At 40.9% G+C, this 72,089-nt stretch overlaps 2 protein-coding genes across 6 annotated transcripts; both read right to left on the bottom strand.

Annotated features, from left to right (window-relative positions):
• Positions 1-46,439: 46,439 nt before the first annotated feature.
• LOC107774240 (protein NRT1/ PTR FAMILY 1.1-like) lies at positions 46,440-50,512 on the bottom strand. 2 transcript variants are annotated; one of them, XM_075236859.1, is made up of 5 exons: positions 50,404-50,512; positions 48,878-49,021; positions 48,577-48,794; positions 47,955-48,505; positions 46,440-47,776 (listed from the first exon to the last, which is right to left on the bottom strand). In XM_075236859.1, the coding sequence occupies exons 2-5, from the start codon at positions 48,972-48,974 to the stop codon at positions 46,897-46,899; spliced, it is 1,746 nt and encodes a 581-aa protein (XP_075092960.1). In that variant the 5' UTR covers positions 48,975-49,021; positions 50,404-50,512; the 3' UTR covers positions 46,440-46,896. The 2 variants fall into 2 exon arrangements, with proteins under 2 accessions (XP_075092960.1, XP_016449216.1); XM_016593730.2 differs by lacking the exon at positions 50,404-50,512 and adding an exon at positions 49,095-49,414.
• Positions 50,513-51,889: 1,377 nt separating this feature from the next.
• LOC107787896 (putative E3 ubiquitin-protein ligase LIN-1) lies at positions 51,890-58,981 on the bottom strand. 4 transcript variants are annotated; one of them, XM_016609509.2, is made up of 15 exons: positions 58,074-58,981; positions 56,395-56,634; positions 56,210-56,295; positions 55,034-56,143; positions 54,806-54,950; positions 54,466-54,720; positions 54,060-54,366; positions 53,770-53,894; positions 53,576-53,692; positions 53,136-53,267; positions 52,911-53,033; positions 52,719-52,829; positions 52,503-52,649; positions 52,173-52,418; positions 51,890-52,054 (listed from the first exon to the last, which is right to left on the bottom strand). In XM_016609509.2, the coding sequence occupies exons 1-15, from the start codon at positions 58,845-58,847 to the stop codon at positions 52,037-52,039; spliced, it is 3,936 nt and encodes a 1,311-aa protein (XP_016464995.2). In that variant the 5' UTR covers positions 58,848-58,981; the 3' UTR covers positions 51,890-52,036. The 4 variants fall into 4 exon arrangements, with proteins under 4 accessions (XP_016464995.2, XP_016464996.2, XP_016464997.2 ...); XM_016609510.2 differs by having other exon boundaries at positions 55,034-56,140; XM_016609511.2 differs by lacking the exon at positions 52,719-52,829.
• Between the last annotated feature and the right edge of the window lie 13,108 nt (positions 58,982-72,089).

The raw sequence follows: 72,089 nt of genomic DNA, 5'->3' as shown, positions 1-72,089 counted from the left end.
GTTATCAAAATACCTCAAACAACATCATATTACCCAAAACGCATCGAATTCAAGCCTAAGTTTTCAAAAACTTCCGAAATACACTTTCGATCAAAAACCCGACCAATTGATGTCCGAATAACCTGAAATTTTGCACACACATCACAAATGACATAACAAAGCTACAGAAACTCTCGAAATTCCATTCCGACCCTCGGATCAAAATCTCACATATCAACCGGAATTCGCCAAAATACTAACTTTGCCAATTCGAGCCAAATCCTTCTACAGACTTCCAAAATGCATTCCGATCGCGCTCTTAAGTCATAAATCACCTAACGGAGCTAACAAGATCATAAAAATTCCGATCCGAGATCATATACAAACAAGTCAACTCTTGGTCAAATCTTTCAAATTCAAAGCTTTCAATTGAGATTGTTCCTTCAAATTCATTCCGATTTTTCCTGAAAACCAAAACCAACGATCTACATCAGTCATAATACGTTACACGGGCAAGTCATGCCCGGGAACTGGCGATCAAAGTGCGAAAGTTCAAAACGACCGGTCGGGTCGTTACATCCTCCCCCACTTAAACACACGTTCGTCCACGAACGTACTCAAAGTTGTTCTAAAAGCCAACCAATAGCTGAATAACTTTACCATGCATAACCCAGGGGTGATCCCATGTCACCCTATCTCATATAGGCGTGATAACACATAGAAGCTGAAATTACACAACCCAATCTAGCCCATGAATCATAGAACCACATTTTCACTTCTGCAACCATCAATACGATCAAAACCCCACACTCATACACTAAATAGGCCCGAACTAGCTATAATAGCCCATGCCTGCAACATCAGGTGCAATTATATGATATACCACATAACTCAAACACTCGTAGCAATAACATCTATTCACAGCAGTTGCACATAACAACCAAATACCGACAGAAAACCTCTTATCAACTAAAGTCTCATTCTAACACTTCCATATACTACCAATGATAAATGAAACACGCAATAAACCATAACCATTTATCAGATCAACCATTCATAATGCCACTTCTCCTTTGGCAAGGACCGTAGCAAATTTCTGAGCCGAACCTAGATATTTATCCTCCCGACATGCTGAAATCGAATCTGTTTGTATTCATTAAAGATCCCAACGATCTCCTCTAATCCAACACACTACTTTGGTGACATGACACATCCGTACAGGCCTAAAACACCACTTGCATAGTACGCGCACCAATAAGCAACGGTCCGAACATACTCAAATCATGAAAATGACTCAATTGAAAGAGTTGTACCTCAAGCTCACTAGTACCGCCACAACACAAGGCTGAGAACCAGTCTCGCATTGTAGGAACATAACATACAAATCTAACCCGCAAGGTCATACCTCCACACAACTTCGCTGTGATGCGTGACCCTATCCAACACTGTTCCACATGAAACACCTCAAGTCATTATGCTCGAAATCGACAACCACACATAATTTGATGTCTGGAACCAAATCAATCATTACACCCACGGTGAAACAAATAACATACACCATGCACACCCGATAGGACATAACCAATACGTCGTTCACCGAGCAACACCAAATTACTCTTCCCGCTCGACTTCCACTATGAAACACTAATAGAACTGCACCATATGTGCCTATAACCAACAAATCATAACGCCTCGCAACACAGAAAGGTAACTCATAGGTCTCCCCAGATTACTAATAAGCTCAATAACAGACGAATCAACACACACCTCACCATTGGCAACTCGAAGTCAACCAAGCCGTCGTGATACAGAACACACATCCATATAGGTCTACCAATGGACCATACATCAAGTCTAGTCACACACAACAGATAAATAATCCTCCGAAGGTTCACAACGACTGAATCATAGCACATACTACCCTCTGACCAACCTTAGCTATTTTCTCACAGTCCACAACCGCAGTACTTATGATGTATTATTAACTCAACCACATTTCCCTCTTTCTGAAGTGCATACCGTTATCAAGACACACTATTTAGTAATATCATTTACCTAGTCATCTGAAACTGCCTGTGTTGTCTAAGAATTTATGACCTTCCTTTCAAAACTGAATTGCGACCTTACATATGCCAATCCCCGCCGTACACAACATACCACATATAACATGTCATCCTATGATAAATATGAGAACTTTAAAATCCCTTTCTGAGCCACAATCAACTACATATTCACTAGTCACGAACCTTCCATTGGTCCCATCTAGAAGGAAAATCACTATACATCCCATGTCCATAGAGAATATACATTCCCAAACTGCGGTAAAACCATCAAGAACTCTCCGAATTCCCTTTACACAAATTGGACATGTTAGGACTGAATCCTTCTAACTCGATCAAGCTAAGCAAGTCATCAAAACCTAAGAGCATCACCGCAAAATACCTGAAAGAACTTATTACCTCAAACACACGCACAGAATTAATCATACCCTTACCATACCAATTTGGTCTACTATCAAACTATTCCATCTATCTAAATTTCCTTCTGATTCATTTTCAATTGATATTCTCTCTTGCTGTAGCACCACAATTCCTCAACCCAGGCTCACCACACGAGACCCAAGCACAAGACCACATTGCCTAAGACCCATAAGCCGCTGAATACTCTCTCAAATATTCCCAAAAACACCATATTCCAGAATACTTTACTCTGAAGAACTTCCTGCGAATCTAAATCCGTTACCTTTACTTTCCTGATACTGATACATAGAATCCCATAATTAATATAAAAATACCACAAGTCTTGACCTCTTCCAATGAAAACACAGTCTCTAACCACATACACAACCTTAAGATACCCGATTGTTCCCTGTAAAATCTTGAACACATTAGAACCATTCTTGAAAGTCATTCACTCTTATTCAAACTGCAACTTACCTGACCTAACGAACAGAACCACCCGTGCCTCATTGGTACTCCGATACCTCAAAATAAAATCCTCATTCCAATACAACCAAGCAACTTCCTGCTCTATGCGCCGTGCATTCTTTACCAACAACACTCTAAACATTCCGTGATTTATTTATTTATTTATTTTTTTACAGTATGAAGCATAATATAACCTTTGTCAAAAATTTCCTTTACTCGAGCCAGCCTCGGTCTCAATTTCCGCAAGCCATAACTGATTCACCAGCACGCCTCAAACTGGAACCAACATAGCACCCAACCGTGCAATCGCCTAATCAATATCAGACTCTCCCACTTGGCTTGAAGCCATAGATAAACACACACTCAATAACTTATAACGATTATACTCTATTGATGCCATGATACCATAGTGAGATTAAACTCAAATCTTTTATAAGCTTGTGAAAACATAGATTATCTAGAATTTTAACTCTTCTGTAAATCTCGCATTCCACTCTCGCAATAGTTACACCCACTCTCTAAGCAACCCAATTTAAATTGCAACATATATCCTGCACTCACAAATGAGATCTTCTAACAGACACATAAGGATCGTACCACCTCAGAACATTTCGCAGGAGGCCACCCACCTGCTTTGCCTCTAACTAACATTTATGTATACCTTTCACCATCATAAACTGTATGCAGTCACTTAGTTTTCCTGATTCTGAACTCATACCGCAACATGAAATTTACTTCACTCATAACTGGGAAACATGAAAAGATCCTTCACATGCCCATAACTCGGGGCTATACCTCGAATCAAGATAGAATTCAAGCACCTAATAGTTCTTCTATCCTCTAGCAGACCTTCTCGTCGCTTTGAAATCATGTAGATATATCTCGCAGTACCAACATACTCATCACATAGTTATCTAGCCGTCACTTCCACTAATAGGGACAATACCGAACATACACATTCAAAAATACTTGCTCATACAATCAGCACCTCGGTGCTCAAGCCATAGGCAAAAATACGGCCTCAAGTCCTTCAGACTGGCCCAACATCAACTTACAAAGATCACATCTTGCCCCTAGATCGGGGAATCACAAGCCATCAAGGCATATCTGATACTGAGCGCTCATGCGTGCATGCAAACACGTGGAAGGAATTTCAAGAATTACTTTTCAAGCTGAATCAAGGACGCACGATAAGAATTCAAAATGTGAATTTTTCCTAAAGGTTCTGCAGCCTCTCGAGGATAAATACAGACGTTTCCATACCGATCCGGGAGACTCTACTAAACCTGCTCATGACTCGTGAGACCTATGTAACCTAGGCTCTGATACCAACTTGTCACGACCGAAACCCCGCTCCGGTCGTGATGGAGCCTCTCGTGAAGACAAGGCCAGCCAACAAACCCATATCGCCTTTTCAAAAATAATTAAACATTAATAAACAGTTTAAATATGATTTAATGATATAATTAATGGAAGCACAACCCGACACATCCCTAACCGGGGTGTCACAAGTCACGAGCATCTACTAGGGTATAAATACAACTGAAAGCCTGGAGTGTACAAATACAGACTAATGAAATGAGGAGAGAGAAAAGTAGTGCTACGAACGCCGGCAGCTACCTTGCTAAACCCTGATGAGTCTGCCTCCGATTAGCCAAAACATACCTGAATCTGCACACAAGGTGCAGGGAGTAATGTGAGTACTCCGACTCAGTGAGTAATAATAATAAATAAAGACTGAAGGCAAGAAATCACGAAAAAACACAAGGCATTCCATGCTGAAGCAGTAAAATCACTTTAAACAGTAAAGCAGTGAGAAATCAAGTGAAAATCCCTTCTTTTTTTTTCAACAAGTAAAACAAGTAGTTTACAAGTGGTAACAAAAATGATAGAAATGTAAACAGCCCCTCGAGCAAAACATGTACAACAAACCGCCCCTCGGGCATAATATCAACAGAACCAGCCCATCGGGCTCAATATCAGAACAGTGCCAGCCCCTCGGGCTCAATATCAAAATAGTAACAGCCCCCCGGGCTCAATATTAGAACAGTAACAGCCCCGCGGGCTCACTCTCAAAATTGTATCAGCCCCTCGGGCTACCTCACAATCACTCATATCACCCCCTCGGGCATAGTATCAATCACTCAGAATAATGGGTACCCGCGCTCACTGTGGGTGTGCAGACTCCGGAGGGGCCCCTTACGGCCCAAGCGCTATATCAAGCCACCTCGTGGCATCATCACTCAGCATATCCTCACATCACTCAAGCCACCGCGTGGCATATAAAGTATCTCTGGCCCTCGGCCTCATATCACTCGGCCTCACATCACTCAAGCCACCTCGTGGCATAAATAGTATCTCAGGCCCTCGGCCTCATATCACTCAGCATATCCTCACATATGGCCCTCGGCCTCACTCAGTCAAGAAATCATCATAAGCCCCTCGGGCATTTGTAAAACAGTAGTTCTCAGCCCAAAATACCATTTAGAAATATCATTTGAGTTTTCAAATCTGCATAAAAGCGACTGAGTTTGTAAAACAATAATTATCAACAGGACTGAGTTTAAATATAAGTCAAAACAGTAAGGAAATAGTGATAAAAATTCCCAAAGGATTCAAATAATTTGCACGAAGCCCAAGTATGACAATCAGCCCAAATCATGATGATAACAAATAAGTTTCAATCAAATATGCGGTAAAATCATTAATTGGGATGGACCAAGTCACAATCCCCGGTAGTAAAAGACCCCGCGCTCATCATCCAGCGCGTGTCTCACGGGTACTGTTCACTTGGTACTGTACACGGTACTGTTCATGGGGTACTGTTTACGACGGTACTGTTCACGGGGTAATGTACATGGTACTGTTCACGGGGTACTGTTCGTGGGGTACTGTACACGGTACTGTTTCTGCAATTTTCTGCAATTTTTCCTAAGTCCGAAATCACTCCGAAACACTCCCGAGCCCTCGGGGATCCTAACCAAAACCAAACACATACACTAACTCAACAACATCCTACGAACTTAACCGTGCGATCAAATCGCCAAAATAATGTCATATACCGTGAATTTTGCTTTAAAATCCAAGAATTCTTTCAAATTTCATAAAACATCAAATTTTCCATTTTGAGTCCAAAACACGTCAAACGACGTCCGTTTTTACAAAAAGTGCCTAAACTATATATAAGACATGTACTGGGTGCCAGAACTAAAATACGGGCCCGATATCATCACTTTCTAATCAAATTTCATTTCCATTTTCCTTAAATATTTTCAGAAAACAATTTTACTCAAAAATTCATTTCTCGGGCCTGTGACCTCGGAATTCAATGATTCTTGTTCCTATGAGTCACAAATAATGATATGAACATAGTACTTCAATCGAAACTCAATTCGGAGCTCATTTTCTTTGTGCGATACCCATTTTACTCATTAAACAATTAACATATGATTCTGGTAAAAAACCCAATCGCGACTTGATGAAATTAGACCAAAATTTCGATATTACTCCTATAATTCATTATCAAAATTCTGGAAGTCTCGAAATCAAATTTCGATGTCTAGAACTAAAAATGGACCTTTAGATCATTACATGCTTATGCTCAAAACGGCAAAATCTTCCAAAACTTATCCGAGCCTCATAGGACCCCGACCAAACATGCCAACATAATTCATAACATCATTCAAACCTGTTCCAGTTATCAAAATACCTCAAACAACATCAAATTACCCAAAACGCATCGAATTCAAGCCTAAGTTTCCAAAAACTTTCGAAATACACTTTCAATCAAAAACCCGACCAATTGATGTCCGAATAACCTGAAATTTTGCACACACATCAAAAATGACATAACAAAGCTACAGAAACTCTCGAAATTCCATTCCGACCCTCGGATCAAAATCTCACATATCAACCGGAATTCGCCAAAATACTAACTTTGCCAATTCGAGCCAAATCCTTCTACAGACTTCCAAAATGCATTCCGATCGCGCTCTTAAGTCATAAATCACCTAACGGAGCTAACCAGATCATAAAAATTCCGATCCGAGATCATATACAAACAAGTCAACTCTTGGTCAAACCTTTCAAATTCAAAGCTTTCAACTGAGATTGTTCCTTCAAATTCATTCCGATTTTTCCTGAAAACCAAAACCAACGATCTACATCAGTCATAATACGTTACACGGGCAAGTCATGCCCGGGAACTGGCGATCAAAGTGCGAAAGTTCAAAACGACCGGTCGGGTCGTTACAGTATAGATACTCGTCACCTTGCCTATACGTCGTACTCAATAAGAAGTAAGTAGCAAATATGACTCCACTCCTAATCCCTCAAGCTAATGTTAGACCAAACACTTACCTCGATGCCTTGATCACCACTCAAGTCTGAATTATAGCTTTGCTTCTTGATTCCACCACCAATCCGCTCGAATTTAGTCATAAGTTACTTAATTACATCAACAAATGCCAAATGAGCCAACCCCAATGCATGAAAATAAGTTTTACAAGGTTTTATCCAAAAATGTCCAAAAAGCCCCCGGGGCCACTTGTTCGAAACTCCAGGTTTGGACCAAAACCCGGTTACCCATTCCCCCACAAATCCAAATATATGGTTTGTTTTGAAATCGGACCTCAGATTGAGGTCCAAATCTCCAATTTTAGAAAACCTAGGTTCTACCCAAAACACCCAATTTCCCCATGAAAATCTTTGATTTGAAGTTAAAATCATGTTAAAAGATGTTAAGAAGTGAAGAAAATGAGTTAAAAATCACTTACCAATCGTTTTGGAGAAGAAAAGTTGTTTAGAAAATCGTCTCTTACGTTTTGGGGTTTTGAAAAGTGTAAAAATAACTGAAATTCACGTGAATTTATACCCTTCTGAAACTCCCTGTGCGGACCGCACAAAAAGGACCGCGACCGCATAGACCTCCCTGAAGACGTGCAGATCATAGCCCCGTGCGAACCGCACAAAGTTGACCGCGACCGCACAACATCCACCGCAGATTGCTCAAAGGTGACCGCGGCCGCGCTGGCCCCTCCGCGGCCGCACGTGATTTCTCGCGGACCGCGCAAGAGGGTTCAAAGACCTGCAATATTTCCTAAACCTGCAACATCTGATCTTTTTAAACCTAAGGCATCCCGGAACCTACTCGAAACTCACCCGAGCCCTCGAAACTCTAACCCAAGTATGCACACTACCTCAAAAACTCCCTCCGGACATATTCAAATGATCAAATCACCAATATAACATCATGAGCATCGAATTAAGCCTCAAGATCAGTGGAATTTCTCAGATCTCCTTTTAAACATCAATTCCCAATTAGGGTCCGGATCACGTCAAACGACGTCCGTTTTTAACCAAACTTTACAGAAGTGATTCAAAACATATATAAGACTTGTACCGAGTGCCGAAACCAAATTACGGGCCCGATACCATTACTTTCTAATCAGATTTCATTTAAATTTCCTTAAACATCTTCAGTAAAGAATTTTACTTAAAAATTCATTTCTCGGACTTGGGACCTCGGAATTTGATTCCGGGCTCACGCACAAGTCCCATATTTTCCTACGGACCCTCCGGGACCGTCGAATCATGGGTCCGGGTCCGTTCGCCCAAAATATTGACCAAAGTCAAACTTATTCATTTTAACACCAAAATTTAACATTTTCACAGAATTTTATATTTAAGCTTTCCGGCTACACGCTCGGACTGCGCACGCAAATCGAGGCATCTACAAATAAGGTTTTCAAGGCCTCGGAAGCACGGAATGGATAAGAAAACAGGTGATGACCCCTTTGGGTCGTCATAATCCAGAGGTTGCCGGAGATTTCAGGGTAGCTGCATGGTGTCCGCAACCCTGTTTTCTCCTTCTTATCTTGTTCTTTTCCGCATTTTTAGACTTATGTTGTATCAGACAGTCAGTTATGTAGTAGAGACTCTAGACTCATGACACCAGATATTTGGGGCTGTGTAGTTCATGTTTATTTGACTTCCGCTGATATTTTGTTGTTTTTAAACACTTATTATGGAAATTGTATTTAAACCTGTGTTAGAAAATGGTTTTATAAAAGGAATTCGTTGTAGTTAATGGTTTGGGTTGGCTTGTCTAGTAATGCGATAGGTGCCATCACGATCGGGTATTTGGGGTCGTGACAATAATATAGATAGATATATTATTTTTTTAACCTCGAAATAAATATTTATTTTATTTTACAAATATTACTTGAAACGCTTAAATTATTTAAATTTATTAATATTATTTTAAGTATTGTATATTTACTTTATTTTATTATCTAAGCTAACTCTTGTATAAATATACTCACATTATCTCTAATTTATTTTTTTTACTAGTTTTTATTATGCGTTGCACTTGTAAATCGCATCTTGTTAGTACGAATATTATATGCAACAAGAACGAACTATGTATAATCGCAATTGACGTCCAAATAAATTCAACATATAGTTGAAATAAAAAACAATTTTGTAGTTACATTGATAAAATAGGTGAATTCGATTAGTTAAGGTTGTGATATAGCATTTGTAATTATAGATAATATATTGTATTAGCTAATAATATGTTATGTTATTGTATCTTACTTAATATATCTTATATACGATGTTCTTGATGTATTTGTTTTTCCGTCGCTTTGGTTGTTCTATCATGACCAAAAGTCTTGTTATTGACATTGTTATACCTTTTGAAAGTGCAACATATAGTTTTCCCTGTGAAAAAATATGTTGCGGTAACTACATGCCAACGTTGAGGATTGTTTGACCCTGTGCTTTATCTATTGTCGTGAAAAACATAAACGTACTAATAATTATTTTTTGATGAATTTAAAAGAGTATCCTTCATTTTCTGGAGGCGAAAGTTGAATTCTTGGGATAAACACATGCTTGCAAAAGTAGTGTGCATTGTCCATTGCAAGGTATGAGATTTGAGTTCCATATCGATATTGCAATTTGCTAATTGTTAGGTATTGTCCTCATTTTCTTACCATATTTGATTTTGTTTTCTCTTGAAGGAAAGGGCAACATGTTTACCATAATTGAGTTTTCCTTCTCATAGAATAAAATTATAAATCTCCCATATTTAGCTAGTCCTTTTTCTTGTAGGAAAATATTTAGACTTCTATAAATTAAGGATCTTTCCTTGTTAGCATTCACAATGTAGCCATATGAAATTTGAGAGTCTTGTTTAGGGGGAGAACTTTATGAAAAAGTATTAGTGTACTGCTTGTGTTTACCTCTTCGTGAGGTTATTCTCTCTCTTTTTATATAGTAGATTACTCCTCTCCGCCGTGGACGTAGGTCAATTTACCGAACCACGTTAAATGTTTATGTCTCTTTTGGTATATTTTTCCTTTGTTATCTGATTTATTGTTGTTCAATGTTTGCTTTACTAGCTTCCGTATGACACTTGGTTATTTAGATCCTAACAAGTGATATCGGAGAAAGGTTCAAGACAAGTTCATCTTGGCAGGTTTAGTTCTAGTCACAACTTATTTGACAGTAATCATGGTTTTAGTTTGAGAAATTTGACCGGAGTGCTACTCACGTTAAGACAAACTTTGCGGTGGAGATTTGGAGATGCGGCCTGTTGAATGCTATGTGAAGAAGGTGGATCAAGTTTATTTTGTCAGAAAATTTAAGCCAAGGGGGAGAATTGTTAAGTATTATCCTGATTTTCTTACCATATTTGATTTTCCTATCTCTTGAAGGAAAGGGCAACGTGTTTACCATAATTGGTTTTTCCTTTTTGTAGAAGAAAATTATAAATCTTCCATATTGGCTAGTCCATTTTCTTGTAGGAAAAGATTTGAACTTCTATAAATTAAAGATCCTTCCTTCTCATTCAGTAGCATCCGCAATATAGCCATATGGGGTTTCGTGTAGGGATAGAACTTTACGGGACAAGTGTTAGTGTATCACTTGTGTTTGCCTCTTCGTGAGGTTGTTCTCTCAATATTTTGTATTCTCTTTTATATAGTGGATTACTCATCTACATCGTGGACGTATGTTAATTGACTGAACCACGTTAAATATTTTTGTCTCTTTTGGCATATTTCTCCTTTGTTATCTGATTTATCGTCGTTCAAGGTTTGTTTACTAGCTTCTGTATGACACATGGTTATTTAGATCCTAACAAGCATTGTTAGGTGTTGTCCTGATTTTCTTACCATATTAGTTTTCCTATTTCTTGAAGGAAAGGGCAACATGTTTATTATAATTGAGTTTTCTTTTCCTAGAAGGAAAATATAATTCTTCCATATTTGACTAGTCCCTTTTCTTGAAGGAAAAAGGTTTGGACTTCTATAAATTGAGGATTCTTCCTTCTTAGCATCCACAAAGTAGCCATATGGGGTTTGAGAGTCTTGATTAAGGGGAGAACTTTACGGGACAAGTGTTAGTGTGCCGCTTGTGTTTGCCTCTTCGTGAGGTTGTTCTCTCGATATTTGTACTCTCTTTTTATATAGTGGATTGCTCATTTCTGCCGTGGACGTAGGTCCATTGACCGAACTATGTTAAATGCTTGTGTCTCTTTTGGTATATTTCTCTTTTGTTGTTTCATTTATCATCGTTCAAGATTTGCTTTACCAGCTTCCTCATGACACTTGTTTTTTTCGGTCCTATCAAGTGGTATCAGCGCGAGGGTCAAGGAAGGTTCATCTAGGTGGGTTTAGTTCTAGCCGTAACTTATTTGATGGTAATAATGTTTGTCTGAGAAATTTCACCAGAATGCTACTCACTTGGAGACAAACTTTGCGTTGGAGATTTGGTGATGCGACCTGTTGAAGGCTATGTGAAGAAGGTGGCTCAAGTTTGTTTGTCAAAAAATTCAGGCCAAAGGCAAGAATTGTTAGGTGTTCTCCTGATTTTCTTGCCATATTGTTTTCCTATCTCTTGAAGGAAACGACAACATATTTACCTAATTTGGTTTTCTTTTCCTAGAAGGAAATTATAATTCTATCATATTTGACTAGTCCCTTTTCTTGGAGGAAAAGGGTTTGAACTTCTGTAAATTGAGGATCCTTCCTTCTTAGCATCCACAATGTAGCTATATGGGGTTTGGGAGCCTTGTTTAGGGGGAGAACTTTACGGGACAAGTATTAGTGTACCACTTATGTTTGCCTCTTCGTGAGGTTGTTCTTTCGATAATTGTACTCTCTTTTTATATAGTGGATTGCTCATCTTCGCCATGGACGTAGGTCAATTGACCGAGAACGCTAAATGTTTGTGTCTCTTTTTGTATATTTCTCTTTTGTTATCTGATATATCGTCGTTCAAGGTTTGCTTTAAGAGCTTTCACATGATACCTGGTTACTTAGATCCTAACACTAATATGGTGTATATATAGCCTTGGGCTCTCCCACCTCAACAGCTAGTGATGTTTAGCTTAAATTATATATCTTTATATGTATATCGCCTTGCATTTTACTCGTGTTTCGTGAATTTCAGATGTGAAATGCATTGGTTTATGCCAATTCGTGGTGTTTTTATATGCAGGAATCATTCGGAGGTAATATGGGGCGAAAGATGCGAGATTAGAGCCGAAAATGGCCATTTATAGAGCCACAGAAAGCGTGGGGCGCTACCTGTGGTGCAGTTTATAGAATCGAAAATTAGCCAGTGCCAGGACTAGCGCCCCACGCTACCTTGGGTGTTGGTGATGGGAAATCTCTCCAAGACAAGGTTATTTCGGTCCAAGATGTACCCAACACGTATAAAAGCAAGACTAAGCCTATTTTGGAAGGGGAGACTCCACTTTGAAGGAAAAATACACACGACGAACATCCGGGAGCAAGGATATCTCAGTTTTCTTCATCTTCTCTTAGTATTTTCAATTATTCAACACTTGTGAATTTGTTTTTATATTATCATGAGTGGCTAAAACCTATAGTTTTGGGGTTGTGATTTAGCCATGAATATTGTTGTTTAAAGTTGACTTAACCTTGATTGCAATTCACCAATATACAGTTAAATTTCTTAATTGTCTGGCCAACAGTTAGGTTCTATTTACTATCTATGCTATGCTTGGGAAAGCTACGTCTAGATTAGAGAAGAATTGAAGAGAGCATGATCTTAACTCTGAGTGGGGGGCAGATTTGTGGTTAGAATAGGAATATACCTAGTAACCATGCTTAGTTAAATATTATAATCTTAATGCATTCTTAATAGATTGATTTCATAGGAATATAGGCCTAAATCTATTTTGAATAGGCGAGTAGGAATTCGGGAGAATACTACGAGAGCAATTGTTCGATTAATTAGCAACATGAGTGAATTGTATGATAGGGAGAATTAATTAGAACACAATAGGACTAGGAAATCGATCAAAACCCTGAAATATTTGTCTCAACTGAATACACAACAACTATCTTGCTGCTTGATAAATTAGTTAATTGTTAGAATTATTACTTAGAATAATCAAACTTTCGAACTCTGATTGACTTGACTGAATAATAATCTTGGTGAAACTAGTGGGTAGTTAACACAAGTCTGTGTGGGTTCGACACTCGGCTTATCATTTTATAACTTGTATGACCACATATACTTGTGTGTGCATTTGGGAGCAATAATTTCTTGGCGCTGTTGCCGGGGATTTAAATATTGACTACTTTCTAGTTTTTACTTTAATTGTTTATTTCGTCAAGTCTAACATTTCTTATTAGTTGCTCTGCTCTCAGGAACTTTGATTGAATGAAAAGGGACAGAAGCCAGGATAGATTTCAAGGCTTTGACCCTAAACCTGAGAGAACATTTCACAGGAAATTGAGGGAAGCAAGGACACAGATAATCTTTAGGCACTTGTTAAATTTCCTACGGACATGGTAGAGGAGAAACATATGGTTGTTCAGGAGGTCGCGATGCCCAACATTGCTAATGTCACCTCAAGCATCGTAAAGCCTAAAATCACTGGGCACTTTGAGCTGAAATAGAGCACGATCCAGCTATTACATGCGAATGAGCAGTTTATAGGTCTTCCACACGAGGATCCACAACAGCACATCCTGAACTTTCTGGATATTAGTGATACATATATCACTAACAGAGTCACTCCAGACTATGTGAATCTCACATTGTTCTCGTTTTCTCTGTTGGGTGAAGTAAAGCGGTGGTTGAAGGCGACCAGCCAACTCTATTACATCATGGAATGATCTAGCGAGGAAATTTTTGGCAAGGTTCTTTCCTTCAAGCAAGACTACAAAGATAGAAGTGAGATAGTCGCCTTTAAATAGAAATCAGGGGTCTTTATACCCAGCATGGGAAAGGTTCAATGGCCTGCTAAGAGATTGTCCTCATTACAATCAGACAAATGAAGTGTTAGCTCACACTTTCATAGAAAGGCTACATCCTGAGACAAAGATTATGGTGGATGCTGCAGCAGGAGGTCAAGTGTTGGAGAAAAGCTTCGATGAGATATATGCATTATTGAATAAATTATCCAAAAGCAATCCTAATTGGCAAGGAGAGATGGGCAGATACACAGTGCAAAAATCTGTGGGCATCCTTGAGTTAGACGTTGTTTCAACATTATTAGCGCAGGTTGCCCACATTGGCCAACCAAGTTAATAAGACGACCTTGGTTATTAATAAGCAACAAGCTCAGCTAGTACAACAGGTTCAGATATTTTGTGGAGTTTGTGGAGAAGGTCACATGAACACTCTATGCTCGGAAAATACAAATTGTGTATATTTTATGGGTAATACAAATCAAGGCTAGGCAAATCAGTATGGGGAGACTTACAATCCTTATTGGAGGAACCACCCAAACTTTTCTTGGGGTGGAAATCAAGGTGCTCAGAATCAGTACAGGCCACAAGCTCCTCAAACAGCAATATAGACCACCTCAGGCTGAACAACTCACAAACTCAATGAGTCACATTGTGGAGATGCTAAAGAAATTGATGGCTGACCAGCAGGCCCAAGCAGCAACCCACTCAGCAGCTATTCGTAATTTGGAGCGACAGATGGGGCAACTTGCTAGTGCTCAAAATAATCGGCCAGCTGGGGCTCTTCCTAGTGCTACTAAGCCAAATCCTAAAGCTCAAGTCAATGCGGTTACATTGAGAAGTGGAAGAGTATTAGAAAAAGTTCCAAAGAAAAATAAGTATATGACTAGTCCTGGAGGAGAATTAGTTCCAAATCCAATTGAGGAGAATGAGAAAGAAAGCAAAGGATGAGAGCCAATAATTGTAACAAGGCCACCACCTCCATTTTCACAAAGACTGTAGAAGCAAAAAGATGATGCTAAGTACAAGAAATTCTTAGATATTTTGAGCCAAGTTCATGTGAATTTGCCTTTGGTGGAAATTTTGAAGGAAGTGCCTAAGTATGCAAGGTATCTCAGAGATATTGTGGCAAACAAGCAAAGACATACAGTTTTTGAAACAGTTGCACTTACTGAAGAGTACAGTGCTAGAGTTCAGAGTAAACGTCCTCCTAAGTTGAAGGATCCTGGGAGTTTCACAATTCCTCTGTCTCTTAGAAAACAAGAAGTTGGTAGAGCCCTGTGTGATTTAGGGGCTAGTATAAATTTGATGCCATCATCTTTGTTCAAGCAACTCGGATTGGGGGCTTAGACCTACTACAATCACTTTACAGTTGGAAGATAAATCACTAGTGATGCCAGAAGGAATTATTGAGGATATGTAGTTCGAGTGGGAAAATTTATTCTTCCTGCTGATTTTATTGTTCTTGATTACGAGGCAGATGAGGAAGTGCCCATTATTTTGGGGCAACCATTCTTAGCTTTGGTGGAACGATTATTGATGTAAGGGAAGGGAAGTTAAAGATGAGAGTTGATGATGAGGAAATCACTTTTAATGTGTACAAGGCACTTAAGCTCCCTAAACATTATGATGACTTGTGCATAATTGCTGTGGTAGAATTGAAGGGGATAGACCAGAGTCCTTATGTGAATTATAGTGATCCAGATGGGACAACCGAGTTAGAGGAGGTGGTGTTTCAAGCTGAGTGTGTAAAGATGATTGACAAAAAAGAGCCAGAGATGAAAGAAGAGACCTTACGAGAGCGTGCAAAAATGCTAGACTTCATGGGAGAAAGAAGAAGAGAAAGCGCCCCACCTGAGCAGAGTAGCAGATTCGTACCACAACTATAAATAAGGCACTTTTTGGGAGGCAGCCCAGCCTGTATTTTATTTTTTTCTAATTTTTTTATATAGTGTCAAGTTTTGTGTTGTTTTTGTTTTGTAAAGTAGAGGAAGTCTGAGTACCCAAAATTGAAGTTGAGGAGCATGTTTGAGCTTAAGTGTGGGGTCATCCCGAACCTTAATATTAAGGATCATGTGCTAGCTAGGCCCGATAGCGTCTCAGGGAGTATTTCTCACCCTTGTTTAATATTTTTCTCCGTGATCATGCATCAAGGACTATGCATAATATAAGTGTGGGGTGGGGAAACTACTTTCTGAAGTGTAATTTTAAAAAATTATTTTTATTTATTTTTCTTTTAGAACTCATAGTAGACATAGTCTAGGTTCTCAAAAAAATTAAGGAAAACAGAAAAAAAATCAGAAAAAGCTCGGACTTTTCCCGACGAAGGATCTTTTGGAGATTTTATTGAGGGAGTAAAGTTCGACTAAAAAACACCAAAAAGATTTTTTTTAGGATTGTTAGTAGTATCCCTTGGTTTTTCTTTGGGCGCAAGTTCTTTTCCAAGGATATAGCTCGAATCGGGTACTTTATTTTTTAGGAGTAGGATAGGAAGAAAACTGAGTTGCTCTGCGTGTTTGGTGCTGGCACATTAGGTTATGGCATGCGCTCTGTCTTCCCGTACACTTGATTTGAATTGTGATGCCTGAGTAAAATAAACAGCCTACTCTGTAACGCCTGTTCTCAGTTGTTTGACTTGTATGCCACATAGCACAATATTGCTTAAAATTTCTCAATTATATGTGCTTGCTTGACTTGAGAGTTGAACAGAACCGTCTCGATTGAGTCATGTGCAATGTGTGTGTGAGGATTTGTGATTTTCTGTGCTACCATGTGTAGTCTAGAACTTACCTCGTGTGTTAATCGAAGCAAAATCCTTAAGTTGTGCTAGTCTAGGAGATGACATAGGCGTTTCTTGCTTGATCATAGATGTGTTTGTCACTTAAAAATAAAAAATTTCTGTTGCTAGCCCCTTTGAGCCTATAGACCTTTTCTTTGGCACCCACATTACAAGCTGTATCCCTATTTTGTTTTTAATTTGAGATTGTTGAACCTTTACCTCCTAAGGCATTTAGTCGCTAAAAGAAGTAAGGCGAGAAATTGGGGAGTAACTTTCGAGTGGAACCATGGAAGGGCCCTAAAGGTACACTAAATTTGTGAAAAAATGTCACTAGACGATGAACCTTAATGTATGGAGGGTGTGTAGAAAAAAAAAAGAAAGAGAAGGAAAAAAATTGCAAGAAAGAAAAATAATAGTTCAAATAATATAGAGAAACACACACCTCCTAATCTTACTAATTCGTACTAGTGGGAGTATATAAGTGCTTAATTGAAAAGAGGGCTATGTTATATATGGTTTATGGTGAGTGAATTGGCTGTGAAGAAGATGTTCTCGATTTTTAAGTATAGTATATTAAAATACTTAGGAGGGTTAGTAATTATTCTTAAATGTATCCTACCCATCCCTTAGCCTATATTACAACCTTAAAGTCTTAATTGATCCTAGATTTGGATAGCTTAGATTAGTAGAGATGTACATTATGGGCAAGCTTGTGGTACGACCACGGGATGCACATGAATTCTTTGTGAGAGTGAGAGAATGTTGTTCAAATTGTTTGATGTCCTTAAATTATGTTCAAAGGCATATATGAATGTGTGGACTATTCTATATTCACTCTTTTGTTTGTTGGTGAAGGCACATGATCTCATGAAGGATTGGTAATGTTGTAAACTTCTTTTATTGGGGGAGTGCGCGAGTTGAGGGTGCTTAATGGTAACGAGTCGGCTCTTGAGGAGGGTGGTGATGAATAGGTTGTTTGAATTGAAATGTTTATACTTGGGCATGTTTAAAAACGGGAAGAATGTGAAATTTGAATATTCGTGCTTGATTGTTGGTATCGACCATAGTCAAGTGTAGAGTGTCTGGTTAAAAATGGAAGTGCTCCTCTCTAGTTGAGATTTGTACGTTGTTGGGGTGTAGTTGATAGTCCCATTGCTCGAGGACGAGCAAGAGTCTAAGTGTTGGGTGTTGATATTTGACTTAACGTATATATATATTATATGTATATCGCCTTGCATTTTACTCGTGTTTCGTGAATTTCGGATGTGAAATGTATTGATTTATGCTAATTCGTGGTGCTTCTATATGTAGGAATCATCCGTAGGCAATATGGGATAAATGTGCGAGATTAAAGTAAAAAGGAGCAAAAGTTGAAAATGGCCATTTGTACCGCCACAGGCAACGCGGGGAGTTACCTGTGGCGCAATTTACAGAATAAACAATTAGCCCGCGCCAGGGTTAGCACCCCACGCTACCCTGGGCGCTGTGTGACGACACAGCCGGTCGTCTTAAGAAATTTACACCACGATCCCCTATTAACTGCTTTCCCCAAGTTTATTTCTGCTATTTTGACATGCCGGGATGTTCGGTTTTGAGTTTCGGAGGGGTTTTGGGACACTTAGTCCCTAAATAAGAGCTTAAGTGTTGGAAAGGTGATCATAGTTGGAAGATTATCAAGACGGCCTCGGAATGGAAATCTAATGGTTCCGTTAGCTCCATTGGGTGATTTCGGGTTTAGGGGCGTGTTCGGATTGCGTTTTGGAGGTCCGTAGCTAATTTAGGCTTGAAATGCCGAAAGTTGAATTTTTAAAGTTTCCGGTCCGATAGTGAGGTTTTGATCCAAGGGTCCGAATGGAATTCCGGAAGTTGGAGTAGATCCATAGTGTTAAATGTGACGTGTGTACAAAATTTCAGATCATTCAGATGAGGTTTGATAGACTTTTTGATCGAAAGCGTATTTTGAGAATTTTGGAGTTCTTAGGCTTAAATCCATGGTTAATTCGAGGTTTCGATATTGTTTTAGGTGTTTTAAGGATTGGTAAAAGTTTGGATAGTGGTTTGTCACTTGTTGGTGCCTTTGGTTGAGGTCCCGAAGGCCTCGGGATGAATTCAGATGGTTGACGGAAAGATTTTAGAGTTAGAATTGCAGCTTAGCTGCTGGTTCTATCATAACTATACCTGCGGTTTGGGTTCCGCAGGTGCGGTGCCACAGAAGCCGCTCAGAGGTCGTAGAAGCGGTTTGAGGCAAAAGTGGAGTCGACCGTAGATGGGGTCAGGTAACCGCAGAAGCGGCACCGCATCTGCGGTAAGGTAGTCGTATATGCGGAAAGTTCTTCTTTAATGAAATGTCGCAGGTGTGACCTTGGCTCCGTAGAAGCGGGACCGCAGATGCGGTCCCAAGGCCGCAAATGCGGAAATCGCTGGGAACAACATATAAATTCTTGCCTTCGCGAAATTTAGCCATTTTTTATCTTTTTCAAGACGGGAAGAAGCTTGGGGAGCACTTTTAAAAAGGGATTTTCAAAGGAGTTCATTCGGGTAACGTCTTTAGTCCCTAAACTCGTTATTGGAATGATTTTTATCAATTTAAGCCTGAAAAAATTAAGGAAAATCAGTGGTAATTGGGGGTTAGGGCTTGTCTAATTGGAGACCTTTGAGTGATGATTTGAGGGACAAATTGAGGTCCGATTTTGTTACTTTTGATATAACTGAACTCGTGAGAGTGCAAGGTTTCTGGAAATATAAATTTTTGTAAATTTCGAGATGAGGGCCCGAGGGGTGTTTTGGTTATTTTACATAATTTTGCATATTAGCTCAGAATTTAATCATAGAATCAGTTACTTGAAGTGTTATTTATATTATGCAATTGAATTGAATAGATTTGGGCCATTTAGAGTCGAGTACTCGTGGCAAGAACGTGGTCTCGGGTTGATTTTGAGCCGGTTCGAGGTAAGTGGCTTGTCTAACCTTGTGTGGGGGGACCTTCCCCTTAGGATCGGTATATTTGGTAATTGAAATGCCTTGTACGTGAGGTGACGAGTGCGTACTTGTGCTAATTGTTGGAAATTCAATTTCCTTTAAGTAATTACTAGTATGTTTCCTTTCTTGTTTCTATTACTTGCACTATTAAGCCTGTTGTTAACTTAGAAAAGCATGTCTAAGTGACTTAATTGCTTTATTTGCTCAACCTGCCTTACCTGACTTCTGTGCAATATGCTAGGCTAGAATCACTTGTTGCCTTAACATGAAATTTTGCCATTTCTGTATATTTTCCTATTGCTGCTATGTATTTATTTTTGGACTACGGATGTGGGATTCCGGTAGCTCCTCGTTGTCTGATTATTTTTGGACTACGAATGTGGGATTCCGGTAGATCCCCCTTCACAATTATATGGAACTACGAGAATACACCCAATAGATTCCCCCAGTACTGGGTATTTACATTTGGGACTACGAAACGGGATTCCGGTAGATCCCCGTGCACTATAAGTTTGACTATGGGACGGGATCCCGGAAGATCCATTGGATATGTACACATGGGACTACAGGACGGTATCCTGGGAGATCCCCGATCATTAGTATTGGTGCTGAGCTGTATTTCCTTTCCGTGTTTACCTTGTTTCTGTATAGTTGTTGATGTCCTATATATCCTCTGTTATTTTACTACTACACTTATTTATACTGTTCTGTTCTATACTATTGATCTTTATATTTTATTTAACCTCAGTAGGGCTTTGACCTTCCTCGTCACTACCCAACCAAGGTTAGGCTTGACACTTACTTAGTACCGCTGTGGTGTACTCATGCCCTTTTTGCGCATGTTTTTCATGTGCAGTTCCAGGTACCGCTACTCAGGCCTACCATCCTTGAGGGAGACAACTACTCTAGAGACTTTGAGGTACATCTACCGCGTCCGTAGACCGAGGAGTCCGTCCTTTTCTATTCTAGCTATTAAACATTGCCCTTATGTATTTTCTTTCATATTAGATATTCTGGAGTTAGATTGTTAGATATTCCAAAGGCTTGTGTTTTCGTGAGTTTCCGGATTTTGGGATAGTGTGGTTGGTTTTGAGAATGTTGTGTTGTATATGCCGAGCGACATTATAACTATTGTTTCCATTTAGTTATTTTGGTTTTTGATTATTTCTTCTGCATGTTTCGTTTATGTTCCGCATTTGTTAGGCTTACCTAGTCGTAGAGACTAGGTGCTGTCACGACAGTTCACGGAGGGCGAACTGGGGTCGTGATAAGTTGGTATCAGAGCTCAAGGTTCATAGGAGTCATGGATCACAAGCCGGTTTATTAGAGTCTCGCTGATCGGTAAGGAGACGTCTTTATTTATCTACGAGAGGTTATGTAACTATTAGGAAAATTCCACTTCATTTTATTTCCTTGTTTGCAATATTTTGACATTACAATTCTTAACTTTTGTATTCTATTCTCTCACAAATGGTGAGGACACGTGCTACCCGAGATGATCAGGCACCTGCGCCCCCTATTACAGCCGTCAGAGGGCGGGGCCAAGGTAGAGGCCGAGGACGCGCATGTGGTGCAGCCAGAGCACCTGCGCGAGCTGCCGCGGAGGTACCATCAACAGTTCCAGCCGGAGTCTAGGCACCTGACACGCCTACTGCTACTACTACTCCAGCTCTTCAGGAGACTCTGGCACAGTTCATGAGCATGTACACCACTCTGGCTCAGGCAGGGTTGCTTCCCCTTGCTGCAGCTACATCTCAGGCCGGGGTAGGAGCACAGACTCCCACTGCCCGCATTCCTGAGCAGCAAGTGCATGTTGAGCAGGTCCCTGAGATTATTCCTGTACTGCCTGCAGTGCCAGTTCAGCTCGAGGATAGGGCAGCGGCTTCCTAGGAGGAGCAACTGAGGCTTAAGAGGTTCAAGAGGTACAAGCCTCCTGTATTCAGCGGTCTAGCATCGGAGGATGCTCTGGGATTTCTAGATGAGAGTTACTGCATTCTCCATACCATGGGTATATCATGATCGAGCAGGGTTTCCTTCACTACTTTCCAGCTTCGAGGAGCCGCCTATAAGTGGTGGCGCACCTACGAGTTAGACAATCCAGATGAGGCTGCTTCACTAACTTGGACTTAGTTTTCAGATCTGTTCCTGAGGGAGTATGTTCCTCATAACCTCAAGGATGCATGGCGCATAGAGTTTGAGCATTTGTGCCAGGGTGCTATGACTGTCTCAGAGTATACTGTCTGTTACACCAGTTTGGCTAGGCATGCACCGGCCTTGGTTTCTACTGTTCGCGAGAGGGTTCACTGGTTTATTAAGGGTCTTATTCCCAGCATCAGGTCTAGCATGACTTGTGAGTTGGAGATGGATATTTCTTATCAGAAGGTGGTGAGCATTGCTAGGAGGATTGAGGGTATGCATGCTAGGGAGAGAGAGGATAGGGAGGCCAAGAGGTCTCGAGAATCGGGCCATTTCTCTGGTGCCCGTGCCCCAGCAGCAGGTCATCATGGTAGGGGTTATATGAGTCGCCCTGTTCATTCAGCTCTTCCAGCAGCCAAAGGTATCCCAGCTCCTCCTAGGCCTCACAAGCCTTATTATGCACCACCGGTATCTAGCGCGCCTCCTGCGCGGGGTGCTTTCAGAGGTCTATCCAGCAGACCTGGCCCGGGCTAGTCACAGCCACCACATCCTCCTAGAGCTTGTTTTGAGTATGGTGACACACGTTATATGGTGAGGGATTGCCCCAGACTTGGGAGGGGTGCACCTCCATAGACTTCTCAGCCACAGCGTGCCTTGCAGAGTTCTCAGGCTATGGTTACAGCTCCAGTTGCTACCCCACCTGCTCAGCCAGCTAAAGGTGGAGGTCGGGGAGGTAGAGGTCACCCTAGAGGGGGAGTCCAGGCCATACACTGCGCCCTTCCTGCCAATACCGAGGTTGTTGCCTCCAATTCTGCCATCACAGGTATTATACTGATTTGTCAAAGAGATGCATATGTTTAATTCGATCTAGGCTCCACTTATTCTTATGTGTCTTCTTATTTTGCTCCGCATTTGGGTGTACCTCGAGATTCTTTGAGTTCCCCTATTTATGTTTCTACTCCTGTGGGAGATTCTCTTATTGTGGACTGCGTTTATCAATCGTTTTTTGGTTGCCCTAAGTGGTTTTGAGACCAGAGCCAATTTATTGTTTCTCAGCATGGTAGATTTCGACATTATCTTGGGCATGGACTGGTTGTTGCCCCAGGTGTACCGCGTGTTGAGTGGAGGGGTACTTTAGATCACACTCCCAATAGAGTTATTTCTTTTCTTAAAGCTCAGCGTATGGTTGAGAAGGGGTATGACATGCATTTAGCTAATGCGAGAGATGTCAGTATTGATACCCCTTCAGTTGATTCAGTCCCAGTAGTATAGGATTTTCCTGATGTGTTTCCAGCTGATCTTCCAGGCATGCCGCCTGATAGAGATATTGATTTTGGCATTGATTTGTTGCCGGGCACTCACCCCATTTCTATTTCTCCGTATCGCATGGCTCTTCCTGAGTTGAAAGAGTTGAAGGATCAGTTATAGGAATTACTTGATAAGGGTTTTTCGTCCCAGTGTATCACCTTGGGGTGCTCCTGTCTTGTTTGTGAAGAAAAAGGATGGTTATATGCGTATGCGTATTAATTATTGCCAAATGAACAAAGTCATAATTACGAACTGTTATCCTTTGCCTCGTATTGATGATCTGTTTGACTAGCTTCAAGGCGCACGTGTGTTTTCTAAGATTGACTTGCGCTCAGGTTACCATCAGTTGAAGATTCGGGAGCCAGATATCCCGAAGACTACTTTCAGGACTCAGTATGGTCATTACGAGTTCCTTGTTATGTCATTTGGGCTGACCAACGCCCCAACAACCTTTATGCATTTGATGCACAGTGTGTTCCAGCCGTATCTTAACTCCTTGTTATTGTCTTTATTGATGATATTCTGGTGTATTCCCGGAGTCAGGAAGATCATGAGCAGCACCTGAGGACTGTGCTTCAGACTCTGAGGGAGAAGAAGTTATATGCTAAGTTCTCGAAATGTGAGTTTTGGTTAGATTCAGTGGCATTCTTAGGCCATGTGGTATCGAGTGATGGTATTCAGGTGGATCCGAAGAAGATAGAGGCCGTGCAGAGTTGGCCCAGACCATTCTCAGCTACTGAGATCCGCAGTTTCCTTGGTTTGGTAGGCTACTACCGTCGTTTTGTGGAGGTGTTTTCATCGATTACAGCCCCTATTACCAGGTTGACCCAGAAGGGTGCTCTGTTCCAGTGGACGGAGAAGTGTGAGGCGAGCTTTCAGAAGCTCAAGACATCTTTGACTACATCCCAAGTTTTGATATTGCTAAAGGCTCGGGGTCTTATACGGTCTATTGTGATGCCTCACGTATTGGCCTCAGAGCGGTGTTAATGCATGACGGTAGGGTGATTGCCTACGCATCCAGACAATTGAAGATACATGAGAAGAACTATCCTATTCACGACCTTGAGTTAGCTGTCATTGTTCACGCCCTGAAGATTTGGCGCCATTATTTATACGGGGTTCCCTGTGAGATTTATACTGACCATCGAAGCTTACAACACTTGTTCAAGCAAAAGGATCTAAATTTGCGCCAGAGGAGGTGGTTAGAGTTGCTGAAGGACTATGACATCACTATTTTGTATCATCCGGGCAAGGCCAATGTGGTGGCCGATGCTTTGAGTCCTCGGGCAGAGAGTTTGGGGAGTTTGGCTTATTTACCAGCATCGAAGAGGCCTATGGCAATGGATATTAAGGGCTTAGACAGTCAGTTTGTGAGATTGGATCTTTTAGAGCCCAGTCGAATTTTAGCTTGCGTGGTTTCTCGGTCTTCCTTATTTGATCGTATCAGGGAGCGACAATATGATGACCCTCATTTTCTTGTCCTCAAGGACAAGGTTCAGTATGGTGATGCCAGGGATGTGACTATTGATGATGATGGGGTATTAAGGATGCAGGGTCGGATTTGTGTACCCAATGTTGATGGGCTTCGAGAGTTGATTCTAGAGGAAGCCCATAGCTCACAGTATTCCATTCATCCCGGTACCGCGAAGATGTATCAGGATTTGATGCAGCACTACTGGTGGTGGCGGATGAAGAAGGATATATTTGGATTTGTAGCTCGGTGCCTCAACTGTCAGCAGGTGAAGTATGAGTACTAGAGACCGAGTTTGTAGTTGGGCTCCCACGGACTTTGAGAAAGTTCGATGCTATTTGGGTGATTGTGGATCGGCTGACCAAGTCCGGTCACTTTATTCCTGTGTGTACTACTTATTCCTCAGAGCGGTTGGCGGAGATTTATATCCGGGAGATTGTTAGTCTGCATGGTATTCCAGTGTCCATCATTTCATATAGAGGTACTCAGTTTACATCACGGTTCTAGAGGGCCATTCAATATGAGTTGGGTACTCGGGTGGAGTTAAGTACAACATTTCACCCGCAGACGGACGGACAATCAGAGAGCACTATTCAGATTCTTGAGTATATGTTGCGTGCGTGTGTGATTGAATTTGGAGGGTCTTGGGATCAGTTCTTGCCATTGGCAGAGTTTGCTTACAACAACAGCTATCAGTCCAGCATTTAGATGGCATCGTATGAGGCTTTATATAGGAGACGGTGTAGATCCCCGGTGGGTTGGTTTGAGCCGGGTGAGGCTAATTTATCGGGCACAGACTTAGTTCAGGATGCATTGGAGAAGGTTAAGGTGATTTAGGATAGACTCCGCACAGCCCAGTCCAGATAGAAGAGTTACATGGATTGAAAGGTTCGTAATGTTTTTTATATGGTTGGAGAGCGGGTTCTGCTTCGGGTTTCGCCTATGAAGGGTGTCATGAGATTCGGGAAGAAAGAAAAGTTGAGTCCGAGATTTATTGGCCCTTTTGTGATATTGAGGCGTGTTGGGGAGGTTGCTTATGAGCTTGCCTTAACTCCCTGCTTGGCTGGAGTTCATCCGGTATTCCAAATGCTCCGGAGGTATCACGGTGATCCGTCGCACGTGTTGTATTTCAGTTCAGTCCAGTTGGACAAGGATCTATCTTTCCCCAAGCTTATTTCTACTATTTTGACTTGCCGGGATGTTTAGTTTCTAGTTTTGGAGGGGTTTTGAGACACTTAGTCCCTAAATGAGAGCTTAAGTGTTGGAAAGTTGACCATTGTCAGAACATTATCAAGACGGCCTCGGAAAGAAAATTCGATGCTTCCGTTAGCTCCGTTGGGTATTTTGGGTTTAGGGGCGTGTTCGGATTGTGTTTTGGAGGTCCATAGCTAATTTAGGCTTGAAATGCCGAAAGTTGAATTTTTGAAGTTTCCGGTCCGATAGTGAGTTTTTGATCCGAGGGCCGGAATGGAATTCCGGAAGTTGGAGTAGCTCCGTGGTGTTGAATGTGACGTGTGTGCAAAAGTTCAGGTCATTCGGATTAGGTTTGATAGACTTTTTGATCGAAAGCGTATTTTGAGAATTTTGGAGTTCTTAGGCTTAAATCCATGGTTAATTCGAGGTTTCGATGTTGTTTTAGGTGTTTTAAGGATTGGTACAAGTTTGGATAGTGGTTTGTGACTTGTTGGTGCCTTTGGTTGAGGTTCCGGAGGCCTCGGGATGAATTCGGATGGTTGACGGAAAGATTTTGGAGTTAGAGTTGCAACTTTAGCTGCTGGTTCTGTCATAACCGCACCTGCGGTTTGGGTTCCGAAGGTGCGGCACCGCAGAAACGGCTCAGATGTCGCAGAAGCGGTTTGAGGCAAAAGGGGAGCCAACCGTAGATGCAGTCAGGTAACCGCAGAAGCGGCACCGCATCTGCGGTAAGGTAGTCGCAGATACGGAAAGTCCTTCTTTAATCAAATGTCGCAAGTGCGACCTTGGCTCCGCAGAAGCGGGACTGCAGATGCGGTCCCAGGGCCGCAAATGCGGAAATCGTTGGGCAGATTTTGTTACTTTTGATATGGCTGAACTCGTGAGAGTGCGAGGTTTCTGGAAATATAAATTTTTGTCGATTTCGAGACGTGGGCCCGAGGGGCATTTTGGTCATTTTACATAATTTTGCATATTAGCTCAGAATTTAATTGTAGAATCAGTTACTTGAAGTGTTATTTATATTATGCAATTGAATTGAATAGATTTGAGCCATTTGGAGTCGAGTACTCGTGGCAAGAACGTGGTCTCGGGTTGATTTTGAGTCGGTTCGAGGTAAGTGGCTTGTCTAACCTTGTGTGGGGTTACCTTCCCCTTAGGATTTGTATATTTGGTAATTGAAATGCCTTGTACGTGAGGTGACGAGTACGTACTTGTGCTAATTGTTGGAAATTCAATTTCCTTTAAGTAATTACAAGTATGTTTCCTTTTTTGTTTCTATTACTTGCACTATTAAGCCTGTTGTTAACTTAGAAAAGCATGTCTAAGTGACTTAATTGCTTTATTTACTCAACCTGCCTTACCTGACTTCTGTGCAGCATGCTAGGCTAGAATCACTTGGTGCCTTAACATGAAATTTTGCCATTTCTGTATATTTTCCTGTTGCTGCTGTGTATTTAATTTTGGACTACGGATGTGGGATTCCGGTAGCTCCTCGTTGTCTGTTTATTTTGGGACTACGGATGTGGGATTCCGGTAGATCCCCCTGCACAGTTATATGGAACTACAGAAATGCACCCAGGTAGATTCCCCCAGTACTGGGTATTTACATTTGGGACTACGGAACGGGATTCTGGTAGATCCCCGCGCACTATGAGTTAGAATACGAGACGGGATCTCGGTAGATCCATTGGATATGTACACATGGGACTACATGACGGTATCGGCTCTTGAGGAGGGTGGTGACGTATAGGTTGTTAAAATTGAAATGTTTATACTTGGGCACGTTTAAAACGGGAAGAATGTGAAATTTGAATATTCGTGCTTGATTGTTGGTATCGACCATAGTCAAGTGTAGAGTGTCTAGTTAAAAATGGAAGTGCTCCTCTCTAGTTGAGATTTGTACATTGTTGGGGTGTAGTTGATAGTCCCATTGCTCGAGGACGAGCAAGAGTCTAAGTGTTGGGTGTTGATATTTGACTTAACGTGTATATATATATTATATGTTTATCGCCTTGCATTTTACTCGTGTTTCATGAATTTCGGATGTGAAATGTATTGATTTATGCTAATTCGTGGTGCTTCTATATGTAGGAATCATCCGTAGGCAATATAGGATAAATGTGCGAGATTAAAGTAAAAAAGGAGCAAAAGTTGAAAATGGCCATTTGTACCGCCACAGGCAACGTGGGGAGTTACTTGTGGCGCAGTTTACAGAATAAAAAATTAGCCCGTGCCAGGGCTAGCACCCCACGCTACCTGGGCACTGTGTGACGACCTAACCGGTCGTCTTAAGAAATTTACACCCCAATCCCCTATTAACTGCTTTCCCCAAGTTTATTTCTGCTATTTTGACTTGCCGGGATGTTCGATTTTGAGTTTCGGAGGGGTTTTGGGACACTTAGTCCCTAAATGAGAGCTTAAGTGTTGGAAAGTTGATCGTAGTTGGAACATTATCAAGACGGCCTCGGAATGGAAATCCAATGGTTCCGTTAGCTCCATTGGGTGATTTCGGGTTTAGGGGCGTGTTCGGATTGTGTTTTGGAAGTCCGTAGCTAATTTAGGCTTGAAATGCCGAAAGTTGAATTTTTGAAGTTTCTGGTCCGATAGTGAGGTTTTGATCCAAGGGTCCGAATGGAATTCCGGAAGTTGGAGTAGCTCCATAGTGTTAAATGTGACGTGTGTTCAAAATTTCAGATCATTCGGACGAGATTTGATAGACTTTTTGATCGAAAGCGTATTTTGAGAATTTTGGAGTTCTTAGGCTTAAATCCATGGTTAATTCGAGGTTTCGATATTTTTTTAGGTGTTTTAAGGATTGGTACAAGTTTGGATAGTGGTTTGTCACTTGTTGGTGCCTTTGGTTGAGGTCCCAGAGACCTTGGGATGAATTCAGATGGTTGACGGAAAGATTTTAGAGTTAGAGTTGCAGCTTAGCTGCTGGTTCTACCATAACTGTACCTGCGGTTTGGGTTCCGCAGGTGCAGAGCCACAGAAGCGGCTCAGAGGTCGCAGAAGCGGTTTGAGGCAAAAGTGGAGTCGACCGTAGATGGGGTCAGGTAATCGCAGAAGCGGCACCGCATCTGCGGTAAGGTAGTCGCAGATGCGGAAAGTCCTTCTTTAATGAAATGTCGCAGGTGTGACCTTGGCTCCGCAGAAGCGGGACTGCAGATGCAGTCCCTAGGCCGCAAATGCAGAAATCACTGGGAACAACATATAAATTCTTACCTTCGCGAAATTTAGCCATTTTTCATCTTTTTCAAAACGGGAAGAAGCTTGGGGAGCACTTTTCAAAAGGGATTTTCAAAGGAGTTCATTCGGGTAACGTCTTTAGTCCCTAAACCCGTTATTGGAATGATTTTTATCAATTTAAGCATGAAGAAATTAAGGAAAATCAGTGGTAATTGGGGGTTAGGGCTTGTCTAATTGGAGACCTTTGAGTGATGATTTGAGGGATAAATTGAGGTCCGATTTTGTTACTTTTGATATGACTGAATTCGTGAGAGTGCAAGGTTTCTGGAAATATAAATTTTTCCTGATTCTGAGATGTGGGCCCGAGGGGCGTTTTGGTGATTTTACACAATTTAGCATATTAGCTCAGAATTTAATTGTAGAATCAGTTACTTGAAGTGTTATTTATATTATGCAATTGAATTGAATAGATTTGGGCCATTTGGAGTCGAGTACTTATGGCAAGAACGTGGTCTCGGGTTGATTTTGAGCCAGTTCGAGGTAAGTGGCTTGTCTAACCTTGTGTGGGGAACCTTCCCCTTAGGATTGGTATATTTGGTAATTAAAATGCCTTGTACGTGAGGTGACGAGTGCGTACTTGTGCTAATTGTTGGAAATCCGGTTTTCTTTAAGTAATTACTAGCATGTTTCCTTTTCTGTTTCTATTACTTGCACTATTAAGCCTGTTGTTAACTGAGGAAAGCATGTCTAAGTGACTTAATTGCTTTATTTGCTCAACTTGCCTTACCTGACTTCTATGCAGCATGCTAGGCTAGAATCACTTGTTGCCTTAACATGAAATTTTGCCATTTCTGTATATTTTCCTGTTGCTGCTGTGTATTTAATTTTGGACTACGGATGTGGGATTCCGGTAGCTCCTCGTTGTCTGTTTATTTTGGGACTACGGATGTGGGATTCCGGTAGATCCCCCTGCACAGTTATATGGAACTACAGAAATGCACCCAGTAGATTCCCCCAGTACTGGGTATTTACATTTGGGACTACGGAACGGGATTCTGGTAGATCCCCGCGCACTATGAGTTAGAATACGAGACGGGATCTCGGTAGATCCATTGGATATGTACACATGGGACTACAAGATGGTATCCTGGAAGATCCCCGATCGTTAGTATTGGTGCTGAGCTGTATTTCCTTTCCGTGTTTACCTTGTTTCTGTATAGTTGTTGATGTCCTATATATCCTCTGTTATTTTACTACTGCACTTATTTATACTGTTCTGTTCTATACTGTTGATCTTTATATTTTATTTAACCTTAGTAGGGCTTTGACCTTCCTCGTCACTACCCAACCAAGGTTAGGCTTGACACTTACTTAGTATCACTATGGTGTACTCATGCCCTTTCTCTGCATGTTTTTCATGTGCAGGCCCAGGTACCGCTACTCAGGCCTACCATCCTTGAGAGAGACAACTGCTCTAGAGACTTTGAGGTACATCTACCGCGTCCGTAGACCGAAGAGTCCTTTTCTATTCTAGATGTTAAACATTGCCCTTCTGTATTTTCTTTCCTATTAGATATTCTGGAGTTAGACTGTTAGATATTGCAAAGGCTTGTGTTTCCGTGAGTTTCCGGATTTTGGGATAGTGTTCTTGGTTTTGAGAATGTTGTGTTGTATATGCCGAGCGACATTATAACTATTGTTTCCATTTAGTTATTTTGGTTTTTGATTATTTCTTCTGCAAGTTTCGTTTATGTTCCGCATTTGTTAGGCTTACCAAGTCGTAGAGACTAGGTGCTGTCACGACAGTTGACGGAGGGTGAACTGGGGTCGTGATAAGTTGGTATCAGAGCTCTAGGTTCACAGGAGTCATGGATCACAAGCCGGTTTATTAGAGTCTCGCTGACCGGTAAGGAGACGTCTTTATTTATCTACGAGAGGTTATGTAACTGTTAGGAAAATTCCACTTCATTTTATTTCCTTGTCTGCGATATTTTGACATTACAATTCCTAACTTTTGTCTTCTATTCTCTTACAGATGGTGAGGACATGTGCTACCCGAGATGATCAGGCACTCGCGCCCCCTATTGCAGCTGTCAGAGGGCGGGGCCGAGGTAGAGGCCGAGGACGCGTATGTGGTGCAGTCAGAGCACCTGCGCGAGCTGCCGCCGACGTACCACCAACAGTTCCAGCCGGAGTCCCGGCACCTGACACGCCTACTGCTAGTACTACTCCAGGTCTTTAGGAGACTCTGTCATAGTTCATGAGCATGTACACCACTCTGGCTTAGGCAGGTTTGCTTCCCCTTGCTGTAGCTACATCTCAGGTCGGAGGAGGAGTACAGACTCCCACCGCCTGCATTCTTGAGCAGCGAGTGCATGTTGAGCAGGTCCCTAAGATTATTCCTGTACTGCTTGCTGTGCCAGTTCAGCTCGAGGACAGGGAAGCGACTTCCTAGGGGGAGCAGCTGAGGCTTAAGAGGTTCAAGAGGTACAAGCCTCATGTATTCAGCAGTCTAGCATCGGAGGATGCTCTGGGATTTCTAGATGAGAGTTACCGCATTCTCCATACCATGGGTATATCAGGATCGAGCAGGGTTTCCTTCACTACTTTCCAGCTTCGAGGAGCCGCCTATAAGTGGTGGCGCACCTATGAGTTAGACAATCCAGATGAGGCTGCTTCACTAACTTGGATTCAGTTTTCAGATCTGTTCTTGAGGGAGTATGTTCCTCATAACCTCAGAGACGCATGGCATGCGGAGTTTGAGCATTTGCACCAAGGTGCTATGACTACCTCGGAGTATGCTGTCCGTTACACCAGTTTGGCTAGACATGCCCCAGCCTTGGTTTCTACTGTTCGCGAGAGGGTTCGCCAGTTTATTGAGGGGCTTATTCCCAGCATCAGGTCTAGCATGGCTCATGAGTTGGAGATGGATATTTCTTATCAGCAGGTGGTGAGCATTGCTAGGAGGATTGAGGGTATGCATGCTAGGGAGAGAGAGGAGAGGAAGGCCAAGAGGTCTCGAGAGTCGGGCCATTTCTCTGGTGCCCGTGCCCCAACAGCAGGTCGTCATGGTAGGGGTTATATGAGTCGCCCTGTTCATTCAGCTCTTCCAGCAGCCAATGGTATCCCAGCTCCTCCTAGGCCTTACAAGCCTTATTATGCACCACCGGTATCTAGCGCGCCTCCTACGCGGGGTGCTTTCAGAGGTCAGTCCAGCAGACCTGGCCCGAGCCAGTCACAGCCACCACATCCTCCTAGAGCTTGTTTTAATTATGGTGACACACGTCATATGGTGAGGGATTGCCCCAGACTTGGGAGGGGTGCACCTCCATAGACTTCTCAGCCACAGCATGCCTCGCAGAGTTCTCAGGCTATGGTTACAGCTCCAGTTGCTACCCCACCTGCTCATCCAGCTAGAGGTGGAGGTTAGGGAGGTAGAGGTCACCTTAGAGGGGGAGGCTAGTCCAGACACTGCACCCTTCCTGCCTATACCGAGGTTGTTGCCTCCAATTCTATCATCACAGGTATTATACTGGTTTGTCATAGAGATACATATGTTTAATTCGATCTAGGCTCCACTTATTCTTATGTGTCTTCTTATTTTGCTCCGCATTTGGGTGTACCTCGGGATTCTTTGAGTTCCCCTGTTTATGTTTCTACTCCCGTGGGAGATTCTCTTATTGTGGACCGCGTTTATCAGTCGTTTTTTGGTTGCTCTTAGTGGTTTTGAGACCAGATCCAATTTATTGGTTCTCAGCATGGTAGATTTCGACATTATCTTGGGCATGGACTGGTTGTTGCCCCATTATGCTATTCTTGATTGTCACGCCAAGACCGTGACACTGGCTATGCCAGGTGTACCGCGTGTTGAGTGGAGGGGTACTTTAGATCACACTCCCAGTAGAGTTATTTCTCTTCTTAAAGCTCAGCGTATGGTTGAGAAGGGGTATGACATGTATTTAGCTTATGCGAGAGATGTCAGTATTGATACCACTTCAGTTGATTCAGTCCTAGTAATACAGGATTTTCCTGATGTGTTTCCAGCTAATCTTCCAGGCATGCTGCCTGATAGAGATATTGATTTTGGCATTGATCTGTTGTCGGGCACTCAGCCCATTTCTATTTCTCCGTAGTGTATGGCTCTTCCTGAGTTGAAGGACTTGAAGGATCAGTTATAGGAATTACTTGATAAGGGTTTATTCGGCCCAGTGTATCACCTTGGGGTGCTCCTGTCTTGTTTGTGAAGAAAAAGGATGGTTATATACGTATGTGTATTAATTATCGCCAAATGAACAAAGTTATAGTTACGAACTGTTATCCTTTGCCTCGTATTGATGATCTGTTTGACTAGCTTCAAGGCGCACATGCGTTTTCTAAGATTGACTTACGCTCAGGTTACAATCAGTTGAAGATTCGGGAGCCAGATATCCCGAAGACTACTTTCAGGACTCGATATGGTCATTACGAGTTCCTTGTTATGTCATTTGGGCTGACCAACACCCCAGCAGCCTTTATGCATTTGATGCACAGTGTGTTTTGGCCGTATCTTAACTCGTTTGTCATTTTTTATATTGATGATATTCTGGTGTATTCCCGGAGTCAGGAAGATCATGAGCAGCACCTGAGGACTGTGCTTCAGACTCTGAAGGAGAAGAAGTTATATGCTAAGTTCTCGAAATGTGAGTTTTGGTTGGATTCAGTGGCATTCTTAGGCCATGTGGTATCGAGTGATAGTATTCAGGTGGATCCGAAGAATATAGAGGCCGTGCAGAGTTGGCCCAGACCATTCTTAGCTACAGAGATCTGCAGTTTCCTTGGTTTGGCGGGCTACTACCATCGTTTTGTGGAAGGGTTTTCATCGATTACAACCCCTATTACCAGGTTGACCCAGAAGGCTGCTCCATTCCAGTGGACGGAGAAGTGTGAGGCGAGCTTTCAGAAGCTCAAGACATCTTTGACTACAACCCAAGTTTTGATATTGCCTATAGGCTCGAGGTCTTATACGGTCTATTGTGATGCCTCACGGATTGGCCTCAGAGCAGTGTTGATGCATGACGGTAGGGTGATTGCCTACGCATCCAGACAACTGAAGATACATGAGAAGAACTACCCTATTCACGACCTTGAGTTAGCTGCCATTGTTCACGCCCTGAAGATTTGGCGCCATTATTTATACGGGGTTCCCTGTGAGACTTATATTGACCATCGAAGCTTACAACACTTGTTAAAGCAAAAGGATCTAAATTTGCGCCAGAGGAGGTGGTTAGAGTTGCTTAAATACTATGATGTCACTATTTTGTATCATCTGGGCAAGGCCAATGTGGTGGCTGATGCTTTGAGTCATCGGGCAGAGAGTTTGGGGAGTTTGGCTTATTTACCAGCATCAAAGAGGCCTATGGCGATGGATATTAAGGCCTTAGCCAGCCAGTTTGTGAGATTAGATCTTTCAGAGCCCAGTCGAATTTTAGCTTGCGTGGTTTCTCGGTCTTCCTTATTTGATCGTATCAGGGAGCGACAGTATGATGATCCTCATTTGCTTGTCCTCAAGGACAAGGTTCAGCACGGTGATGCCAGGGATGTGACTATTGATGATGATGGGGTATTGAGGATGCAGGGTCGGATTTGTATACCCAATGTTGATGGGCTTCAAGAGTTGATTCTAGAGGAAGCCCATAGCTCAGGGTATTCCATTCATCCCGGTGCCGCGAAGATGTATTAGGATTTGATGTTGCACTACTGGTGGAGGCGGATGAAGAAGGATATATTTGGATTTGTAGCTCGGTGCCTCAACTGTCAGCAGGTGAAGTATGAGTACCAGAGACCGAGTGGGTTACTTCAGCAGATAAAGATTCCAGAGTGGAAGTGGGAGCGGATCACCATGGACTTTGTAGTTGGGCTCCCACGGACTTTGAGAAAGTTCGATGCTATTTGGGTGATTGTGGATCGGCTGACCAAGTCTGGTTACTTTATTCCTGTGTGTACTACTTATTCCTCGGAGCGGTTGGCTGAGATTTATATTCGGGAGATTGTTAGTCTGCATGGTATTCCAGTGTCCATCATTTCATATAGAGGTACTCAGTTCACATCACGGTTCTGGAGGGCCGTTCAGCATGAGTTGGGTACTCGGGTGGAGTTAAGTACAACATTTCACCCACAGACGGACGGACAATCAGAGCGCACTATTCAGATTCTTGAGTATATGCTGCGTGCGTGTGTGATTGAATTTGGAGGGTCTTGGGATCAGTTCTTACCATTGGCAGAGTTTTCTTACAACAACAACTATCAGTCCAGTATTTAGATGGCACCGTATGAGGCTTTATATGGGAGACGGTGTAGATCCTTGGTGGGTTGGTTTGAGCCGGGTGAGGCCAATTTATCGGGCACAGACTTAGTTCAGGATGCATTGGAGAAGGTTAAGGTGATTCAAGATAGACTCCGCACAGCCCAGTCCAGATAGAAGAGTTACATGGATCAAAAGGTTCGTGATGTTTTCTATATGGTTGGAGAGCGGGTTCTGCTTCGGGTTTCGCCTATGAAGGGCGTCATGAGATTCGGGAAGAAATAAAAATTGAGTCCAAGATTTATTGGCCCTTTTGAGATATTGAGGCGTGTTGGGGAGGTTGCTTATGAGCTTGCCTTAACTCCCAGCTTGGCCGGATTCATCCGGTATTCCAGATGCTCCGGAGGTATCACGATGATCCGTCGCATGTGTTGTATTTCAGTTCAGTCCAGTTGGACAAGGATCTATCTTTCCCCAAGCTTATTTCTGCTATTTTGACTTGCCGGGATGTTCAGTTTCTAGTTTTGGAGGGGTTTTGAGACACTTAGTCCCTAAATGAGAGCTTAAGTGTTGGAAAGTTGACCGTTGTCGGAACATTATCAAGACAGCCTCGGAATGAAAATCCGATGCTTCCGTTAGCTCCTTTAGGTATTTTGGGTTTAGGGGCGTGTTCGGATTGTGTTTTGGAGGTCCATAGCTAATTTAGGCTTGAAATGCCGAAAGTTGAATTTTTAAAGTTTCCGGTCCGATAGTGAGGTTTTGATCCGAGGGTCGGAATGGAATTCCGAAAGTTGGAGTATCTCCGTAGTGTTTAATGTGACATGTGTGCAAAATTTTAGGTCATTCGGACGAGGCTTGATAGACGTTTTGATCAAAAGCGTATTTTGAGAATTTTGGAGTTCTTAGGCTTAAATCCATAGTTAATTTGAGGTTTCGATGTTGTTTTAGGTGTTTTAAGGATTGGTACAAGTTTGGATAGTGGTTTGTGACTTGTTGGTGCCTTTGGTTGAGGTTCCGGAGGCCTCGGGATGAATTCAGATGGTTGACGGAAAGATTTTGGAGTTAGAGTTGCAACTTTAGCTGCTGGTTCTGTCATAACCGCACCTACGGTTTGGGTTCCGCAGGTGCGGCGCCGCAGAAGCGGCTCAGATGTCGCAGAAGAGGTTTGAGGCAAAAGGGGAGTCGACCATAGATGCGGTCAGGTAACCACAGAAGTGGCACCGCATCTGCGGTAAGGTAGTCGCAGATACGGAAAGTCCTTCTTTAATGAAATGTCGCAAGTGCGACCTTGGCTCCGCAGAAGCGGGACTGCAGATGCGGTCCTAGGGACGCAAATGCGGAAATCAGTGGGCAGAACATATAAATTATTGCCTTAGCGAAATTTTGCCATTTTTCATCTTTTTCAAAACGGGAAAAAGCTTGGGGAACACTTTTCAAGAGGGATTTTCAGAGGAGTTCATTGGGGTAAGGTCATTAGTCCCTAAACTCGTTATTGGAATGATTTTTATCAATTTAAGCATGAAACAATAAGGAAAATCAGTGGTAATTGGGGGGGGGGGTTAGGGCTTGTCTAATTGGATACCTTTGAGTGATAATTTGAGGGACAAATTGAGGTCCGATTTTGTTACTTTTGATATGACTGAACTAGTGAGAATGCGAGGTTTCTGGAAATATAAATTTTTGTCGATTTCGAGACGTGGGCCCGAGGGGCATTTTGGTCATTTTACATAATTTTGCATATTAGCTCAGAATTTAACTGTAGAATCAGTTACTTGAAGTGTTATTTATATTATGCAATTGAATTGAATAGATTTGGGCCATTTGGAGTCGAGTACTCGTGGCAAGAACGTGGTCTCGGGTTGATTTTGAGCCGGTTCGAGGTAAGTGGCTTGTCTCAACCTTGTGTGGGGGGACCTTCCCCTTAGGATTGATATATTTGGTAATTGAAATGCCTTGTACGTGAGGTGACGAGTGCGTACTTGTGCTAATTGTTGGAAATTCAATTTTCTTTAAGTAATTACTAGTATGTTTCCTTTCTTGTTTCTATTACTTGCACTATTAAGCCTGTTGTTAACTTAGAAAAGCATATCTAAGTGACTTAATTGCTTTATTTGCTCAACCTTCCTTACCTGACTTCTATGCAGCATGCTAGGCTAGAATCACTTGTTGCCTTAACATGAAATTTTGCCATTTCTGTATATTTTCCTGTTGCTGCTATGTATTTATTTTTGGACTACGGATGTGGGATTCCGGTAGCTCCTCGTTGTCTGTTTATTTTGGGACTACGGATGTGGGATTCCGATAGATCCCCCTGCACAGTTATATGGAACTACAGGAATGCACCCGGTAGATGCCCCCAGTACTGGGTATTTACATTTGGGACTACAGAACGAGATTCAGGTAGATCTCCGCGCACTATGAGTTGGAATACGAGACGAGATCTCGGTAGATCCATTGGATATGTACACATGGGACTACATGACGGTATCCTGGGAGATCCCCGATCATTTGTATTGGTGCTGAGCTGTATTTCCTTTCCGTGTTTACCTTGTTTCTGTATAGTTGTTGATGTCTTGTACATCCTGTGTTATTTTACTGTTGTACTTATTTATACTGTTCTGTTCTATACAGTTGATCTTTATATTTTATTTAACCTCAGTAAGGCCTGACCTTCCTCGTCACTACCCAACCGAGGTTATGCTTGGCACTTACTGAGTACCGTTGTGGTGTACTCATGCGCTTTCTGCGCATGTTTTTCATGTGCAGATTCAGGTACCGCTACTCAGGGCTACCATCCTTGAGGGAGACAACTACTCTAGAGACTTCAAGGTACATCTGCCGCATCCGCAGATCGGGAGTCCCTTTCTATTCTAGCTGTTAAACATTGCCCTTCTGTATTTTCTTTCTTGTTAGATATTCTGGGGTTAGACTGTTAGATATTCCAAAGGCTTGTGTTTCCGTGAGTTTCTGGGTTTTGGGATAGTGTACTTGGTTTTGAGAATGTTGTGTTGTATATGCCGAGCGACATTATAAATATTGTTTCCATTCAGTTATTTTGGTTTTTGATTATTTCTTCCGCAAGTTTCATTTATGTTCCACATTTGTTAGGCTTACCTAGTCGTAGAGATTAGGTTCCGTCATGACAGTTCACGGAGGGCGAACTGGGGTCATGACACGCTGGTGACAGGAAATCTCTCCTACTTAGTCCTGGACAAGGTTATTTCGGCCCAAGACCTATCCAATGCATATAAAAGCAAGACTAAGCCTATTTTGGGAGGGGAGACGCCACTTTGAAAGAAAAATACACATGACGAACATCCGGGAGCAATGATATCTCAGTTTTCTTCATCTTCTCTTAGTATTTTCAATTATTCAACACTTGTGAATTTGTTTTTATATTATCATGAGTGGCTAAAACCTATAGTTTTGGGGTTGTGATTTAGCCATGAATATTGTTGTTTAAAGTTGACTTAACCTTGATTGCAATTCACCAATATACAGTTAAATTTCTTAATTGTCTGGCCAACAGTTAGGTTCTATTTACTATCTATGCTATGCTTGGGAAAGCTACGTCTAGATTAGAGAAGAATTGAAGAGAGCATGATCTTAACTCTGAGTAGGGGGCGGATTTGTAGTTAGGATAGGAATATACCTAGTCACCTTGTTTAATTAAATATCGCAATCTTAATGCGTTAATCAATCACAATCCTAGGAGAGCAATTGTTCCATTAATTAGCAACCATTAGAACATAATAGGACTAGTGAATCGATCACAATCCTGAAATATTTGTCTCTACTGAATACATAACAACTATCTTGCTGCTTGATAAATTAGCTAATTGTTAGAATTATTGCTTAGAATAATCACACTTTTGAACTCTGATTGACTTGACTCAATAATAATCTTCGTGAAACTAGTGGGTGGTTAACACAAGTCTGTGTGAGTTAGACACTCGACTTATCATTTTATTACTTGTATGACCATGTATACTTGCGTGTGCATTTGTGAGCAGCAAGTTTTTGGCGTCGTCCACTTTACGGGTGTGGGCTAATCAAATAAATAAATAATGAAAAGTAATTTTTTTTACAAACCTAGCCCCTAGCCCAGCGCTCCATGCTATGCCTGGTGCTGGGGGTGTTAAGCTCACTATAAAATGCACCCCTAGCAGCGTGGGGCATTGATTTTGGCAAGTTTGTATTTTTTTGAATGAATTCCTTGACCCCCCTGAGCACTTTATATATCCAATTTACAAGCCCCACACCATTCTAAACTATGAAAGCAATAAAAATTAGGTTGACTCCCAAAAAATGCCTGATTTAACGTCGCGACACGATGCATGACTTCGCTTACTCATCAACGAGTAATACTTTGGTCTTCTCACGATCAATGACTCGTCCCCAATAGTGATTGACTCTATGTCCATTCACTAAAAAATTTCTTTCGCCATTTAAAGCGCGCAACTCAATTGCACCATAAAGAGTGACTCTCACCACCTCAAATGGACCTGACCACCTCGATTTTAACTTCCCAAGAAACAGCTTGAGCCTAGAATTGAACAATAGCACCTGTTGGCCCGGTTCGAAGTGATGTGGCTTGATACGCTTGTCATGCCATCTTTTCGTTTTCTCTTTGTAAAGCTTTGCATTTTCATAAGAGTGCAACCTGAACTCATCTAACTCATTCAACTGCAAGAATCTCTTCTCGCCCACGACTTCAAAGTCCATATTTAACTTTTTAATGGTCCAGTACGCCTTGTGTTCAAGTTCAACAGGCAAGTGACATGCCTTCCCATAAATAAGCTTATATGGCGACGCCCCAACTAGACCATCTAACTTTCCAGCCCAATTCTTCTTATTCATACTTACTGTCTTCTTTAATATTTCCTTTATTTCTCTGTTGGACACCTCAACTTGTCCACTTATTTGGGGATGATATGCCGGGGCAACTTTGTGGCGGACCCCATATTTAGCTAGAAGGTCATTCAACAACCGATTGCACAAGTGTGTCCCTTCATCACTAATCAAAGTGCGTGGAGTCCCAAACCTCGAGAATATATTCTTTTTCAAGAAAACACCTACCACCTTGGCATTATTGGTTGGCAATGCGATCGCCTCTACCTAATTTGACACGTAGTGAACTGCTAGCAAGATATATTTGTTTCCTCTGGACAATGGGAACGGTCCCATAAAGTCTATTCCCCACACATAAAAAATCTCTACCTACAGGATGTTACTCAAAAGCATCTCATGCCTATCTGTGATTGTCCCTGTTCTTTGACACTAGTTACACTTCTTAACAAATGCGTGGGCATCCTTGAACAATGATGGCCAAAAGAACACAAATTGTAGCACCTTTGCAGCTGTCCTATCGCCTCCATGATGGCCCCCATAAGGTGAGGCATGGCAATTATACAATACTAATTCCACCTCCTTTTCTGGAATGCACCTCCTCATCAACTAATCAACACACTGTTTGCACAAAAATGGCTCATCCTAGTAGTAGAAGTTTACATTATGTAGAAACCTCTTTCTAGCTTCATATTCAATTTCAGGAAGTACCCCACTTACAAGATAATTCACATAGTCTGCGTACCATGAGAGAGGATCTTAGGTGATAGCAAAAAGTTTCTCATCAGGGAATTTGTCCACCTTCGTTCACATGCTCATGATTTTCCAGCCTTGATAGATGGTTGGCTACTTGGTTTTCTATGCCCTCCGATCTCGTATTTATACATCAAATTCCTACAACAATAAAACCTACCACATCAATCTAGCATTGGATTCTTTTTTGTAAATAAATACCTGATTACCGTATGATCGGTATGGACTATGACTTTTGTTCCCACCAAGTATGACCCAAAATTTCTCAAAGGCCTACATGAAGGCCAATAACTCCTTTTTAGTGGTGGTATAATTCAGTTGTACATCATCAAAAGTCTTACTCGCATAGTATATAGAGTAAAACATCTTGTCCTTCCTCTGGCCTAGCACTGCCCCAATAGCAGGGTCACTTGCATCGCACATAAGTTCAAATGGTAAAGACCAATTCAGTGCTGCAATAATGGGCAGCCACCAACTTCTTTTTGATCTCCTCGAATGCCTTCAGACAGGCTTCATCATAATTGAAGGTTACATCATTTTGAAGCAACCTGCACAAAGGAGTAACAATTTTTGAAAAATCCTTAATAAAGCATCTATAGAACCCCGTGTGTCCCAAGAAACTCCGGACACCCTTCACAAAAATGGGTGGAGGTAATTTTTCAACTTCCTACACCTTCGCCTTATCAAATTCAATGCCACTCTTGACACTCTATCGCCCAACACGATGTCTTCTCATACCGTAAAATGCCACTTTTTCCAATTTAACACCAAATTTATTTCTTCACAATGGGCCAACACTTTGCTAAAATTTTCAAACAATCATCATAAGAAGATCTAAAGACTAAAAAATCATCCATGAAGACTTCCACAAATATTTTCACCATATCAGTGAAAATAACCATCATGCATCTCTGAAAAGTGGATGGGGCATTACAAAGACCAAACGACATTTGCTTGAAAAGTTCCTTAATGACAAGTAAAAGTGGTCTTCTCCTGATCCTCCGAGCATATGACAATATGGTTGTATCCCGAATAACCATCAAGGAAGCACTAATATTCATGCCCCGCCAATCTGTCCAACATTTGGTCAATGAATGGAAGTGGGAAGTGGTCCTTGTGGGTTGCTTTGTTGAGCCTTCTTTAATCAATGCAAACTCTCCACCCGGCCATGGTGCAAGTAGGGATTAGCTCATTCTTCTCGTTCTCTACAATAATCATCCCCCTTTTTAGGCACACATTGCACTGGGCTTACCCAGTTGCTATCAGAAATAAGAAAGATGACACCTGCATCGAGCCACTTAATTACTTTCTTCTTCACGACCTCTTTCATAATTGGATTTAATCTCCTTTATTGCTCAACACTGGGGCAGTGTCCATCTTCCAGAAAGATTTTATGCATGCAAAATGATGGACAAATTTCTTTGATGTCAGCAATTGTCCACCCAATAGCCTTTTATGCTCACAAAGTACTCTGAGAAAATTTTCTTCTTGCACATTAGTCAAGATAGATGAGATAATCACTGGTAATGTCTCAGAGTTTCCCAAATAAGCATAACGCAAGTGCGCTGAAAGAGGCTTAAGCTCTAGTGTGACGACTCGGCCAGTCGTCTTATGAGTTACCGCTCCGTTTTCCCCATTTTTTCTTCTTATTGCTTTGTTTATCGGTTCTATATATGATCGGGTTGGTTGGCTCGGGTCGAAAAGGTTTTGGTGAGGTTTGAGACACTTATTCTCTTTTGAGGAAGCTTAAGTTGGAAAAGTCAACCGGATATTGACTTATGTGTTAGAGGGTTGAGTTCCAATGGTTCGGATAGCTTCGGGAGGTGATTTGAGACTTAGGAACGTGATCAGAATGTGTTTTGGAGGTCCGTAGTGGATTTAGGCTTGAATTGGCGAAATTGGTATTTTGGCATTTTCTGGTTGATATGTGAGATTTTGATATAGGGGACGAAATGGAATTCTAGAAGTTGTAGTAGCTCCGTTGTGTCATTTGGAATGTGTGTGCAAAATTTCAGGTCATTCGGACGTGGTTTGATATACTTTTTGATCGAAAGCATAATTTAGAAGATTTTGGAAACTTAGGCTTGAATCCGATGTGTTTTGGTTGATTCGATGTTGTTTGAGGTGTTTTGAAGATTGGTACAAGTTTGGATGGTGGTATGTGACTTGTCTGTGCTTTTGGTTGAGGTCCCGGGGGCCTCTGGGTGATTTTGGGTGGTTGACGGAAAGAATGGCAGTTGAAGTTGGAGTCTGCTGTCATAATCGCATTTGCGGTTGGGAGCCCGCAGGTGCGACCCCTGCAGATGCAGAAAGGAGTCGCAGAAGCAGAAAGTGGAAGGTTGGCATGAATCGCAGAAGCGGTTGAGGAACCGTACCTGCACATCGCAGATGCAGAGGCTGAGTGGCTTAAGTGAAAACCGCAGAAGCGGTTCAAGGACCGCAAAAGCGGTACCGCAGAAGTGGTTAAAGGGCTGCAGGTGCGGAATCCCTGGGCCAGAAAGTATACAATGTTTCCTTCACGAAATTTTGCTAAGTTCTTCATTTTTGAAGTCGGGAAGCGAGCTAGGGCAGTGAATTTAAGGGAAAATAAAAAAGAATCAGTTGGGTAAGTTCCCTAAGCTTCATCACTTGGGTTTATGATCATTTTTCTATTGTTTAATCATGGTATTAGTGGGAATTAAGGGTTAGAATTGAGGAAACTAGGGCTTGGTATTGGAGACCTAGACTTGAGGATTTGCGGGGCCATTTGTGGTTGGATTTTGGGACTTTTGATATATATGAACTCATGGGGAGATAAGGAATCTATTGATGTGAATTTTATCAAATTCCGAGACGTGGGCCAGGGGGTCGGGTTTTGGTAATTTCGGGATTTATGTTGTAAATCGATTATTTTCGCATGGGCTTCGTTCCCTTAGCATATTTTGACATCGTGATTCTGATTTTGGATAGATTCGACACGAGTTGAGGCCGATTCGAGGGGCAAAGACATCACGGGCTAGAGTTTGGACTGGATTGAGGTGAGTAATGATGGTAAATATTGTCCTGAGGGTATGAAACCCTGGATTGCACATCGTTGTGCTGTATTGAGGTGACACACATGCTAGATGACGAGTGTGGGGTCATGCACTGTTGGGGATTGTGACTTAGTCCATCCCGAATGATTTTTTTTACCGCGTATTTGACTGAAAACTGTTTGCTATCATCATGTTTTGGGTTGAATGCCATACTTGGGCCTCGTGCCAACTATTTGAACTCTTAGGGGATTTTTACTGATATTTCCTCACTGTTTTGACTTTATAATTGAACTCAGTCATGCTATATTCTATTATTTTCATAACTCAGCCCTGTTTGCTCTGCTTTAACACTTAAAATGATATTTGGGCTGAGCATCATGTTTTACTATTGCCCAAGTGGCTTGTGAGATTCTGACTGAGTAAGGCCGAGGGCCTATGTTGTGAGAAAACACCTGATTATGATTATGAGGCCGAGGGCCTGAGATTGTATGCCACGAGGTGGCTTGTTGATATGAGGCCGAGAGCCTATGTGATTACGCCACGAGATGGCTTGATATTGCGCTTGAGCCGTAAGGGGCCCCTCCAGGAGTCTGCACACCCCTAGTGAGCGCGGATACCCATTGTGATGTGAGATATAGCCCGAGGGACTGATATTGTTCCATGTGTTGCCCGAGGGGCTGATTCTATTGGTATTGTGCCCGAGGGGCTGATTCTGTTGGTATTGTGCCCGAGGGGCAGATTCTTTATGTGTTTATCTTTCCTAATTGCCTGTCATTTACTTGCTTAACTGTTAAAAAGGCATTCCAAAGAAGTTTTTACTGGCTTTTACTGCTTCTTTATAATATGTTGATGTGCCTTTACGTGGCTTCTTATTACTCAGTATGCATTTATTATTATTACTCAGTGAGTTGGAGTACTAGCTTTACTCCCTGCATCCCGTGTGTAGATTCAGACGCATCAGGTCCTGCTTGCGAGGGTTGAGAGCTGTCCAGCAGATTCCGGAGATTCACTAAGTAGCTGCCCGGCGATTCGCAGCCCAGTGCTTCTCCCTCTATCTTATTTTCTTCTGTTTTAGTTATGTAATAGTTGTGTAGACTCTTTTCAGACTTGTAGTTTTTATGATATATGCTCATGACTGGTGACACCCCGATGTCGGGCTATGTCTATTCCGCAACTGAATTGTTTACCTTATTTTGGGATTTTTATTATTATGTTAAGACTTAGATTTATTACTTAATTTCTTAAGAATGAATTGGGAATATGTCGACTGGCCTTGTCTTCACGAGAGGCTCCATCACGACCGGGTCCGGATTTAGGGTCGTGACATCTAGCTTTGGAGCTTCTTCAATAGATGGCTTAGGAGGGATCAGAGTAACATGCCTGTCCAACTCCTCAAATCTCCTAAACCCATGGACGTAACTGCAAGACATGTTGAGTACTTGCTCAATTTCTTCCATCATTTTATCTTCACTGTCTTCTTCATTCCCAATCAAGGCTCGTTCAAGAGGATCTATGGGGCTCATATAAGGCACCAATGACATCAAATCACTTTCCACCACAGAAATCATAGATAGCTCTTCATAGTGGGCTGGCAATCTGAGTGCTTTACACACATTGAATACCTCCATTCGATCACCCACTCTCATCGTCATCTTTCCTTTGCATACATCAATAACAGATTGGCCCGTGGCTAAGAATGGACGCCCCAAAATAAATGGGACTTTCTGATCAGGTTCATAGTCCAAGATAATGAAATCAACCGAGAATATGAAAGAACCCACTTGAACTAGAACTCTTCAATCACTCCTTCAGGATGAGCAAGTAGAAATAAACTACTAAATAAAAACTAGAAAGTAGTCAATATTCAAGTCCCCGGCAAAGACCACTTTATTTGATAGATTGTATCAATGGTATTAGAGCCAGCCACCATCCTCCATGCCCACCATGTCATGGATGGTGACGTAAGTATTGCAGTGTTTGCTCGGGGCTAGAAATGTCTAGCACACATCCAACCATTGAGGACGAGGAGAGCGTGGTGGTTTATTATTGTCTATTGCAAGATATGGGACTTGAGTCCCACATTGATATTGTAATGTGTTGATACGAAGTTTACATTGCATTGGGTTCTCCAACCTTAAGAGGGGTCCTTTTTCTAGTTTTTGTAAATTTCAACAATTTTTATTTAACTTATTATGAAGTCGGGGTCCTAGTTCTTTGTTTTGGCTTATAATTAATGTATTTAATTTGCACTTTTTCTGTTGTCGAGTGTTGAATAAATTAAAATTCTTGTCAATCTCATATTTGAAACTCCAAATGAAACACAGTTAGAAATAGACACTGTAACAAAATGACAATATACATTGATAGTGCGTTTCATACTTTCACTTGGGATTTCAAGTGACACCATGTTGAACAGAAAAGTGAATTGTAAATATATATTGAACACTGGTGCTCGTTACTTTGTCTGATTATTATTACTATTATAAATTTATTTGAGGTTACTGTAAGAACTCATAAGGTTCAAATCCTCGATCCGCCTCCGAAGGCACCTATATTTTTGGATGATGCCTTCTAGTTCTGCGTTACTATGCAGCAGTATATCCCAGAGGCCCAAACCAATTAGTAGGCTTTACAAATTAATCTGGTTAATTTAGATTTACACCCGAATTCAAAGAATTTCAGCGAAATGGATCGTTGGGGTGTGGTTAGAAATTGATATCTACTAAGGTGTTATGTGTAGAAACCTGGGGTAAATTAAGTAGCAGACTGTGTAAACATATGTCACATTTTCGAACTAAAACAAGTCTACAATATGAGTATGTCTCCTTCCTTTTCAACTTGTTCAACATCCCATATTTTCTGTTGTTCTTCAGTGGATCCATAAGCCCAGGCACACACGATGAAGTAGAAGAAATTAACCAGGCTCAGAAAGCAAAGTAGCCAATAGTAATAATCATAGTGACCCAAATTTAAGTTATTTAATACCCAACTTTGTTTCCCTCCTCTTGTTGAAGCATATTTCACAATAAGATTTCCCACCAAGTTTCCAACTCCCATGCCCAGTGCGAGTAGTGCTACTCCAATACTTGCCATACTTTTGGGGAACTGTGAGTAGTAGAATTCTATCTGCCCAATTACATTGAATGCCTCAGCTAGTCCAGTTAAGCTGTTCTGTGGTATTAGCCACATTGCTGACATGTTCACTTGCGAAAATGGATGGTTTGCTAGCCCTTCACTAAGGGCTCGCACCCGTCGTTCCTTTTCCACCAATGCTGCCACTGCCTGAGCTGCACAAGAGAGCAAGATACCGATTCCCATTCGTTGTTTAAAGCTCAGGCCGCGTGGGTTCTTGGTGATCTTTGATATCTGGGGAACGAGGATTCGGTCATAGATGGCTACACATATTGTCAATGTAATGATTGCAAAAGCACTAAATGAGCCTGGTGGGATATTGAAGTTTCCAACAAGGTGTCTGTCCATTGTGTTTGCTTGGAGTACTGGAAAGGCATGCTGATTCAGGGTTACTGCTACCATGATGCCTGATGACCATATGGGCAATACCTTGAGCAGGGCTTTCATTCCTTCCACTTGTTGAACTGTGCACAGTTTCCATGGGTCTGAAGCTGTTCCATCTGGATTTAAATCTTTCTCAGGGTTTCTAATGATGCAGGCCTTATTTAAGAACCTGCGACCATCCAGTTTAGTCAGCCAAGACTTATTGAAACAAGGAATTTTTCACACTATAGATTAACTATGGTTTACATACATGTTTGGTGAATTTCGGGATCTAAGATCATTCGGTTGAGACGTATGACTAATTTCAATATGAGTTGTGTTAGCTGTAGCAGGGGAATGCAGAATACCTTAGTTTGTTTGTTGGAATAGTAAGCCTTGAACCCTTGTCATGATGATACAACTCATCAGAATCCACTGGAGGCAAAGCAAGATGTCTGTTTTTCCATGCGGCAGCTACAACTTGGACAAAACTAGTGACCAGGCTCTTGTTTGCTTTGATCCTAATGAAAAGTTTAGAACCCAAAAGAAACGTAGCAGCTGCCAACAGCATGAGGCATGCTGACACTCCAAACCCCACAATCCAGCCAAATTGAGCCTGAATATACACTATAACTGTCATTGAAATCAACGTTGATATGCAAACTGATGCATAATACCAATTGAAGAAACTCTGCAAGATCCTTCCGTTGTCCGGATTCTCAGGTTTGTTGAATTGATCAGCTCCAAAAGCTAAAGCACACGGCATAATACACCCCGCTCCTATAGACATTAATGCAAATGATGCAAAGAGAAGTGCGACTTGGCCAAAGTCTGGTTTTGAACAATTTCCTGCTTCTAGGTTGCAAGAATGTGGCTTTGCTTCTTTTAGTATAGCTGTTAACCACAATACCACCATTCCCTACATTGAAATCAGTAGTTAAAATCTGATCAAAACATCTGATTAATAACTTGAACACATTGTATCCTCACCATAAGGCTGACAACTGTTCCTAAAGCAATCACAAAATAGCGACCCAAGTAAGAATCAGCAAGGAGAGCTCCAAAGATAGGCATGAAATTTGCGATAGAACCCCACCAGAAAAGGATGCTAGCTCCAGTAGCATTTTCCCAGTGATACTCTTTTGTCAAGTACAAGATCATATTCGCGCTTAGTCCAACACCTGCTGCCCTTTCCAATGCCTCATTTGCTGTAACCATCAAACCAAATTCCAGAACCATTCACATTAAAATTAAAGAGACCACCTAGTTCAAGAAAAAAAAAATCACATACCGATAATAAATGGCATGGTTTTAAGGCCACCTTTCTTGCTATTTGAGACATCCCCTGAAGTTTCCACTAAATCAGAAGAACTTCCTTTCATTTCCATCACGACAAATATGGTTGAACAAGTCCTATTGCTAGATAGAAGAGATTCTAAAATAAGAGAAAAAGGTCAGATTTTTCTTCAGATAGACAAGGGGAAAAACCTTTAATTAGAGAATGCAACCTTATGTTTAGCTTCTTTAACAGTTTGACTGATGCTGAAACTCCTCCATGCCTTAATATTTGCTTTTCTAAATTCGCCAAAATGCCATTTGGCTTCATAGTTTTTTCAATCAGACTATCACCTCATATACGCTTTACTTGAGTTTTATTGGGGCTACATTAGCTAATATACTTATGACGTAATTAGCAGTGTCAGCAAGTTAAATGTACATTCTTCGTAGTCTCAGCTAAATTTAGTTTAGTTAATCACTTTTTCTCATATACTAGTAAGGCTTATGTGGAATAAGAATTTTAGTTGTCCCCGCATAAAGATAAGTTAAAGTGAGCGCGCGCGCATATATATATATATATATATATATATATATATATATATATGTATATATTAAACTCTCCTATGATAAAGACAAATCTTCCCACTTCAATTCATCTCAATTCCAGTACTTCTTTTTTGTAGTGTTGGCTATTTGACTGAGCTAATAACTTCATGAGCACTTTTCTCAAACAAAAATGGTACCGCAAGTTTGATGAACTAGAGTTATGAGGTAATGTTCCCTCATGGATGCCATGTGGATTTTCATACTCGCATATCAATTTTATGTTTGAAAGGGGTTGGGGGAGCGATTGGGGGATTAACTTTTTTCCTTTTGCTGGGTGCGCCAGGACAAAGCAGTAGTACACTACCTAGTCGATGCTTATATAACAAGCTATCGTGTTATACCTTCTCCCTAAAACATTAGTTGAAACGATGACCTACATATCAAATATGCAACCGATAAGAACATGCACTACACAATAAAATGCGAGGTATCTTGTGGAGTAACGAATTGCATCTTTCAATTTGATGGTCTCCGATCCATCCATGAGAGTTACCATGATGCAATTTTAAGCTAGTCATGTAAAAGAAAGAAACAGATCTTCTGGCTAGTCATCGGCTAAAAATGCTCCAATTAAATGAAAATTTGTCCTGTTGACATAGCAATTAGCAACATGCTTGTTACTGTGTACTGTTGACCAGAGGCGGATCAAAAATTTTAGTTCTATGGGTTCAGCGTTTAAAGTTATGGGTTCGTTATCTACTATTTATACAATTTTAATAACTTTTTACACATAAATGTATGTTCCGCGTCGAAAGTACTGGGTTTAGTTGAACCCAGTAGTTCTATGCTGCATCCGCCCCTGCTGTTGACAATAATTTCAAAATTTTGTGCTTAATTTGAAAAATAAACTATGTAAGACTGACCATTAATTATTATGCTAGTTGAAACATGCACTTGATATTTGGTTTAGCTAATTGATTGTAAAGAAGTTACCTGATTGTATACAAAAAAGTCACTATTCTGCATACAGAGTCCCAAAAAAATAAGAACAGAAGAAGCATTTTCTCTATTTTTAATGTTGACAAACAAAAAAAGAAGCTTGAGAAGTTAAATAATTATTTGAATAACAAGGCAAACATGAAACATGATTGTCATTCAAGTTGTTGAGAATCATGCCAAACTTGTTGGGCAACAAACATTACCACTGTTACATGTGTCTTTTGAGTTGCAATGTTTTTTTCCGTGTAAAATGAAATTATAAGAGTTTGTTTACTTTGGATTACTGAACATTTCTGATTAGCCAAATAAGATTATTTTAATTATCATTAAAATAATAGAGTCTTTTGAAGTATCACTTGGTTTTTAGGAAGTTAGTGACCCCATTTTCAGAGTATCGATTTGTTTTTCCTATTGTTTTTGCTATATAGCTCTTCATTTTCATATTTTTAAGCCGAGTTGATTATTTTGGTCTTAGTTATGATTATTTTTCTGTACTCACTCCCATCCTATATGATTTTAGCGGTGCATGACTTAGTTTTGAAGAAAATTATAACTTCTCGCTTCATCTGTCCGAATCTGCTTTGCATAATTTGAGGAGTTTAATAAAAAGGAAAGAAATAATCTATATTTCCTTTGTATTTAGTGGGATCGACAGTGACAAGCCAGGTTAATGACAAAATAAAAATGTAAAACTTAACTGCTTTTAAGATATAAAAATGTGTTAGCTTTTTGGGATAAACAAAAAGAGAAATACTGCCAAAAAGAATTAAATTGAGATGGAGAAAGTAATGAATTCACAACAATGAGAAGGTTATGTGTACATTAAGTCATGAACTTTTCATGAGGAAAATTTCCTAGTCTCGCCATGAATGTCTTGGTTTAGATTTGACAAAGAAAAAAGGATTATCAGTATATGAAATCGTGGAAAAAATACATTGACTATAAGATTACATAGAAAAGAGAAGAATTACGATATTCTTATATGCCACAAAATTCACAATTAAAGGGAGTGTAATATATATATATATATATATATATTATTGTTGTTGTTTTTATTGTTGTTTTGCTAATCCATTTATATGAGTTTATTGCTTTATTTCTATTCTTATTATTTTTTTTGTTATTATTATTATTATTATTATTATTATTATTATTATTATTATTATTATTATTATTATTATTATTATTATTATTATTATTATTATTATTATACGTTTTTTCTATATTTTTGGTTCATCATTATTTGTAGACGTTATTATACCAAAGTTGATTTATTGAGCATTGAGCTTATTCTACTTCAATAATGAACTTGTTTTGAAGAACCATAGTGAAACTTTTTAAGGGCATTTTCCCACGAGGCGTAATATCTTCTCCCTCGTCTTCATGAGATGGAATATCAAGGCAATGTGCTATGCTGTAAATTATCATTTAGGTCGTCCATTTTTCCTACTGACAAAAGAACCACGTAACGTTATGGTTAAGATCAAGCTCAACAGTTTATTGATGTAACAAATTCAACTATGTACAAATTTTAGTAATTTAATATTGATGATATGGACATTTATTGCTTATTTCTTGAAAAGAATGTCAATCTCAGCTCTAAAACCAGCTATTACACAATCTTACTTCAACTCAGCCCCCAAACCTGCAGAAAACCAAAAGATTCATATGTCTTTGTTCCAAGGATCACTATAACAGAACATTATGCTCGAAGTTAGAAGATAGTAATTCAAAAGGAAGAACTAAGAAGAGAAGTAGTGTACCTGAATTCTGCCATCAGATGTTCCAATAACCAAAGTTTCTTCATTAACATCAAGAGCCATACAAAGAAGTTTACCATTTATACCAGTTTGTAGTGCTTCCACTCTATTATGTTTCTTTTTACACCAGACTTCCAAAATTCCGCCTTTCCCCCCTAGATAGACAAGCTCTGAACTGACAGCCATTGCACGAATTTCTAATGTAGATGGCAATGATCCAACCATACTGTAATTTTCCGTATTCCATATCTTTTTATATAAAAGAAAATTTTTGAATGTTAATGAGTATATTCAAACTAAATTGGTTAATGACTATCTATAATACGCTTGTACCTTCACAGCTCCTCCATCCATGGATGTACCAGCTGAATATAGTAGTCCATCATGAACTTGTATGGCATAAATTGGACTTGATTTCCCTAATAATTTTCTTGAGCCGCTTTGAATAGAATTAATTGTTCCAGTTGGCAAATCAACTTCCTATAGATGAGTAAAATATATTAGGTGCATCTTCTCTCAGAGTAATTCTCCAAGGGAATTTTTTTTAACCTGTATGCTGTTATCAAGACATCCGCAATACAGTTTTCCTTTGACAAGAGTCAAGCATTTTGCATACTTCTGTTGATTTACTAGTTTAGTTGCTCCATTCCATGAATGCACCTGATTTTAGGTTAATCATTCAATGTTTATTGTTTTTTTAAAATTTCAAAATTTTCTACTTAAAGAGCATGGACAACTGACCTTAATTCCACTTCCTTGAGGAAGGAAGCATGACAAGCTATTTGCAACCAGTAGGTTATTGACATGATCCTTCATTTCATGAACTTCTTCACATTCTATTCCTTCATCCTGGATTAACCACACCTGGAAGTGAAAAGTTAGACAGGTTTAGCGAGATAAACTATATGTATGTATGTATGTATGTATGTATGTATGTATGGCGAATCTGAGGGATATATATCTTACCCTCACAGTTCTATCAAGTGAACCACTGTATAATTTTTCTGCTGAGTGTACTACTACCAGGCTTGTCACCGCTTTGAGATGTTCCCGGATATCTTGAATGAGGTGTAAACTTTTGGCTTTTACTTTCCACACCTTCAATGATTAAGAAATTTTCCATCAAACTCAGCTCTACAAGCTCTTTGTTCTACTACAATTTCTCACATGATCACGGTACTTTTACCTAAACATTGTTCTAATACATTTTTGATACACAAGGATTCATGATATGTAGGGGTAGGTAAAGACTACCCTGGAATACCATGTCTGATCTCCTCTTTGTGTGTGGCATAGCTAGAAGCTTATGATGCACAGCTTATTCATAAGTGGTAAAAGGAATAATCATTGATTTACAATTCACAAGGTAGGAAAAATCAAGCATTCTTGAACCTATGAAAACAGACCTTTATAGATCCATCTGTATGACTGGAAAAAACTTTATTTCTGAAGAACACAATTGAATTGACTTCACCGTTAACATTGCAATCCTCTTGTACAATTTGTTTATGATTCCACATATCCTGATACCAGTAAAATTTGGAGGATTAGGGTGGTTAACTTTGCTGAAATAAAGTGCAAGGACATACCAGAAACTTACTGCACTTGATTCACGCTCTTCTGAGAAAAGGTTTAACATTTCAACAGCAATGGTGGATGATTTCTTTAGCTCTCTCAAGCCTTTGCGTATATCCTTGACATGGTTTGTAAGATCATGCAGTCCTTCTGAAATTCACCATAGGACAAATGAGAATAATCTTCAGTGACCAACAATAGACCTTAGATATAAACCACAGAAATTTGTCAAAAATACATCATGTATAGACAAATAATTGACTGATTACTACTTATGCATACCAGAAAACATGTATACTTAAATATTCCACTGACCAGGCTCATGGATAAAGCTCCTCAGTGCAAGCAAGCTAAGTGCTTTATTCTCTGTGTCTCTGGAAGACTTAAATATTGATACAAACTGCTTGAGAAAGCATACTCTTGCTGCTCCTCTAATTCCAGTGTCTGGAAGAGCGGTCAGCATGTATACCAGCCAAGTAGCAGACACGAAACATGCGGAAAATAAATCTGTTGATTTACTTTTCATGCCCTCCGCTAAAGCCTCAAATAGTAATCCAAATTCATAGCTGACCAGAGAAAATGCTATTTTCCTCTCCCAGTCCTCAGCGGCTTTCTCTTCTTCCTACAACAATATTTTTACGAAACAGAAGAAGAGGAATGAAATTTAGCATTTGGCATCGATTTTGGAATACTACTGCATTATTATAGATATGAAGCTGACCGTTATTTCTTGACTATCATTAGATGGATATCTAATTTTATTTTGTGCCACATTGTTATCTGTCCCATCAAGTCCTGCACGTTTAAGCAGAAATTCCCTGATAAGAGGCTTCCCAGAATAGGAAAACCTTCCCTCGAGTGCTAAAATTGTCTCAGCAGCAGCTATTTGAGAGGCAGGATAATCCGAATTTCTGAGACACATAATTAGGACATCTACAGCTTCCTCCCTGTAGATGCTCATTTTCCTTGGTTCTGCCTGCAGTTCAAAACCACGCAAGTTATGTCATAGATGTGATGAGAGTTAGGGGGAGGATGGTATAGAGATAAATTGAGACTCGTACAAGCAGATCAAGTTGGAGAAGTAGGCCAGCCACAACAGGACACTGATGAGGGAGAGCTGTCTGAAGATATATGAGGAGGCTGTGCATTGAGCTATAGCTACCTTCATTCTTAATTATGTGCAACACTTGCTCATTAAGTGTCCTCCTGGAGTAAACAATATAGTGAGTAAAAAGTTTTTGAACAAACTAGCTACAGAAATGGAATTTCATATAGTTAGACTTAAGTACCTGTTTAACTTGACTAGTTCAGATAGGAATTGGACAATCTCAAACCTATATGCATCGTTTGCTCCAATGAAGCTCTCTAACAGGTGAGTTAGTTGTGCTTTGTCAGCTATCATATTCCTGCATCTTCCATCCAATTGCATGCATCTCAACAGTATAACCACAGCTGATAGTCGTTCTTCCTCTAGTTCAGCTTCCAAGCTGCCTGCAATAGCCTCAACTACTTTTGCTGAAGTCAACCTCTTAGCAATTTTGGGAGCTCCTTTATCATCTGTGTTTCTAAGAATATGTCCCAGAAGTAGCACTGAAGCAGCTTTGGGCTTCATGAACATATTAACCAAGTCTTCCTCCTTACTCATGACAACTTTCAAAAGAGAATCCAACAAGTCCATGTCTGTTAGATTCCCAAGCAATGGAATCAAAAGATAGATCAAAACAACAGCTTCCAGTAACCCCTTCTGGAAAAGACCAATAATGCATTCTACATCAGTCTCAACTCTGGACAGTGTTTGGATGACACCATTATCTCTTGAGCCCAGTTCAGAAAGGAGAAATACTGTCGCCATCAGAACATGGGGATCAACAGAACTGAAAAGGATCTCTACAAAACCATTGGTAACTGGAGGTTTTGAGATCATTGTCTGAATATCAACCATCTGACCTTCTCTCCAGAACTGCTCAATTTGGAGCACTGCCATTTCAGACTCTCTCAAAATCTCTGATGTACAGAGGCTGGTTATTGCACGACGAAGCTCACTGATGGTTCCAGGCTTGTTCTTCACTGGTTCATATTCAGTCGGTGCAATTAGTTTCGTTTTAACAAGAGCTGAATTCTGGTCCTTTTCCTGCCAGCTTGCTATGAGGCGCTTGAGCACGTAATTTGTTTTTGGTAGTTGAGTACTATGTAGCTTATGCCGTGTGATTGGGCAAGTGGAGTTCCCTCTTTCCAACCATTCTTGAATTGCCTTTCTTTCATATGTCTGACCAGTCTCAAGAGTCACTGGATCTTCAATTACATGAGTAGTTATAGGACATACAAAATCCTTTGGAGGTGTATTTTTTCCACTGGATTGCATATTATCATAGTCTTCCATCAAAGGATCTGGATGGCTGCTATAGTGATAAAAGTCATATAAATATCATGTCCAAGAAAATGGCAAGTCATTTTTTAATACCTACCAGCTTGATTCTCCCAAAATAGGCTGCTTTTCGTTTAAGTTTTGCCTCTGCCTTGTGTTGAGCAATGCCATTCTTTTGTTCATGTCCTAAAAGACACAAGGAATACTTTAATTAATTATTAGAACAATATGCATAGGTGTATCTGTCTGCAGACTAATTCTCATTTTGTTGTTAGTATCGGTTACCTCATTTTCGGCTTCAGATTCTGTGGAATAAGGATCACTGGAATTTTCACTTGAACAAGACTTTGGTACAGAATCAAAATTGAAATTGCCGAAAGGCTTTGGTTTTGTTGATGATCTTTGGTTTGTAAACACTTTCAGAGAAACTCTCTCGGGATAAAATGATGGAAACTTGGACAAATTCTTGCTACTCATATTGAATTTGAACGACTTGTCTCCTTCAGCAGAATCTGCCCATATTGGCTGCACATAAGTATAGAAGACTAATGAATCATAGAAAAATAATGTTTAGTGAGAAATTACACTGTTGATTCATAGGATGTTTCCATAGACTTAAAATGTCATGGAGAATATAATTCTTCTAATTTATGCAGGATATATAATCTGATTTTGCCATAGACTAAGTTCTTGGCAAAAGAAACTAAAAATTAAAGAGCCCAAATCTTACTCTCTCCTTTTCATTTTATGTCACTGTTTCCTTGTTAGTCCATTCAAAATTAAAGGATGACACATTTCAATATTTAGAAAAAATATATTTTAAACTTTTCATGTTATCCATAGCGACATACTTATAGCTGCAGAAATCTCATAGCATGTAGTTTTCTTTTTTAAACTCCTTGCTCAGTCAAATTACGCCATATTAATTGAAACCGAAGGAATAGCTAACAACTTTATTAGCAGTTGTTTATCATTAAGGCCCCTTAGCAGAAGCAGCAGACTAAGAATAGGTTTAACTTAGTAGATCGGATACTGACCTGTACGTTGTGCACAAGCAATCATATTGAAACTATTCAAAATTCATATTTCGTTCATTTTTCAGGATGGACGGAGTAAAAAATGAGCGAGCACGCACAGCCAAGGAAGTGCAGACAAAACAGATTCTTATTTTAATGGAATCTGTATAGATGAGTAATGTTAGTGTAATAGAGACAAAGAAGCTTTTGGAATCTATATAGATGAGTCGTTGAAATTGATCTAGTAAATTGTACAAGTTAGTGACAGATCTAACAATCAGTTTGCACGTTCGGTAGAACTCTTCGGCATCGAACCTTATGTATGTATTTGAAAAATAATTATAGATAGATTTACATATATATTTTAGGACCCACTATGTCAACTTAAAAACCACGTCATCTAAATTCTGGACCAGCCTCTAGGAAAAGTTTATTAAAGTAGAACTAGAAACCTACGTGGTAAATATGACCTAGAACAAATAGAACTAGTAGGCTTTTAGGCTAGCATGCTTCTAAAGATGGGTGCACATGTCACCTTATGCAAATCTCACATCGGAATGGGAGAGGAAAGTAGAGAGCTATATAAGGAATAACACTTTCACATGGTACACGCGCTTTTGGGGCTCGAGATGACATAGCCCAAAAAGGATAAATCCGTGTGAGCCTACATCCAATATGGCATAGCCCAAAAAGGATAAATTCGTATGAGCTTAGACCCAAAACAAACAATACATGTCATGGGTTTGAATCGTGACACTCCAGTACTCCACCATGAGAAGCAAATGAAAATTTGGAGAGGTATAATAGTTAGTAAAGCTTCTCTAAATGGCAAAGAATTGATTAACCTTTTTCAAAAGTTCAAAAATTTAAGCAATAAAACATAATCATGAGATTGAAAAAATACAGTAAACTAAATTAAGGTAGAACTCTAAGTTAGTAAAACATTACATTATAATACCGTCCATTTTTCAGTCCGAATTCTTCATTGGTCATCTTCTCCTCTTTGCTAAACACAAAATAGCATTCACTCTTTTCATTCCGTTGTACTATTACGGATAGCGGATCCGTGAACTTGCTCCCATCTTTATTACGCAAAATCTCCTTGAAATATTGAGCGAAAACCCTACAATTCTCATCAAGAATTTCTTCATACTCTCTCTCCAAATTTCTCAACTCCGAAGATTGCTCTCCACTCATAGCTGACAATGAATTCGTAGCTGCTAAAACCACCACTGACTCATCATCGCCATGATAACCCGAATTTAGTGATATGCAAGACATAATTCTTGACCTTTGCTCATTATACCATTGAAGAATGGGAATAAAATGAATGAGAAATAGCTCTTCAAAAACAAGGGGTGCAATTTCCAATCTTGCAATTGAAGGGTCGGTGTAAAACACATCAAGAAGACTAAGAGCAGCATCCTGTGGTCTGCCCAGAAGAGTGTAAACGAGGGATAACAAAAAGGAAGAAAATGGGTTTTCAGAATAAGAAAGAAGGATCTTTTCCGCCAGTCTGAGAGAGGAAGATTTGATGGAAGAGTTGGAAGGGGAAACTGCATTTTCTATAGTTTCAGCTGCAAGATTGAGGGGCTTATCGGATTGAATTCTTTGAAGAAAAACTGAGAAAAGACGGCGACGTAGGTCAGATTGCGAAAGGATCTCCAACAGGAACACGGTGGTGTGGCGGAGGATGTTGTCTAAAAGGGTGGAGGTAGCCATTGATGGCCAGTGAAGGATGAAAATTTGTTATTTTTACATTTTTGATAAATTTGGAGGGCTGAAGTTGAAGATAACGGAAATACAGTCTTTGACTTTGGTAAAATGGCGCGAAAAGTACACGCAGGGACGGCTATTTTACTATGTAAAATGACAAATGTAACAATATGTAGACATTCGTTTTCAAAGTCAAGTGAGAGAAAATATGTCTTGCCGTCTCGCCGGCTGGAGATTTTGACCGATATCGCAACTTTCTTTATACCTTGACTTCCTAGAGCCTTCGTGTAAGCTGCCAATCCTTTTTTCTTTTTTCGGCTTTCTTGTGACGGGAGACAAAAAATTTTGAGACATGTCGTCATTCATCAATTCCAAATACAAGATTACGAACATGAGTTGCTATAATAAGGTTGATGTTAATGCACGTCTGAATTTATGAGATATGGCATTATATACGGTGTATTCCTATGTTAGTTCTTCAAATTATCTCAGATTTTTGTTATCCCTGTGATAAAAAAAATTCAGTAAAACAAATTATAACAAGTTGAAACAAAACAGTAAATATTATTAGTCAAAATAGAAACAGAAAATGAAAGTTTCAAGCCCAACATCATACTGTATTTCCTAAGGTATTTAATTCCTCCACTGTTATCTAAGGTTATTGGATTAATATTACATCCCGTATTTTCATACGTTAAGCTGCATCGTAAGCTAGTCGATGTGAGATCGAAGGGTAAGAGTATCTTTGAGGATTATAAGTGTTTATACCATATTTAATAAATGTTAAGTATATGTTGAAAGTGGTTAGAAGTTAATTGAATGAAAAAGAATAAGTTTTGGTGAAATTTTTCTGACTTATGGAGTGACTTACGAATCGTACATTGGAGGTACGGGCCGATGTTATAACCCGTACTTTTGGGGTAATAGTAGGCGTTGTTAACATACTAAAAAGATCTTGTGATGATGTATTTGAATAGTATAATAGTCGTATAATAAGTACCAAAGTCAAGCACGTGGTAAAATAAAAGCCAGCAAAAGTTATCGCAAATTACGTTCATAAGTTTATTGAAATTTGGGTCTGATATCACTGAGCTTTTCTTCCAGTATACTTGGATTTACAGGTGATCCACCCACCAAATTGAAGGTCTACAATTCTAGTTTCTAACACAATAAATCGTTCCTCAATACAACGTCGAGTGGGGAGATATGCGCATTTTAGCCAGACTGCAGAGGCAGTCCCATTTGGACCCACATAGGCGGTGGAGATTATATTTTGATATTATAAAGCGGGGAAGCCCTTTCCCTACTTTATTTTTCATCCAAAACATAAACCTAAGTTCTCTAAATTCTCCCAAAGCATCTCCCTATCGTTCAAGCAAATTCCATAAAGGGTTTGAGGTATTTCTTCCTTCAGAAAGATCATAGACTTCGTATAAGCTTGTTCTTTTCTTGTCGTAGTAGATTTGTGAATTTCTTTCAAGTTGAAGTAAGCTCAAGGTAGGGGCTGTTCTTGTTGTGTAAGGTAAGAATCTCCTTCTTTTACATATATTTGAGCATATCTAAGTCTTGGTTAAGTTGTTGAGTTTGAACTTGCGGAATTGGCTATCAAAAGTCGTATATAGCTTGCTGTATTTGCTAGATTATTTTTGAGTTGCTTTTATGTTGTCTTATGGCTGGAAATCATGAAATAAGACTTGAGTATGTTGTAATGTTGTTTCTATGTACCTTGAAAGAAAGAATGAATTAAAGTGTAGCTTTACTAGTTATAATCCGAGCTTGTCGCTTGACATGTTGTTTGTGTTGGTTGAAGAGCTAAATGTGTAGTTGTTTATTATTGGGAACCTGAGGACTGTAAAAGAAATAGGAGAGATGCTGCCCGTTTTGTCATAGAATAAGCTTGTCGTTCGATATATGATAGTTGTATCATTTGTAGTTTGTCGATAGCATCATTATCATTAATTATAGATTCAGGTGCTGCTCGAGTTAAGCGTATTAAGTTGTTGAGCAATTGACGGAAGGTGTGTAATCACTATTTCTCTTCTTTCAATAGCATCACTCCATAGTTAAGTAAGTTCAATACATAGTATACCCAAGACAAGTCATTCGTAAAGATCCCATGTTGTATTATCCCATCTTGCTCCTGACGTAGCTATCCCTTGTTGGGAATTGCTATTCAGTTTAGCATTGTTCCATGCCTAGTTGAGACATAAGGAGTATACACGTGTCATTTACTATATTACGATATGCCTATGTGGCTAGACAAATGCGCGCCATGCCTTCGGGGATAGACAAATTGCCTACGGGGCGATACGTTTGCCTATGGGGCTATACAGTTGCCTACGGGGCTATACATATACACACCGAGCCCTATATGAGGCTAGATAGTTTATTTCGATACTACTTATATGATATGAGTCAAAGATAGGTAAATATGTTTCAAATTTATCATTGACTCCTCAGATCACATTCAGTATATCATGTAGGTCAATTCAGTTTTAGTTTCAATTTCCTTACATGCTTGTACTTTATTTCGAATTGACGTCACCTTTTGCTGAGGGTGCTGCATTTCAATCTTGTAGGTCTTGACAGTCAAAGAGATATGCCTTAGTAGTAGGTGTGTTAGTATACAGCTTGATTGGTAATTTCCACATCATCTGGAGTTACTAGGTGTAGAGTTTTTATTGTATATTCAGACAGTATGGGTAGACCGAAAAGGTCTTGTCCCGACCATAGTACATTTGTATTATGTAGAGGCTTGTAGACAGGTCATGTGTGTACGGATGTCGGCATGGTGGACTTGTTGGCCTATATATATATATTTTAGGTTGCTTCTCTTCAATTGAGATTAACTATTTATTCCTCAGATTTTCATAAGTTATGGCCTTGTCGACCTAAGATATTTCAAAACGATATTCAGTTGGCCTTGTCACTTTAAGCAGTAATATATGTTCAGATAGCACAAGTTTCAATTGGTACACTCGGTCAAGTAAGGCACTAGGTTCCGGTCTCGCTTCCCCATATTTGGGGCGTGAAAACTTGGTATCATAGCAGATTTGTCCTAGGGAATCTACAAGCTGTATCTAGTAGAGTCTTGTTTATGGATGTGTTGTGCATCATATTTATAAACAGGAGGCTATAGGGCATTTAGACATTGGTTACCCTTCTTTCAGATCTAAATCGTGTTGTAGAGCGGAGTGAAAGGAGTTTAATTTAACATATGTTCTGATGTAGTTTGTACAGAGATGCCTTTTTCTAGAAAGGCTATAGCTAGCCGGGAGATTGAGGTAGGATCAAGATGGGATGTGAGTAGTACGCGATAAGGCCCAGTAAAAGTTTAACAAGAATTTAAGGTTTTATAGTGCCAATCAAGCTAATGAGCTGGGTATAGATTTGTGGACTGTGCAATACATTGTAAGGTAGGTAGAAAAATTTGCAAAAATGGCAATTCTACAATCAATTATGTGGACCGAGGATCAGTTTCGGTGACTGCAGAACCATCACAGATCTAGTTAGAAGCAACTTATATTTGAGGGTCGTTTCGCGGTGGGTTTTGCGGACCACATAGCCATTCCGCGGATTGCATATCCATCATAGATTCAACACAAGAATTCTTGGAAGAAGACTTTCTGGTCTGATGTGCGGACCATAGAATTGTTCCACAGACCGCGGATCCATCGCGGACTTGACCAGATCCAACCCAGAAATGAAGGACTATTTCGCGGACCACATAGCCTTTTCGCAGTACCTTCTGCGATCGCAGATCTGACTCGGAGTGTTATTTTTGGGAGTTTTCTAACCCGACTCTACTTTGATATAAGGCTTTAAGGGGTTAGAGGGGAATAAGATTATTTTAAAAGGAGGGGAAAAATTTAGAGAGAGAGGGAAAAGCTCCAAGCCTACTACTCTTCAATTCATTGCTCAATCTTGGAGATTCAAGGAAGATACTCACAAGGTCTTCAACTAACCATGTAGGATTTTGCCCTTAAGCTTATGCAAAGTTTTTGTTTACCTTGAAAATGGTAACTACAATTATATTTGATTTTGTGGTTCTAAAAATATGTGATTTATCTTAAAGCTAGTTTTTAGGCATTGATGATAAATGTGAGTAAAGAAAATATGAAATGCAAACCAATCGGGTTATAATGCTAGGCCTCGAGCTAGCTGGAGCAGGGCCTCGAGGTCTAGATGGGCTAATAGCGATAAGCAATCGATGGAGGATTAATGATGATAAGGGAATAAAAGATGGTTTTTTGCGATTAATAATGAGCAATAAATGAAGAACAATAATGAATAATGAATGAACAACGGAAGAATAAGCAATAAATGCAAAGAACAATAGTGTTAGTAAGGACAACAAAGAATGTTGTATTGTATTAAATGTGTTGTGTAATAATCCGACCCCCCCTTACAAGATGACAAAGGTCCCCTTTTTATATGAAGGGGAGTCCCAACATAGTACATGTATAATAATGATGGGAAAAGACTATTGGTACAGCTATATAATGATTAGTACAGATCTGTACTATCCTTGCAGACCTGGTCAGCTCTTAGCCACACGTTCTTGGGAGCTTTCCCGCCTTTCCATGGCGATCGCTGATTTGAGATGCTCCGAGGTTGACCTTCGATGTAATTCCTTGAAAGACGCACCTCGGGGTCGTGCTTCAAACTCTACTCTGAGCTCCTCAAGGTTGGGCATGGTGTGCTATAATAACTCCAATGTTGAACTCTTCCGATTTTGGCCGTATATAGATAGTCCCCACGTTTCTTAGAATGAAATGATAAGAAACAATCTTGAATTCTTGCTTCTTCGATAACTCCATTATGACATCAGCCACGTGAGGTCATTAAATGGCGTGATATAAAAATTATACAGGGGTCTTATCAAACACGGTTCTCGAAAAGCTCACAAACCGCTACTAGTCGCCCTTTCAACTCCTCCTAGTGACTTATAAATACTCCAATCCTCTATCTTTCAAAACTTTGCAACATCTTCAAATCTTCAACTCCTCATTAACATTTTCCTGCCTTTGCCCTTCTTTCGTGTTTATTTCTTTGTCAACTTGATTTGAAACCTTTGTTACAACCATGACAAAAACTTCTAAAACACTGCCTCAAAAAGGGGAAGCCCCTTCTTCGTCACACTCGTCTAAGAGCAAAAAGGTAGTGCCCCCAGCGTCGAGCAATGGGTTCCTGAGACCTTCGATACAGCCTCCGACTTCAAAATTGATAAATCCTCTTTGGTACCGGGCCGGTGCGAACCCATGTCTCGGTGTGTTAGTCTAATAACTGACATAAAGAAGGTAAAAATAGATTGCCGCTGGGAAAAAGCGGTATAAGTAGAGATCCCTTCTCTGGAGGAGGATATAACTATGCATAAACCTAGTTTCCTCAACGTGTATACATATCCCTTTACTTTGGGTCTTGTAAGCTCTTCTTCTCTATCGATAGACTCAGTGATCCTCAATTTTTATCGAGAATATCAAGTGACGCTCGATCAGATTTATCCTTCCTTTTGGAGAATTGTCAATTTGCTTAGACATTTCTCAAACATGGTCGAGGGGATATCTTTCACCCTCAATCACCTGATTAGATTGTATAGCTCTCACCTCTATCGAGGAGGCCTAGTCAAACTGCAACATCGGTCTGCCAAAGCATTCTTTTCCAATACCAATAAAGATAAGGACCGGGGGTGGATGAGCCGCTTAGTTAGGGTTAGAACTTCGGACCTCATCCCTGCTAAGAAGATGCCATTCCCTGAGGAATGGAATATGAGACGTAAGTGTTGTTACACAGAGAATGTTTTATCATTTGAATGTCCTTTTTTCCTCTTTCGAACTAACTCCTTTGTTGTTTGAATTGATTTCTCTCTGATTTCTTAGCCACCGTGTGGTTCCCCGGCGTGGTCAACGACCTCCCGAGCTGGGTTAGACTTTTAGACTCCGCCTTTCCATATGATAAGCGCGTCCGGTGTGATCTGGCCAAAACTCGATGGGAGGCCAAAATTCATGGTACGCCTTCGCCATTAGCACTTCCAAATCCCTTATGAATTTATTGTTTGGTGGTATATTTGAAATTTTACGCCTGTACAGGCCTCAGGGAAGCCGTTTTAATGAGACCACCCCCTCTTGACGACGAGGAGACTCAAAGTTCTGCCAAAGATAGAAAAAGAAAGGAGGAGACGCTAGTGGAGTCCCCGAAACCAAAAAGAGCCAAGGCTCGAAAGCCAAGAACCAATGCAACAGTCCTAACCTCAACATCGACTGAGAGTCTTCGTGTTGAAGACGATGACGGCTGCCCATTGATACATAGGTCAAGACAGAGCACTAATGCTTCGACGATTGCTAGGCAGAAGACTGCCGAATTAGAGGCGGACGATGCGGTCCCAACTCGTGTTGGGGAACCCCTAGAGGAGGGTTTTAGTACAGTTCCTGAGCCGATTACTGAACATGTTTCAACTTGTGCTGATGAACACTTGTTCAGCGCATTCAGAGGATCTAGCTCTATGGCCCTTCGAGGGCAAGAAGAAACCTCGATAGAGGTTGATATGATGGGTGGTCTTCAATCAGGCCCATCATTTTCCCCAGGGCAAATATGAGATGCCCAGAACAGGGAGAACACCGATGTGGGGGCATCTCGGGGGGAGGGTGAGATGTTTGGAGATTTATTTGCCGGCATCAAAGAGGATGATGATCTCGATGCCCCAGTTGCTCTTGAGGAGGCTAAGAAACTCCAAAAATAGGTGATGTTGACATAATCTTTGCGCTTTGAGTTTTGACCTTCGTTTTCCTTACTTCTTTCCTTGGTCATGATGCTGTATGACTAGACCTTCTCTAAGTTAAGAGTTGAACTGACTCATCGCGAGGAGGAGTTCGAGAAGCTTTCCGCGAATTCGAAAGAGCAAAAACTCTATACGCCCAAAGGGAGGAGTAACTGAACATCCTTCGAGCAATCTCGGAGAAGATGCTCCAAGAGTAGGCCAACTTTATTGAGCATGTAGCTCGTTATTTATGAGCTTGCTTGTTGTTTTCGTAACTTGGTATTTACTATCCTGGCTCAGCGTTTGCAGATTGAGCGAAAGGATGCCACAGCAGAGCAACTTCAGGAAGAGATTGCTGCCTAAGATGCCAAAATATTTGAGCTGAAGTGGTGCAAGGATAGCATGGCCTTGGAAAGGGATACTCTTCGAGAGGAGCTGGCCTAGACCCAAGGTCTTCTTCAAGGTGCTAAGGAGGAGGCTCACAAATTCCAGGTGCTTCATACCGAGTCTGCTGCTACGTTATCCGCGGCTAAGCTTGACATCGATGCACTCTTATCCTCATATCGAAAAGATGCTGCTGCAGCAAATGCTCAAGCCAGGGAGATATCTGAAGAGGCCGAGCTAAAAATGCCTCGCGCCCTTGCACATGCTCGGTTAGAGGCTCGGAGGGAGGCCTTAGAGGAAATGCATGCCAATGTTTTTGATCTCTCCGCCGAGGTCAAAAAAGCGAAGGCCTTGGAAGAGGAGTTAGCATCTCCGACTTCTTCGGACAAGGGCTCAGCAAGTGACTCGGGGAGTGGCGAAGATGAAGACTAAGCCACCTTTGCCCCCTTTTTTCTTTGCTTCTTCTTTTCTTGTACATGAACTCCGCGTGGGAGTTTTGTAAATGCACCTTTGTAAATATATTTTTGGAATACAAAGGATTTTGGTGCCTTCAAAGTTTAGCCCCTTAGTGTTTACGCCGAAGTCAAGCTTCGAACCTAATTTTAACTTCTTCGAGTTCGGCCTCGGAGCAGCAGAAACTCTTTCGATCGAGTGGCTCTGGTTCCAATTGCATACCTTCCCTAGGTCAGGTTGATAAGGACTTGACTTGACCCCTCAGTGTCTCGAACACGGGGTGGCAACACTATTTCTGTGGCATAATAGTGAAGTGACCGAAACGACCCCGTCGGTACATTTCCTAAAAAGTCATAATTGCACCATGAGAGCTGATTAGCTATCAAAGTTAATGAATAGTCGCTGTTCTTCTTATATATATATACTTGCTTTCCCTGTTTTGAAGGCTCTGCCACTTTGTGTAACTACCTGTCTCTGCAGAGTTCCTTTTTTGTGCTAGTTTTAGTGCCGCATCAGATAAAAGCTTTTGCTTGAGTTTTTATCTTCCCTTTCTTGTGTTGAAGGAGCTATGGATACCATGCCTAAATCTACTCATCAGGAAGAGGAAAGTCCTACCTCTATTTCCCGTCTGGCCGGTGGTACACCGCCGGTATCAGGCGAGCTGACTTCGAACTGTTTTGTTTCGAAGAGAGATTTTACGATGGAGAAGCCTCTCGATGTTCCGGGTCATCGAGAGCATGCATCGAGGTTGATTCGATCAATAGAATATAGACACCTCGAGGCTGTGAGGAGAGACTGCGGATGGGGAGAAAAGGTAAAACTGTAGGTGCCCTCATGGGAAGAAGATATCATGGCCCACATAGAGGGGTTTCTGAATGTGTACACGTACCCATTTACATTGGGTACTCTTAACCGACTCATGCTTGAATTCTGTCGAAAACATCGAGTTACTTTGGCTCAGATCCATTCGTCTTTCTGGAGGATTATACTGATGATGAGATTTTTTGCTGAAAAGGCCGAGCTCGAGTTTACTCTTAGCCATCTCCTTAGATTGTATTAGCCTTTACATTATCGAGGTCTAATCACACTACGACACAGATCCACCAGGCCCTTTATCTCCAACAATGAGGAGGACAGGGATCGAGGATGGATGAGTGAGTTTGTCCGAGTGAGGACTATTGATATCATTCCTGCAGTGTTCTTGCCATTTCCCGAGAAATGGAATTTCAAGCGTAAGTGACACACCAGATTCTATTATTTTTATTCTCGGTGGAGCTTGACTCCGTAAGGGCATTTTCTTTCCTTTTATGCAACAATCCCGTGGATGCCAAATGAGGTCCCCGACCTTGCGGGCTGGGCCCGCAAACTGGCGGCCTCTCCGACTTATGATGAGCGCAATTGGTGAGATTTGTCGAAGGGCAAATGGGAGGCTAAGCATCATGGTATGTTCCATGTATCCCCTTTCTTGAGGAGTACTTTCCCTTTATTTTGCATTAATTTCTTAGTTGTAGGAATTGGCGACTTTTCTGAGGTGAGGTCGTTCCCTTCCGAGGAAGAGGAAGGACCTTTCATTTCTGAGGCAGAGAAAGATAATAAAATAAAAAGGTCCTCGGAGGACGAGGATCCCCACGACAAAGCAGGATCCGCCCGGAGGCGCGAGGAGGGCGTTACCACTAACGATGACTTCATTTTTATTGGTCGTTCTGTGCACGTCAATGCACCTAGAGAGGATGACTTTATATTGATGGCTCAAACCAGGAGACCTCCCAAGGCTGTTGAGCCTGTAGGGCTCGAGGCCCCTACTCTCGAGGGGGATATTCCTCAAGCGAGGAAAGGTGAAGGTTCTTCATTAGCTGACTTGGCGACTGTTTTTCAGACGTCGGGAAGTACTCCGAGGGGAATGATTTTCAATGTATCTCCGCCCAATTAGAGCACCTCGAGTGACTCTACCAGAGCCGATGAGACCGAGCAGGTAGATGCAAAGTCGACTTTCGAGGAAGCACAACGGCTCTGCTCCATGGTGAGTTTTAAAGTTATTATAACTTTTCCAGCTTCATACTTTCTCATTTTTAGTTGAATTTTTCTTTCCCATAGGCCTTTGATAAACTCAAGTTTTGCTGTGAGGCTAAGTTGCGTAAAATGTTTAATGGGAGAGATCTCTCAGTATTTTTTGTGATAAGAAGACAAGAGAGCTGATACATCTTCGATCGGAGTTGGACCGAAGCCAAGATTATGAATGCAACCTCGAGAAGCAGATAACTTCTGTTTTGAGGGAATATAGGCTTCTTCTCTCATTTTTGAAAACTTTTTTTCCGGTATCCCACTTGCATGAAAAGACAGGGACGTTAGAGAGCCTACGAGGCGAGGTCAATCAGGTCAATTCTGAATGCAAAGATTTGAAGGCACAGATAGATGTTCATGTTGCAGCCAAAAGGAACAATTTGGCTAAGGCCTCTTCTCTCGAGATACAACTTCGTAATGCTCGAGCGGGTGACTCAGTCCAGATGAACATAATTGCTAAGCTTGAAATAGATCTATTGAAGCTGAAGGCCAAAGTCGTGGATGCTCGAGCAGAAGCGGAGGAGGTCCGATCAAAGGCCTATAAGAAAGTGGCCATCTATCTGAAAGATGCCACCGAAGCTCGTACAAAATTGAGGGGGGATTCCGATCAAGAGAGGGGAAGCAATGAATATGCCCGATACAAGTCCTGGAGGGAAACTCTCGAGGAGATTCTTGGTATGGGCTTCGATCTCTCGGAGGATATAGAGCATGCCAAGACGGATGAGTTCAATGCCAAGTTCCTCGTTTTCGATGATGAAAATGACGAGGGGGGCCGGTGAGGGAGCTAGTCCCGATGGGGCCGATGATGACATAGTCCCCGAGGGGGAAAGGCTAAGTTCCCGAGGGTAGACTAGGTTTTTCTTTCTTGTTCTTTGTACAGGACTCCCTGCGGGAGTGGTGTAAATATACATTCGTACCATTATTCATAATAACAAAGGAAACTTTTGGTTTTCCCTTCGTATGAATTTCCACTTGTTTGTGTCTTTGTTTTTGTTTCGAGTGTTGATGCCTGTCGGTAATTAGTCTGATATGTTGGACTTTTAAGATAGGACCCTTAGGCTATGCTTGATGAGTAATTGGTGATAGTTAACCATTCGTGGCTCGGTCCTTGAATCAAGTTTTGACTCAGGCTCATTGATCGTTAGGTTTTCGATATACTGACCCTTAGGTTCTTACATATTGGCCTTTAGGCTCTTTAGGCTGGCCCGTAGGCTCTTATGCATTGACCCTTAGGCGTTTTTTTGATTGGGTCGATACGACCTCTGATATGGCTATAGTTTTTCCCCATTTTGGCTGAAGTTTTAATTATGCCTTGGCATGTTTTGTGTTCGTCCGATTCTTTGACGGCTCAAATATGAGCCTCGATTATGAATCGATATGCGAGGATAATCGAGTACCTTGGGAGGTTCTCTTGAAGTCTGATTTTTTGAAGCCTTTTGCTGAAGGCTAATTGTCTTGAAGCCTTGTTATTGTTTGGAGCTGATATGATCGAAGCTCTTTGGTTATTCTGGGGGTATCCTGATTAACCGGTTCTTTTTGAAGTATTTTCGAAGTATTTAGAGGCCTTTAGTTTTATGGCAGCAGTCGGACGTCTCCGAGCCGCATTAGTTTGGCCATAGCCTTTTGATATGACCATTAGTCGATAGTACCCGAGTGAGATAACCTTGGCGTCTATATTGAGGGTATGCATTTTTAGGGGTCTTACAAGTTTAATATATAGCCTTGGTCTTAATATCGGGGTTATGCCTTTTTAAGGTCTTATAAGTTTTGGCATACATTGCTGAGGTCTTACAGATTTGGGGTTGCCTCACTGAGGGCTTATGAGCTTGAAGTTGCCTGATCGAGGACTTATGAATTCGAGTTTTTGACGATTTAACGAGCTGACTATTATTGACAGTCCCCGAGTGTACGAGGATTTTTGGCCCTTGAGCCATTTTTCATGAAAGTATTGAATTTCTTCGAGTGTTTTGATAAGGAAAGAGGCTTCCTCAATTATTTGATGTATGCGTACATGTTTTTTTGCCTTCGGAGGCCTAATTATTCTATATGGACACGGTTCATTTGACCATTTGGTCCAATACATCATTCTCCTATTGGGGTCCTCTTTGGCATAGTTTGAGTTCTTTGAAAATATGACCTCCTGGGGTGATGCCCCCCAGTATTTGAGGTTGATCGAAGGGAAGCCTTGAATACTTGATGAGTTCTCCTTAGGTAGCATATGAGTGTTGCCTCTTTAAAAACCTCGCCGGTAAAACCCATTCAGGATAAAATCCGGTCTAAGGAAAAAGAGTGCAATACATGCTTTAAAACCCAAGGTCTTCAAGCTGGAGGGTGCTTCGATTCCTCTTAATCGGGCACCTGTAAAATAAGTTAGTACAAAACTTAAATGAAAAGGGAGAGGGTCGTACCTTAATGATGGTGTTCGATCCAGGGAGATATCTGAAGAGGCTGAGCTCAAAATGGCTCGCATCCTTGCACATGCTCGGTTAGAGGCTCGGAGGGAGGCCTTCGAGGCAATTCATGCCAAGGTTTTTGATCTCTCCGCCGAGGTCGAAGAAGCGAAGGCCTTGGAAGAGGAGTCAACATCTCCGACTTCTTCGGGCGAGGGCGAGGGGAGTGGCGAAGATGAAGACTAAACCACCTCATCCCCCTTTTTTCTTTGCTTTTTCTTTTCTTGTACATGGGCTCTGCGTGGAAGTTTTGTAAATGCACCTTTGTAAATATATTTTTTGGAATAAAAAGGATTTTGGTGCCTTTAAAGTTTAGCCCCTTAGTGTTTACGCCGAAGTGAAGCTTCGAACCTAATTTTAACTTCTTCGAGCTCATCCTCGGAGCAGCAGAGACCCTTTCGATCGGGTGGCTCTGGTTCCGATTGCATACCTTCCCTAGGTCAGGTTGACAAAGACTTGACTTGACCCCTCAATGTCTCGAACATGGGGTGGCAGCACCATTCCTGTGACATGACAGTGAAGTGACTGAAACGACCCAGTCGGTACATTTCCCAAAAAGTCATAATTGCATCGTGAGAGCTGATTAGCTATCAATGTTAATGAATAGTCACCGTTCTTATTATATATATATATATATACACACACACACACTTGCTTTCCCTGTTTTGGAGGCTCTGCCGCTTTGTGTAACTACCTGTCTCTATAGAGTTCCTTTTTTACGCTAGTTTTAGTGCAGCATCAGATCATAGCTTTTGCTTGAGTTTTCATCTTCCCTTTCTTGTGTTGAAGGAGCTATGGCTACCATGCCCAAATTTGCTCATCAGGAGGAGGAAAGTCCTGTCTCTGTTTCCCATCCGGATGGTGGTACACCACCGGCGTCAGGTGAGCTGACTTCGAACTGTTTTGTTTCAAAGAGATATTTTACGATGGAGAAGCCTCTCGATGTTCTGGGTAATCTAGAGCATGCATCGAGGTTGATTCGATCAATAGAAGAGAGACACCTTGAGGTTGTGAGGAGAGACTGTGAAAAGGTGAGGCTGCAGGTGCCCTCCCATTAAGAAGATATCATGGCCCACGTAGAGGGGTTTCTAAACGTGTACACGTACCCATTTATGTTGGGTCCTCTTGATTGACTCATGCTTG

Source organism: Nicotiana tabacum, chromosome 18 (genome assembly GCF_000715075.1).
Source record: "Nicotiana tabacum cultivar K326 chromosome 18, ASM71507v2, whole genome shotgun sequence".
Lineage (NCBI taxonomy): Eukaryota > Viridiplantae > Streptophyta > Magnoliopsida > Solanales > Solanaceae > Nicotiana > Nicotiana tabacum.
Note: the sequence above shows the minus strand (reverse complement) of the source record. Positions and strands in the feature narration are given on the sequence as shown.

What these genes read in the sequence shown, in the direction of transcription:
- LOC107774240 (XM_075236859.1), bottom strand. Translation starts at nt 48,974, where the DNA reads ATGGAAATGAAAGGAAGTTCTTCTGATTTAGTGGAAACTTCAGGGGAT. An exon ending in AACCATGCCATTTATTATCG is followed by an intron (nt 48,795 to 48,877) that starts GTATGTGATTTT and finishes TGATGGTTACAG; the next exon opens with CAAATGAGGCATTGGAAAGG. An exon ending in GAACAGTTGTCAGCCTTATG is followed by an intron (nt 48,506 to 48,576) that starts GTGAGGATACAA and finishes ATTTCAATGTAG; the next exon opens with GGAATGGTGGTATTGTGGTT.
- LOC107787896 (XM_016609509.2), bottom strand. Translation starts at nt 58,847, where the DNA reads ATGGCTACCTCCACCCTTTTAGACAACATCCTCCGCCACACCACCGTG. An exon ending in ATGATAGTCAAGAAATAACG is followed by an intron (nt 54,367 to 54,465) that starts GTCAGCTTCATA and finishes ATATTGTTGTAG; the next exon opens with GAAGAAGAGAAAGCCGCTGA. An exon ending in TGGATGGAGGAGCTGTGAAG is followed by an intron (nt 52,419 to 52,502) that starts GTACAAGCGTAT and finishes TTATATAAAAAG; the next exon opens with ATATGGAATACGGAAAATTA.